Source organism: Vicia villosa, linkage group LG1, assembly GCF_029867415.1.
Source record: "Vicia villosa cultivar HV-30 ecotype Madison, WI linkage group LG1, Vvil1.0, whole genome shotgun sequence".
Lineage (NCBI taxonomy): Eukaryota > Viridiplantae > Streptophyta > Magnoliopsida > Fabales > Fabaceae > Vicia > Vicia villosa.
The window spans coordinates 88,136,495-88,208,583 of record NC_081180.1 but is presented as its reverse complement, the minus strand read 5'-3'; the positions used below and the strand labels follow the sequence as shown (position 1 = coordinate 88,208,583).

The window sequence follows — 72,089 nt, the reverse complement described above, 5'->3', positions numbered from 1 at the left end:
CTACTCGCTGTGTCAGAGACAGGGTACTTCATGCATAAATACAAAGTGGATAAAGTGAAGCCCAACTAGTTAAAAGTTGGCCGCCCTATAATCATATTGTAAGAGGAAGGGGCATCAATAACCAAATACCTGACCTTAACTTCTTTGGCATGCTCATGCTCTCCAAAGATGGTCTTTAGTATAATATAGACTTTCACTTGCACATGTTCCCTTGAGAATCTAACTAATGAGTCCTTGAAAGGGATTTAGGTTATATGGATCGAGGCGTAGTCTTTCGAACGCATCCTAGTTTAGAATATCTGCTTAACTTCCTTGGTCTAAAGGAGCGCTTTTGATCTCCCATTCATCAAACCTAATGGTAATGACCATGGGGTAATCATTGTGAGAGTGGATGCCAACTTCGCGAGTATTCAAGGGCATGATGATCTTTGTTTTCTTATTTTCTCTCTTGAATGCAATCTTGTCCTTAAGGAAATGGGTATAATTACTCTTCCTTGGGTAGTGTGAACCTTCGGCGTTGAGAACACGCTCCTTGACATCTCGCACCTTCTTCTCTATATTGTTCTCCTATCCTTTTAGGTAAAATTCCATCCTGGTGACTACCTCTACAAATGAAAAATGATGTCTTTTGGGCAAGAGATTCGTTGAAGTCCCTCATTGAGTCCATTTTGGAACGTCTTCACGAGTATTTCTTAGTTTGAGGGACGACCCTGATAGTGGCGTCATTGATTCAAGCGAGATAGCCCCTCAATGACTATAAGGGACATTATCGTATGTTGAACATGTTGGTAGTAGTCATCTTTCTATGACGGTTGGCGGCAAACTAGTGTACGATTTTCCTCACTAGTTCCTGATAAATGGCGATGGAAGCTCGGGGCAGACCCATATACCATTGCAAGGTTGCATCCCTGAAGGTTCCATACAGTAATTTACACTTCAGAGAGTCAGGAGCTCCGATGATGGCCATATGTGTTTTGGGTGAGGCGACCTGTTCATAACCCATCACACTTGGCCAAAAAGGGGAGCTTGAATCTATCAGGGACATGCACCTCCCATATTTCGTCTAAACATGAATGGGTATCCAGGGCTTCCATATTTTTTGGAGGATTGGTCTCTTGCTAGCCCTATTGGATATTGAGGATGTTTTCCTCTAGGGTTTGATTCTGACGACATAGTTCATCCAAGTAGCACGTATCTCCACCATGTCATTGGCGTCGCTGCTTCCCCTAGTATCTTTCGTTATAGGGGAAAATGATTTCCTATTAACCATGACTGAGAATTTCTAGGTACAGGAGAGTGGATGATAGTGAATGTGGTGATTTTAAAAGAAGGTGTCACCCATGTCAGTTTTATTGGGGGCCCATTGTGGACGCCAATTTACTGGTCAAAAGTAAACATGTGTGTGGTATCCCAACAAGGGTAGGTGATACTCAAAGGCCTTAATAGTTTTATAATAGTTAGAGGGGTCAAAGCTTGCTCGCGGCGGCAAGAGACCATGTATGATGGTGTTTATGGTGGTTTAAGAGAGCTCAATTCACGTGAGGTGAAAGACTCTGGGGTATGCGTAATACTAGTTAGATTGTGATTTGTCTTTCTCCCGTTAGGGGAGAGGCATTTATAGAGGTCTTTGGACCTATGGCTTAGGAAACCCTAAGAAATATCCACTGTTCCTCCTTGACTAGAGGAGGTTATTGACCACTTATTATACAAGAATTTGTGGTATGACTAAATCTACATGACTAATGGAGGAATAATGGCATTATACACGTGTCTTATGAGGACGAACCCCCTCTCTACGCAAAGATAACACTCATGGGACACCTCAAGGATGGGAACCCTATAGTCATCCTTATTTGAGTCTCTCACAAATATAACACTACATGGAGATATATGTTAGTGGAAAGTAATGATACATTTAAAAAAAACAAAGTTTAAAAGATGAAGACATTTAGAAATTCAGCCTTCATTTGTTAATGTGTTAGATTTGATACAATGACATTGAAATTTTACATATGTCACATTGAAATTTTACATATGGGCAAAAGCTTTGTATTGAGGCTTTAATATTTTCACATCAAATTTGCATCGAGATATGATATTAAGTGTTCAAAAGCATATTCAAATACAGACTTAGCGTTTGTTTGGTTGTACGGTTTTCCATGTTTATTTAAAATTGCGTTAAATTTTCATGTATTTGAAGAAGCTTAGTTTTGTAGCTTCTTCCTAATCACATTTTCTATACATAGGGACGCGATAAATACCCTCTAAACGGATTACCAAAGACATTCTTGGTGTACGTTTGGTTGGACGTTTGCACATGAATTTTCGCATTTCAAGATAGAAAAAAATGTGAACAAGGCATAAGCTACAACTTGAAGTTTAACTTTAGACGCGTTTATATGTTGGCTAATACAATTTCAAACATATACTTAATATACATATGTTTGTTATTGAAGTAAATTTGTTAAATTTCATGCGCTATCGTGATGTTCATAAATCATACTTTGGATAACATTTACAATATTATAAATAATTATTACGATTCTGTCTAAATCACGTTGATATCAAATATATATTTAAAAATTTATTTTAAAGAGTCAAGTTCTAAAAAAATAAAATTAAATCTTATAACAAAATATAATTTTCCTAAACTCATAAATTGACAAATTTAGAATCCAAATTCCTTAGAAGATAGTCTAAATTTTACATAGTTTGTATATAAATGTTAATAAATACTTCCATTCAATAACTAGAATTTACTTAACTTGTTTGTCCAAAAATCCCTCTTAATTAATTTCGTTTCCACTATAAGTTCTAGTATTAGTTAGTAATTTAATCTTACATACATTTGAATGATTGCCTGTTTCATGATTAGTAATAGTACTTATTCATAATTTCGTATCCACTGCAAAAGAAAACACTTACATAGACACTAATAGCTATGGTTACATTAAACTAATTGACAAAGTCGGCGTTTTCCGTTACGTATCCCTGTCGGAGGGATAGCTACAGTCGTAAATAGGGACCACCCATTTTAACACACATTGACTCAAAATATTAATAGCTGTAAGTAATAACAATAACAAGTGTTGTTGACGTTTTGAAAAACCCTTTATTTTCTCTTTCCTTTCTTTTTCTAACGGCGTTATAATCGTCGTTTCCCTATAAATAAACTCTTCACAACTTTCTCATTACATTATTTACAAACACACACTGCATTCAACCTTCTCTCTCTGAGTTATTAACAAGAAATCCTCATTCATGGTTGCGTGAAACAGAAGTTTGGAATAATAGTCTTTGTGTTCTCTTGTTCTGTAATTATTACCAACTCATAACACTTTCTTAGTCAACATTTTTTCTCGAAATGGGGAAGAAATTAGATACAATTACTAGTAACAACAACAACAACAACAACAACAAGGAAACAACTAAGGTTGAAGCTGTTTTAGAACTCATCAGAAAACAAACTCCTCTCACTGTCAAACAGGTTTTTCTTCATTTATTATTATTATTATTGTTATTGATATGTAACCGCTTAACTCAAACATCATTATTGTTGTGTTTGTGTTATAGGAAAAGTTCTGTAACTATGGTTGTGTGAAACGGTTTCTGAAAATGAAGGGAGATAATGTGAAAAAAGCTGCTAAACAACTAAGAGCTTGTCTTTCATGGAGAGATACTATTGTTACTGGTATAGTGTTGTTCTTCTTCTGTAACTAGAAAAGCTTTTTACCCGTTGTGAAAACCACGCCGTTTTCTCTTTTTGTTTTCTCTCGCCAAAGAAAAAGAATCTTGCTTTTTTTTTCTTCCTTTGAATTAAGCGTTAAAGTAACAAAAGAAATATATGCACCCCACTCCCTATACTATAGTAGTAGATGTAATCATTATACCATTCTCCATACCCCAGAAACTAACCCCACAAAGAATATATACAATCTTTTATTTATTTATTTATTCTTTATACATTTTTTCAATCATAGGATTTTCATTTTTTTTTTTTGAAATAAATAAACAGATCAATTGATAGCAGATGATTTCTCAGCTGAATTAGCTGAAGGGTTGGCTTATGTGGCTGGTCATGACGATGAATCCAGACCTGTTTTGGTAAATTTCACTTTTGAGTTTGATTGTTTTGTTTTTTTCTGAGTGAATAGTTTGTGATTTGAATTTGGGTGGGTACAGATTTTCCGCATGAAACAAGACTATCAAAAGTTGCATTCTCAAAAACTGTAAGTTATATAATACTACAGATTTTCATTATTTTCTGCTATATTAATTTTAGTATGATATTCATGGGACTAAACAATGTTATTGTTTTTTACCTTTTGTTATATTGAAGGTTCTTCACTCGTTTACTCGCATTCACAATGGAAGTGGCAATTTCAAGCATGCCAAAAAACGTAGAACAGTTTGTCATGCTTTTCGATGCAAGTAAGTAGTCCACACCTAAACATTACTCAAATTTTCCATAATGCCATTTTCACAACAGAGATTTGAAAATTACATACAAGTGAAATAAAATGTGTGAAAACAGAAAAGATTGAGTGATCAGAAACAATAAATCAGTGTGAGAGAGAGAGAGAGAGTGGAGCAGGCATTTAGAAAACTCTGTTTGTTAGGATACACAGGCAGGCAGGACCTGAGGGAGCAGTATGAAACAGAATGTGTCCGGAGTGCCCTTCATGTGTTCTGTACAGATTTCACCTTTCATTTAATGTTGCGAAGGGTATTATTGGGAATTGTGGTCATTATTGTTACATTAGTGATAGTTATATTCTCTATCACAATTGGTCTATTTCAATCTTTATTGTTTCCTTAAATTATGCTATTGTTGTAGCATCACAGAAATGTTTCTACTTTTTACCTTTTTTTACACCACTCTTAATTACTACTCTGATTTAAGTTTAACTAACTAACTGTGTTTAATTTAATTTAGTTTAATTGATTGTTATTACAGGCTTTTATAGGTCGGCATCTGGTTTTATGAACTTGTTGTTGGGATCACTGAAAATTGTGGGCGAGTACTATCCAGGACGGTTATGCAAAGCATTTGTGATAGACCCTCCATCCCTTTTTGCATACTTGTGGAAGGTAAAGAAACTCAATTCAAATTCCTTTCATGGCTAATTTTAGTAGTCTATTTTCAAGTACTGTTTAGCCACTGCCAGTTTAACTCCAATAACAAGTCTCTTTTCTGTTTGACCACTACAATTTATGTTGCTGTCTTGTGTAAGTTGTGATGTGTGTCCACTATCACTATGCAGTGTGTGTTTTACTTTTGTTTGACTAATGACTATGAAATGAACCACTACATATGCATATGGACCTGGACCAGGACCACTCTTGGTGGTCCATTCTCTTCAAGGCTATGTAAGCTCTTGTTACATCCAAACCAAATCGATTGCAATTGTAATTGAATAGGAATGAATGTGTCAAATTGACAATGCCAAGAAAAGTACAACTTATGAATGATTTTATTTTGGATTTGGTTTGATGAAAAATTGACTTATTGTGTAAGATTAGGTAGAACTTGTTCACTAGATTATCTTAAATTCAAACTCAACCTATGTCACTTGTTTGTACAATATATTGAAATTGAAAAGAAAAAAAATCAATAATTTGAATTTTGAGGGATAGATTTATAGGGCATGGAGAAAGTACTAGTACACTATTATTTTGCCTTTACAACTTTGTAATCTAAAGTCATGGAATTGAAAAAGACATGTATTTCCATTCAATTCAAATTATGAATGATTGTCTGTGTGCATGTGTAGGGTGTTCGTCCATTTGTCGAGCTGTCAACGTGTACGACGATAGTATCATCGTTGGATTTTGAAGAATCGATGGACTACAACGATTTCTCCACATACCCGCGAGCCTCCTCCCTCCGATTCGATCCATCGACTATCAAATCAACGACCAAGATCGGCTCCTGCTCGTCTTCACGCTTCTCCTTCACAGTCTCCCATCAGCTCGACTCACTGAAGCCATGGTACCTAAGCTTAGGCGACACGTCAGCATCAAAAGTAGGACCCACTAGTCCCTCTCCAGCATCACTCATCTCACCACTCAACGCTCGCTCATTCTCGTTCGCCTCTCCAGTCGCACGAAACCCGCTGGGCCCACCAGCCAGCAGGAAAGGTCTCTTCCCTTCAACTCCGTTGCCGCAGCGCGTCACGGTTCCTCACCGGCCAACCTCCTCTTTCCTCCAATCTCCGGCGACATTTTTCCGGCGAGATAACGGAAAGGTGGAGAGAGGTAGAGAATCATTTTTTCCTTACGTGAAATTCTACAGAAGGCCCTACGATGAAATGATCTATAGGTCAAAGATGAGGCCACCACTCGGTGGCTTAGTTTCCATTGTTTCACCTCATGTCAGACGGCGTCACACCCACCTTTCCGTTTCTCAGCGTTACTAATAAAAAAAATATAACAACACCACCACAACCACCACACCGCAATCAACGCCGCCACCGCCGCGAAAACACCGAAACATTATTACTTTTTTTTTCTTGTTTTCTTCTTTCCCAGTACATATATTATTATTATTATAATTGAATGTATTAACTACTAGATATGAATTGGTTCAAATTGTTTACTCATTCTCAAATATTGCAATTTTCAAGTACCCTCGTGTGTTTGTGCCTTTGTTTTGGTTGAATTAAATTCAATGTCAACATTCAATTAAATGGAGCGTGTATGTAAAAATATTAAAAAACGACAACGTACGAGAAGGGATGTGAAACGGCGTGCATGTAGTTTATGTTTGGCAATGGCATAGAAACAAGAAACCGTGGTCGAAACGGAGATTGGTAATTACTGCACATTGAAAAAATATTTACTGTTTAGCAATGGGGAAGAATAATAATTATTTTGAAGCGTTGAAAATGAAAATAATCAAACGACAGCGTTGATCTTTGTAATTTTCTTTATATTTTATGCCTTGTGTTTATTGATTTGAGGATTGTAATTCAAACAGTAACGATTTGAATTGAAAACTTTGATACCTTTAATATATTATTGTATCATTGTATGGGTTTGATTTGGTAAAGTGGACTATAATAGTAGTTAATGTTGTGGTTGTGTTGTACGATGAGAGAGTTGGTAGGAATATGTGTCGGGTTTGGTTGTCTCAGCGAGAAGTCAAACCTTGCTAGGTAGCTAAATTATGTGTATTGGTAAACGGAAGGAAAATGAATAGAATAGAGATTAGAAACGGTGTCGTATGTTGGAGATTGTGGTTATTTGTCGAATAGTTAGTGTCGTTTAGGAATCAAGGTTTCTGTTACTCAATGTGAGATGATGTTAGCTAAATTGGTTGGGATGGGTTGTTTCATTCACCTTTCACATCTACCTAATCTGGGCTTTGTAGTTTAGCCCGAGATTCTGCTGCAACTACATAAATAACTCTGCATGTATGTGTTTTTCCTAGTGACAGAGTTTGGATTATGTTCTTTGTTTTGTTGTGTGTTTCTCATGGTCCTTTCTTTTCTTTGTTTTTTGGAGTTCTCCGATTATAATAGCGACATAGAAGAAAATACATATGCTTTTCTGATTTTTACCTTGATTTTAGTATTTAAAATTGTCAACCCGTGTGTGTATTGGATTGGATGGTGTCACTTCATTTGAGAGTATGGCAGCCCTTGATTTTGGACTTGGGATCAGACTTCACAGACATCATGTCTGGATTCATTTAAATCATTTATTCAACGACGGTGTTGTGATGTGAGTGCTCTTCTTGTGTAGGTGATCAAGTGGTGATCATAATACTTATGTTTGTTTGTTTGTATTAGCCTAAATCTTAGGGTAGAGCACAACAAGACACAACATTTCCTAGATCAAACTCTATTTAGTGCATCTTTGAAAACGCGGTGGAAATGTTGCTAGACGCGCGTTCACTAGAAGCTACAAACTGGAGCTTCTTATTTTGACGGTGCAAATGCATTAGAATTTGTTGCAGACGTGAGTTTGGTTGCCTAGAATCTTATCCAAACATGCCATTAGACGGGGAAAATTTGTTTTAATAGGATTAAATTTGTAGCATTCATTTTATAGTTTGAAAGTGAGTTTAAGATGAAATGACTTTCTTAAATGGAAAGAGGAATTATAATGCAAAAATCCAGTTTTATTGGGCCTACTTGAAATTTTAATGAAAAATGATTGGATCAAATATAACGGAGGGAGAAGCACCATATGAAAATTTGAAAATGTCTCTTTAATTTCGGAAGTTTATAGTCGGGCGTACTCGTTTACACTAAATCAATGATAATTGAACAACACTCTCATTTTTGTCATAATTTGATTTGGAGATGTCCGAAATAATCTCATATGCACATCCATTCATAATTGATTAACACTCTCATTTTTGCCATAATTTAGTCTGAGGATGAATCTCAGAAATAACCACACATGCACATCTATTCGTAATAGAGACACACCCTCATGTGCCATAGTTTAATTCTTAGATGTATCTCTGTAGCAAATACATATATGCAATTCCGTAATCACCCTTTAGTGATAAATTTTGACTTTTTTTAATTCTCCGATATAATATACCATGCATTATAACTAAATCATCAAAATAATTTATTTATAAATTAAATCATACACTAATCTAATAAGACGAAAATGCCATATATAAATGACTCAATTCTGAATTCATAATACAATCAAAGCAAAAAATTACAAATGATAATACTTTCCATAATCCCTAATATAAATACTATACTATCGTGTATGTCGGACCCCTTGTTCCCTCTCTGCCTCCTATACTGTAATGTCGTTTGTGCCTTAATAAGAATTACATCTACAATTGCCCTCTCAAAAGTGTCTTTCGGAAAGTGTCCTCTGTTTATACTCGCTCACGTAAGATCCGTAATGTGAAGACATCAGAAAGTTCGAATATTATAACAAATGTGTTTCAAATAATAAGTACAGATAATTTTACCTTTTCGTCTCACACGTGCCTAGCATCACGGTCTGTATATAGAGGCAACAATGATGTGTCATTTAGGTCTCCTAAATTCCCTATGGAATGACTGCATCGACATAAGGTGCATCAACATGGACATGTGAGGCTTTTGGGGCAGTAGCAGGTGACACCTACCTCCTTTGTTAAGATAGAATCGGAGATGCCTGAACCCCTAAAATTGACGCATCCACATTAATTGAACCAACATCGATCGGTAGTCGCGAGGGTGAGGCTCTTTCCTGCAAACCTACGCATATGCTACAACACTCTACTAAGCCTCAATCGATTTTGGTTATCAACCATGTTACTTATAATTAAACCAAACAAGCAATACAAAGCAGAAAAATCAAACTTGGATAAGTGACATTGAAAATCAAACTAAAGAATGCAGATAACAACATACATAAATACACTTTCGTATTCTTTGACAATAAAATTTTGAACAAATACGAAAGTGTATTTTCATATTTACCAACAAATAAAAAAACAAAAATAGCAGAAATGATGGAAAACCAAAAATGCTCATAATGTATTTCTTAATTATACTACCTAACAAGCCTACGCTCAGTTATACTACCTATATATTGATGTATATTACCCAACATAATGTTCTATTTCTCAATGCATGTATAGAATATCAAAAGTGAAAACTTGGATTCAAAAACTTATCAAACGTGTAGTTGATGTTTAGCGCTTCGATTGATTGAATTTTGAGAGTAAAAACTTAGAAATTACTTGAGAGAGTTTACTGGAAATGAGGAAGGGGAGGGTTTGCCGCGTATTTGATTAAAACCTCGTCCGAAGATGCACTTTCGTAAGTTATACGGAGATACATTTCCGTATCAATTTTTGGCAACAATGAGGGTCTCAATCACTTGCGAATGAATTGTGTGTGAACTGGGATGCGTCCTGAAGTATATTTTCGAATTCCAGGGGTAGTTTTGTTTTTTCACAAGGGTGAGAAAGCAACCATTATTGTGGAAAAAGTAACCCCTTATATAATTTAGGTTCTAGTGAGTATAATGTGTCATCTAATGATGACCCATTTACTATCTTTGGGGACAAGTCTAACCAAAACATTTTTCAAATCATTTCAATTCATCCTTAATCTTTTTTCAGAAAAAATCTTATATGTGCCAAATTCTCAACCTTTTTTCCCAAGTTCCTACAATTTTCTTTGCAATTAGTTTCAAAGATGATATATTTTATTTTGTTCTACTTGCGATAATTATAAGAGGATCAGGTTTGGAAGCTCAAATATCAGAGAATTATCTTCCAATAAGATATTGACATTATGTCGTTATAGCTTTATGTGATGGTGTGGATCTTGCAAACGCATACTGATGAATCCTTCACTCAGTTGCACATTTTTCCTGAAGAATGCAAAAGGATAACCCTACTAAGATAAAATATAACCAATGGCGACAACAGACAAGACACATATATGTCTAGAATGAAGAGTTTTTAGAAGCCAGGAAGAACCAAGACTGGTGTTTATGTCTTTTTTTTTTAAAGTTGTAAATGTGATATTTGCTTCGATACACCTTGAAATATTAGTAAAGCACAAAAAATTGATGAGTGAAGCTGCATGAGAGACGTAATGGCAGACAAATCGTCTATAAAAGTCGGTAAGGCCTAAAAACTCCTAAGAGTTGTGGCACCGAACTGTTTAAAATTGATTGAAACTTTGCAGGATCCTAGGTAACACCATTCCATAAGATAATATGGCCTAAATAACTAACACTTGAAACAACAAGCACACATTTACATAATTTTGCAACAAATTGGTGTAAAGCAAATAAATCTAAAATCACCCGTAAATGACGCAATAATCAATAAACAAGGTCCGTAAACGCTATTTTGTGAGTGTCTTCTGCTATAACCTAAATTTGGTGGTAGACTGGCCTTAAGTCAATATTAGTAAAAATAAATGTATAATCCAACTCATTAAAGAGTTCTTCAATGTTAAAGATTGAGTAGGAGTCACAATTCGTAATTGTGTTAAGTGCATGATAGTCACACAAAAACGCCAAGTTTGATCCTTCTTACGCATTAGTAAAACAGGGGAAGAGTAAACGCTATTGCTAGGCTAGATTATGTCTTCTTGAAGCATGTCTTGAATTATTTTGTTCATGGGATCTGATAAGGGCCAAAATGTGCTGATTATTTGTCTTAAATATTGACATTTATTAACTTGATTCATTGGATTGACAAGTCTAAACCTTAACTTTTGTGTAAATATTAGCTTTATGGTTTTATCATGTAAATATTAGCTTTTGTGGTTATAGTTGAAATTAGGTTTCTTTTGTTTTTGTTTCAACTTGCACTACATCAAAAATTTCATTAGTCTCATGGGTTTCATTAGGGTCATCCTCTTCTATCACTAGAAGAGCCAAGTTATTTGCGGCACATTTGTGGCCATGAACAAAATTTCATCACAAACCTCGAGCTTTTTGCTCATCCCATTAGGAAGACATAATATTGTGGACCTATGTGCTTGCTGGTATATTCAAGAAGTGATCCAAGATGGCGAAGCTTATGGATATCAAATATGTGAGTCAACCATTAGCTACTTACTTTTGATGAGGACAACATTTGAAGTCAAGCAACTGCTAAAGATAGCATATGTGATCAAAGATGCACAAGATGGTTGATCAAGCTATCCTCATGAATCAAACAAGATATTTTTTTTAAAGTCTACACTATATTTCAATGAATTTCAAGTGTAGACTTGGGTTTATGATCACCGGTGGTTTAACCTTTTAACTCGTAGATGATGATAATCAATATGGAGATATCTCAAGCTTCATCAAGAAGAATCAAGGTTCTTGTGAGATGATAAATTCAAATATAATGATGCTTCAGATTATCATCATCTATGATTTAAAAGGTTAAACCACTAGTGATTATAAACCATTGGCTTAAAGCTTCAAATTCTAAAAGAGAGGAAGCATGAAAGCTCGCATGACTGTGTCTGTTTGAGGGATCAGTATATTTTAAAGACACAAGTGTATTTCTGCAAACGTTATGGCTAAATTATACAAACACACGTACACACACAAAAATCATTGAGAAGTCTCTCATTTTTAATTAAAATTACCAAAAAGTATTTTAGGGTCCTAACCACTTGACTAGGAAACTGTTCAATTGATTTGAAGACTTTTTTCAAATGTCTAATTGATTAGATTTTTGGCCTAATTAATTAGATAATGGATGATTGGGTTTTTAATTGATTGTGATCGTCTCTTGATGATTGATAACGAATCTATATCTAAATCTTACATTTGGGCCAAAATAATAAATTATTTACACTGTCTAATCACTAACCTAATCGATTAGGTCACTAAAAAAGCCCATGGATTGTTTCCAAATTTATACCATGTCTTGACCTATAAATAGAGAATTTTTCTATCGCTTTTAAACATTCAGACCATATGAAAACCTCATTTTCATTTTACTCGTAACCTCTCTAAATTTTTAATATTTTCTCACATATTTTAGCCATAAGGCTTTGAGAGGGCTCTTCAATCTAGTGAGGGAAAAATTGTAAATTTACCAAGAGTAGGGTTTTCTCTTCACTAAATAATCCTTTCTTAGTAAATAAGTATTTTGGTTTGGAGATAAACCATTTAAAAGCTCTTATTTGTAATTTGGGGATTGGTCTTAGTCTCCAATTGGTTAGTGAGCTCTGCCATTGAAAAGAGTCTCTTTTGGTTTGTTAAGATCAGCCGATAAAAATATCCATAACGGTTATCGAGTCTAACCCAGTTAAAAGCTCTATCGGTTTGAGATTTTCCTGGAGTAAAATCTCTCTTGATTTTTGAGTTCATCCTGATGTGAAAACTCCATAGATTTGAGATCATCATGGTATAAATCTCGGTTCAGTTTGGAGGATATCCAACTCAAAACTCCGTCTTAGTTCGTGGTCAACCTGTACAAAATCTCAGTTCAGTCAGAGGATAGCCAACTCAAAACTTCTTATTAGTTTGAGATCAGCCTATGCAAAATCTCGATTTGGTGTGAAGACTAACCGCTTCAAGCCGTGTTAATTGTTAGGTTAGAAGTTAGCCTGAAACTTCATTTTATTGTATGAGGAGGTTTGTTGGCTTAACCTTCTAAATACTCAAGCATAGTGAATACTCTAAGATGGATTCTTAGGGACATGATTAGGTGTTCTTCGTCTAACCTGTATGATTCTCTAGTGTTATTTCTATTCCCTTATCTCGTTACTGTCAAGTTATTTACTTTGAATTTTGTGCTGCATTTTCAATGATTTTTATAAAATGATTTTAAAGTATGATTTCTCAAATGATTTTATTTTAAATCGTCATTTTTCAAACCTCTAAAGTCACCTCCCCTCTTGTTCTTGGAGTCACTTGTCCAACAAATACATCGTATATGTAAACGATTTGGGATTGTGTTTGTAATTTGTGTGGTGTTAGGTGTTGTGATGCTTGACTAGATCCACATCTTGTGAAACAAAGTAAGAGCGTTGGATGAAAATCTTATTTTGAATTTCTAGGCTTAAACTTCATATGAAACATTTAAGAATTGTATTTGGTGGTAACTATAATACCCTAATTCTCAATTTTTGAAATTAGCTAGGTATTCTGAAATAGAATCATGTTGTATCAACATACACGATTAAGCCTGATGGTTTTCATCGGTTGAGGGGGACAAAACGTAATTCAAGAGACCGTAAAAAAGTGTTCTAATCTTTGTCTCTTACTCATACTCTTAAGTTCATATTGGTCTTAAAATTTTTTTCGTGTCACTTTGGTCTCTTAACTTTTAAAATGTTTTATTTTAGTTCTTTACCACATATAAGTTATAACCTAATATTGAAGAAATTAACTTGTCACCCCCAAAATTATACCTGACACCCTTCAAAATGAATGAAATGACCTAAATGTCCACAAAAATTCATTACCACATTTTCTAAAATTTGCGTGAAACACCGGATTTTTCAAATCTTTGGGCGATACAGGAAATTTGAGCAGCGTGCCGGAAATTTGGCGAAAACAAGTAAGTTTTAGGTAGATTTATGAAATATCCGGTATTTTTTTACCGGAAATTGTGAAATTTCCAGTATTTTGTACCATAAATTTTAAAATTTCCGGTACATTTCCGATATCTTTACAAATTTTTTAAATACCAAAAATTTTGAAATTTCCGGTATTTTTTCCCATACCGAAAATTTTGAAAATTCAGGTATTTTTATATTTTTTTAAATGTTATTTTTCTTATATTTTTAATTTATTTTAGTGAGGACTAAAGGCAGAGATGGTACTTTTGCGGGTCGGGCCATTAATAAAGCTGATGCTCGTGCTCGGGCGGATGCCGATGAGGCTGGTACCTCAGTCTTACGTGCTGGACGCGTTCCTCCGACCGGTTCTAACCAAAAACGGGGGGCTGAGCAGGCGGGTAGAGGGTTCCGTGCACCTCGCTGCCGGGGTGGTAGAGCATCCAGTGCTGTGGACGAGCAGATGCATTAGGATGAGGTTGTTGAGGTTGAGGTAGTGGCTATTGTTCGAAAGTCGATGGCTGATGTTGAGGAGTCGGTGGCTGTTGCTGAGGAGCAGATACCTGTTGCTGATGAAGAGGTGCCTAGAGTTGAGAAGCGGGTGGCTGTAGTTAGGGAGGGGGTTACTTAGGAGCGGGTGGTGCATGATACGGACACCACCACAAGTGCATGCATCTATGGAGCCTTCAATACATATTGATGGAGCTTTTCCAGGAGGACCTTCTGATATGTCTGTTTTGACAGGATATGCTGACCATATCGCTTATAGAATATGACAGGGCGAGGTATGTAAAATTGCTTAAGTGCTTAATTTTTATTATGTAATTTTTGTTACACAATGTATTTTAATTGTATTTTTTTTGTTACAGGAGCATCCAGTGCTGAAGGTCACTTCTCACGGGTCGAAGTTGAAGAACTTCCCCGAGAGACCGATGCCTGAGCAGGTGGCGAGGATAGTTCGGGACTTCCATTTGATGGACTTTGCTGGATGCTCCCTAATGATGTTGAACGCCCATCTATTATTAGCTTTTGTTTAGAGATGGCACTCGGAGACCTCATCCTTCCTTCTTCCATTCAGGGAGATGACGGTGACTCTGGATGATGTGTATTCCCTATTTCACCTTCCGATTGCTGGTACGTTTTATACACCAGTTCATAGGGATCAGGCGACGGAGGTGCACATGGTGATGGATGTTTTAGAGGTTGATGAGCTGACAGTGCTTAAGGAGTTTGGTAAAACTCGGGGCTTTCACCTCAGGATATGTTGGTTGAGGAAGGTTTATTAGGAGCTTATCGATGTAGAGAGGTACCAGGCTGCCGCTAGGGCGTACATGCTACATCTAATGGCATGTACTCTCTTTGCAGACAAGTCTGGAGTTTATATAGATGTCTGTTATCTTACTTTATTCAGCGACCTTGAGACCCCATGTTGGGCTAGAGGAGTGGCTGCATTGACGTTGATGTACACGACGCTTGATGTCGCATCTCGTCTTGACACCAGACAGCTGGCTGGTTATCTGAGCTTGTTACAAGTATATATTCTTACATGGTTTTTTGTGTTTTATTATAATTTATCTGGGCTTGATTATTTTTATTTATGCAGTGTTGGATCTACGAGCACTTTCCTCACATCTGTGAGCGGAATACCCAGCGTTGTGCGATTGCTGACCCTTGTGCGAGGAGGTGGAAGGTCAGAAAGACCCTTTCCAGGAGACAGACCCTTGATGGAGTACAGGCGGAGGCTCAATGCTCTGACGCTGGATGATGTCATCTGGACACCGTATACAGGTCACAGCGAGCATCTTCCTTTTATGTATCTTCTTTATATTCAGGATATGTTAGATGGGAGAGTCATGTGGCTAGACACTTTCCTGAGAGGCGGCTACGCCAGTATGTTATATACAGGGCATCCCACGACCGGTCCCAGAGGTTCCAGCTGGTGGCATTGATAGCTGGTTTCAGAGTCACATCCTCAGCTCCTCCGTGAGATCTTTGATGCACCCGTTGCGGTTCAGTAGCCTAGGCAGTGTCAGGATGGATACCTGGAGTGGTTCCTTAGTGTGTTACACCCTAGGGTTATCCCATATGCCGCAACATCTAATGTTCCAGGGTCTTTAGGTACTAGGGCTTCTTCACCACCACCACCACCTCCACCACCTCCACCTCCCGCTAGTGACCAGGACAGCCGCCTGCAGTACATCGCAGTTCACTTGGATAGCCTAATGGATTTGGTGAACCCTGATGGTGAGGTTCATAGTATTTTAGCTAGGTTGGAGGATGTTGTCCGTGGAGGACCTATGTAGATTTATTTTATTATGATTGTATTATTTGTATATTTGTATATTTTGTACGAACATCTTTTGTATGAACATCTTTTTTATTGCATAATCTTTTTGGCTAGTACATGTTTCAAGTAGATAAAGAAAATAACATCAATAACAAACAAACATAGTTAACAAACATCAAATGACAAATAACAAACAAGCATAAACAATACTCTGAAACATGAAAACCTAGGCACTATCGGAAGACTCTGGACGAATCAGACACTTCATTATGTCGTCAACGGATCTTTGGATCTGCGCATCCATTTCAATCGGACCTTTAGTTATCCTACGACAAAATGATTTCCATATGACCTCACATCTTCATCATTCTTCAACTCGATTAAGTTGTATTTCGCCCTTCCATTTGTATCAATCGAGTCCTCCCTAAACTCGATCTTTGTCACCTTTTTGTTATCAGAATCAGGCAGCAAATTGTTCAACGTTTCTTTCAAGGTGGCAAAGGAATTAGGCCCATCTGGAATCTCTATTTGAACAACAGGGTTACGGTCATTGAAATACACTTCTACATTAATAAAATACTGAGGAAGAGACATTTTGTTAAAATGATGTGTTATCCGATAACCCTGACCCCTATTTATATAAATGGTGGTGCATTCTAGACCACACAAATGTACCGGTGCAATCAGGACCCTCCAAAAGTGTCGGAAAAGTCTCAACCGTTTAAAAAATCAAAAATTAAACATACCGAAAATTTAGATAATTTGAAATTTTCGGTATACCGAAAATTTGTGAAAATTCCGGTATACCGGAAATTTGTGAAGATTCCGGTATACCGGATATTTCAAAATAACTAAATTTTCGGTATGTTGTACCGAAAACTTCAAATTAATTGAATTTCCGATATTTTGTAACGGAAATTTTGAGATGCATACCAAAAATTTGTTTTGGAAATTTTTTGTTTCTCACATTTTTTTTCAAGAATAAAATTGGATTAAATAAAATTGGAGGGTGATAGGTATAAAAAATGGTGGCAAATTACCCAATATTGATGTTGCCCCTAATAGAGTTTAAAACTCTAATCACACCACTGTCTTTTATTTTATTTATGATTAAAACTTCTTAATTACTGTACACGTAACAGAATGATGGGAGTAAAACCGATAGCAACCTTATTATTGAATAAAATATAGTATTAGGAAAAAACTTGAAAATGAAATCTAGAGGAGCTATTTAACATTCTGAAAAGTTTTATTATTTTACTCATATATTCTTAAAAGTATAAACTCAAATATCACGTGGTTCGCTGGCTAATGAAGAATAACAATGTGTCGTCAAAGATAATTAGAAGATTAACACGCTAATGATCACATTGTTTCACTGTACAAGTTAAGCAATCAAATTAATCATTTCTTCTTGTTGTGAACGTAAGGAAAATAGGCATATACAGATTGTACTATTCCTTTCTTTAGTTTTACATAATAATGAATATTAAGTCAATGATCTCAGCTTTAGTTACTCCTTCCGTTTCTAATATTTTCTCTTTAAGATTTGGACAAAAAACATAAATTTAATTAAGTTTAGGTGATGCACTTAGTTTATTCGACGATTTTATCTTAATTTATTTAGTTAAGTTTAGGTGATGCACTTAATTTATTCGACGATTTTATCTTAATTTATTTAGTTAAGTTTAGACATTATTATCTTTGATTATTATCTTTAATATATTGTCTTTAATTTATTTGACAACCTCAAAGACAATAGTGAAGTGGTATTTTTTTTTTTTTTTTACAAAGATGATAGTGTACTTGAAAAGATTGTGAGGATTAAGTCAAAGATTAATTCTGTCAAAAAAAAAAAAAGAGTCAAACATTAATAAAGGGTATGAGGTTTTTAAAGTTTAAAAAATATATATTTTAACTTGAGGGTAAGTTAATATTTATAGGATTAATTTTAGGATTTTCTAGAGATACATTTTGAGTCTAACAGTAAAGGAATGTTAGAAATTATTAGTAGAAAACCCGTCTCTCCGCACCGGTTTTATTGTTATCAAATTCAAGTTAAAAAATCTTAATTTTAATTTATTTATCTATTTAATATAAATTCAAAGAAGTCATGATGACAACTCTAACCATATGTCATTTTGGTAATAATTATAGCCGCATGTCATCTTGATAACAATTCTAAGTATAAACTCTAATTATACAAATTCTATATTAAAATAAATAATAATAATAAATATAACATTTATAATAATAATAATATAATAATAATAATAATATTAAACCATCAGTATTAATAATAATAATATAATATCTAACTAATAATAATACTAAAATAATAATAATAATAATGATAATATATTCAATTAACTCTATTATATCTTCTTATCCTAATTCTTATTTTTTATAAAAAAAAATCTTTAATTCTCCAATAATAATAATAATAATAATAATAATAATAATAATTATAAATATATATTTAATTTACATATAAACATCAAATAAGTTTTGCTTTAAAAAACTGTCAAATAAATATGTTATAAATTTTTTATAATTTATATCCCATTTAACATTCTTTAATGAATTAAATCCCATTACAATGTTAAAAAATATGCCTTTTTTTTAATTATTCTCTTTTATTTATTTTGTTTAATAATAAAATTATAATTTTTTATATAATTATGAATTACTTAGTTTTTTTGAATAATAAATACAAATAAAAAATATAAAAAGATTAATAAAATTGATATAATTATATAATATCCAAATATCTAAAAACAAATATTAAAAAATGTATATGACTAATTTATAATAGATAATAAACAAATAAATATAAATACAATATATATATATATATATATATATATATATATATATATATATATATATATATATATATATTTATTTATTTATTTACCACTTTTAAAATATAAGTTAAAAATCTCTCTTTTACACATTTCAGATTTAAATTTAATTAATAAATAAAAAGTAACGTCGATATTTTTTTCTAAAAATTAAAAATATTATAGTATTTTTTTCTTTATATTTTTAAAATTTGAATTTTATAATAATATTTTAAAGTTTCCCATATCATCTTGATTTAATTATTATTAAAAAATTTCTCAAATCAAAAAATATATGTTAGAGAATTGAAGTAAATAAAATATTATGAATAATAGTTTTTTTCCAAATGAAACTAAATATTAAGTGATATGATAATTTAAATGTTATATACATTTTATTTTAATACTTTGATGGTATAAAATAAAAATATTTCTCCCAAACTCAAAAGTATATGTTAAAGAACTGAAGTAGATAAAATATTATAAAAATAATAATTTATAAATGGAATTAAAGATAAAATGATATGATAGTTTAAAGTTTATAAGCATTTATTTTAATTCTTTAGTAATATAAAGTAAAAATATTTTTTAACTTTATTATAAAAAAACTTAATTTATATCAAATATTTATTCATTACATTCTTTTTAAAGCCCCAGCACTGGTCACATTGTATATAACCAGATTTTGGAAAATTATTAGTACTATAGAATCCAAAAGAATACTATTATGACGTTGATGATATATTAAAATATGAATGAAATAGAACTTATACTATATAGTTTTAAATTCTAAAAATGTTCTAGCTCAAATTCTATGTACTCTTCAAGGAATTTAACAAAATCACCTAACTTGGTCAGAATAAATAAATAAATAGTAAAATTAGCCGAATTTTTATATGTAACTAAATTTGGTAATATATAAATAGAACATGGAGAGCATAACATATATTTCATCAATGACATAGAAAAAATGATCAAATCATCAGCCATGATTGCACAATGTCAACTTCTAGCAGTTTTTCTCATATTCAACTTCATCAACAGTTTGTCTCACCCTTTAGACCCTCTCTCTCCAAACGAAATCAACAAAACAAGACACATAATTCAACAATCATACCTTGGTCATATTCCTAATATCACCTTTCATTTTGTTGATGTTGAAGAACCAAACAAAAACAATGTCCTAAAGTGGTTATCTTCAACAACAAAACAAAAACCTATTGTTATTCCTAGACAAGCTAAGGTAGTTGTTAGAGCCAAAGGTGAAACTCATGAGCTTGTTGTTGACTTAACAAAAGGCTCAATTGTCTCAGATGAAATCTTCAAAGGTCATGGATACCCTCCTTTTACATTCAATGAACTTTTCAAAGCTAGTAAGTTACCTCTTAAATATTCAAAATTCAAAGAGTCAATTGCCAAAAGAGGCTTGAATTTGTCTGAAATTTCTTGTGTACCATTCACAATTGGTTGGTATGGTGAAGAAATCACAAGGAGAGCCCTTAAAGTTTCATGCTTTTATCGAGGTGAATCGGTTAACATTTGGGCTAGGCCTGTTGAAGGAATCATTTTGCTAGTCGATGTTGATTCAATGAAGATTGTTTTGTACAATGATAGATATAGGGTACCTATGCCGAAAGCCGAAGGTACAAATTTTCAATCTACAAGTAAAAATAAGCCTAATATATTTGCTACATGTAATAACATATCAAATGTTGGATTTAGCATAAAAGACCATGAAGTGAAATGGGGTAATTGGGTTTTTCATGTTGGTTTTAATGCTAGAGCTGGAATGATTATATCAACTGCTTCTATATATGATGATGAAAAACACAAGTTTAGGAGAGTGATGTATAGGGGACATGTGTCTGAGACATTTGTTCCTTACATGGATCCTACATTGGAGTGGTATTTTAGGACTTTTATGGATGTTGGAGAATTTGGATTTGGTCGTGCAGCTGATAGCTTGCAGCCCAAGGTTGATTGTCCTGGAAATGCAGTGTTTATGGATGGTTTTATGGCTGGACCTAATGGAGAAGTGCAACAGGTGCCAAGGGCTATCTGCATTTTTGAAAGATATTCTGGTGATGTTGCTTGGAGACACATGGAAATCAATAATCCAACAAAATTGGTAAGATTTGTCCTATATTGTACTCTGTTATAAAGATTAATCTCTACAGTTGCACGCAGATGATGACTGGTTTAAACAATAGCTGTTTTACTTTAAAGTTTGACCACATTTGTTGTGTTTTTGTGTAGATAAGAGATGGAGAGGTTGAAATAAGTTTGGTGGTGAGAATGATTGCTACTGTTGGTAACTATGATTATGTTCTTGATTGGGAATTCCTTAAGAGTGGCAGCATAAAAGTTGGGGTAAGATTCTTGTACCACACTACTAATATTTTCCTTAGAATTTATATTAATTAGGTTGACTAGTATGTGGTTTAATTAAGGCATAATGCAAACGAGGCAGGCGACGAAAACGGGCATGCCCGTTCCATTTAGGTATACTCTGCAATAGAAAATAAAGCGGAACTAACATACTTGACAAGACGGATCTAAAATCTTACCTCATCCCACGAGAAAATGAACGTGAGGCAGACATGCGGACTTTGCATCCCTAAAAATTAAAAGTTGTAATTTTTTTTGTTAATGTCACACTCGCAAAAATATGAAGGGGGCAGGACAGACATATTATAAAATGCAGGTTTAAAACCTTGACCCGTCTTGCAAAATCATCTTGCGAAATTGTGCAGGAAAAGTCCGGCGAGACGGATTCATTTTGCTATCCTAGTTGCATTTACATTAGAAATGAATAAATTTTTGTAACATACATTGTTTTGGTCAAATAAAAATTGCACTTATCCTAAATAGTTTATTGTGTTATGCATAGGTGGCTCTAACAGGTGTATTAGAAATGAAAGCAGTACCATATACACACAAAAGTCAAATAAAAGAAAAAGTCTTTGGAACCCTTGTGACAGAAAACACAATAGCCAATTATCATGATCATCTCATAACATATTACCTTGACCTTGACATTGATGACAATGCAAACTCTTTCATCAATGCAAAGCTCCAAAAAGTCAAAGCAAATGGGTTCGGAACACCAAGGAAGAGTTATTGGACAGTTATCAAAGAACCAGCTAAAAGAGAAGCCGAGGCTAGAATTCGCCTCGGCTTCGAGCCAACCGAGCTGTTAATAGTTAACCCTAATAAAATGACAAAGCTGGGAAATGAAGTGGGTTACCGGCTGATCAGCGGCCAGCCGGTTAGTTCTTTGTTGAGTGATGATGATTATCCAGAAAGAAGAGCTTCTTATACAAAGTATCAAGTGTGGGTTACTGCTTATAATAGGTCAGAAAGATGGGCTGGAGGGTTCTATGGTGATAGGAGCCGTGGAGATGATGGCTTAGCCGTTTGGAGCCGAAAGAATAGAGAGATTGAGAATAGAGATATAGTGGTGTGGCATACAGTAGGGATACATCATGTTCCTTATCAAGAAGATTTTCCTGTGATGCCAATTGTTCATGGTGGTTTTGAACTCAGACCAGCTAACTTTTTCGAAAGAAATCCATTGATTTGAATAATTCTATTATAATATGTAGACATTCTGTTGCATATATGATCAAATAATATTTCCATTTTCAAATTCTATGAAAATTTGAGAGTACTGTAAGGAACAACTCCATAATTTATATGATAAATAAATATTTGTTATATAGTTTAAAAAAGTGATATTCAATATTTTTAAATATATTGCCGCCGGAAATAGAAACAAAAGAATTTACATGGTGGACTGCTATAATGGCAACAAAACCAGTGCAACCGAGAAAATAAAACCAGTGTTTTGAAAGACATTTTGTTGAATTATCACACTAGTCATCCCATCTGAATTCTTCCGACCCTTTGACTCTAAAGATAAACCACTCCTAACACGTTTGTTTTGGTCCTTCCTATCATTTCACTATTACAAAACGCGCATGCAACAACGTTCAAGCCAGCACGGTTCTTCCAAACACCGTGGTGACGTCTCTAAACTTAGACACTAATATTTTTTAATTTTTTAATTAAAAATTGTTAGGATATAATAACGGTTGATGACCTCACCGTGGTGATACAATCAAGCTTTCACGGGCTCAAACATTAGCGCTCTAAAACATTTTATTCTTTTAACGTTAAGGCACGTCTTTTCTTTTTTTTTTAATTTTTATTAAATAAAAAATAAAAGGGATATCACTACGGTTGTTTTGTTCAACCGTTGTGATATATTTTGTTTTTTATGTAACATTTTTAAATGGTTAAACACTGGTGTTTCCTTATAAAATTTCATTATGAAAATAATATATCGTCACGGTTTGTCTTGTCAACCGTGATGAAAAGTGATATTTTTTAATATATAAACAAAAGTACCTGTCACCCAGTTCATAACAATTGTTTCTCTCTAAAGAAAACCCTAACATATCATCTACTTATGCACATCAGTTTTCTTCGGTGACCACTACCCCTAAACAGAAAACTCTTAACACAACCCCTCTCTTTTCGGTTGTAGATCACGAATCCGGTCACCAAAGGCCTTAAATTCTCCTAAAATGGCCTAGATCGGAGTTTCAAAACCAAAATCCCTAACCAACCAAAATCCAAATTAAACCACAACCCTCACGCGAACTAAAAAAAATATCACAGGGGTTCAAACCAACAGATCAAGCACAACACTAGTGTAACAAAGGAATGGCGAAAAGAAGCTTAAAGGATACCTGACGGGAGTAACGTCTGACGCAAACTCCAACGGCGGCGAAGATGGTATGTTCTCATGTTCTCTCTTTAGATCTCTCTTTACTCTTCACTTGCTCTCTTCTTTCTACTCTTTTTCTGGATGTTGTTGATGATTAGAAGTTAGGATTATGGTTTTAGGGTTTGGTTTTAACTTCAGTAGCGTAACAGTAGAAAAATGGTAGATCCACTACAATGAATCAGTAGGTTGCTTTAGTGAGTTTGCTTGTACGTGTGGAAAGTTAAAGCGTGTGATAATCTGTTAGAAAATAGAGGGAAAACTTCAGGGTTTTGGTGAAATTTTGTTGAAATTATTTGATGAATCTGTGGAAAACATAACCATAACAGCCAACAGCCATAACAATGTGATGGTATGACAGTTGGTTGTATTGTGATAATGCTCATGGTTGAAGTTTGTTGTGTTTCCTTGCAGATTATGGTGTTGGATAGTTAAGGGGATGATACATGGTGATGATGGTGGTAGCAAGCGTATAGTATGAGTTGATGATAGGCAAGGGATGGTTGATGGAAGTATGATGAAAAGCGATGGATGATGCGTTTAAAATGGAGCCCATTCCCTTTCCAATTTACTTTTATCTTTTGTTCTCGTCTTTTGGCACTCTTCCCTCTCGAAACATAACCATAATGTAACATCCCGAAAATTCTTATTTAATTAATTTAATTAAATTTTAAATTAATTATTGGAAATTAGCATTTTATCGAATTATGTAGAGAAATTATAAAATGTTAAGTTATTGGGCCAGGTGGTGGAATTAGTAAGGTGGGGGTGTAATTGTGAAGGAGCCCATTTCTAATTTTGTATTTTTCATAAAATAAGGAAAACAAGAGGAGAAAGAAATTAGAACGTGAAAACAAGAAGTTGTGAGAAGAGGGAAAGCTGAAAACGTGAAGGAGAACCAAAGAGGAAGAAGACCCATTCAAGAATTTGGCTAAGGTAAGGGGGGACTTATCTGATTAGCATCTATTATCGGGTTAGGGGTTGATAATACTGAATAGGTGTAGAATTCGGGTCGATTGAGTCATATGATATATTTAGGGATTGAGTCAAATTGTATGATGTTTGATCCCCTATGTTTGAATCCATGATGTTTGTGTTGTTATGGTCTCAATTGATGCGTAATTGGTGTATTATGATGTGTATTTCGTGTTGTATGTGCATGCCATTTCCTTAAGTTCGTTCTGGCATGAATTGAATGAGTTTGGAATGTGCAGAATGCTGTTTTTCTGCGATTTGGGGTTTCTGAAAATCGCCAGTTCGCGCCGCGTCCCAAGGTTGGCACCGCAAACTGCTTGGCAGAAACCCAGGAAGTTTTGATGTATTCAGTACGCGCCGCGAGCACATGGTCGCGCCGCGAAGGCGTACTCCTTTTCTCGTTTCGCACCGCGAGCACATCTTTGCGCCACGAAGTGCTTGGCAGAGGGTCAAGGAGTTTTGAGACGCTCAGTTCGCGCCGCGAACCAAGGTTGGCGCCGCGTGCTGTTAGTGATAGACTATTTTTTGAAAAGTTTAAAGAAGTATAACTTTTGGACCGTTGGTCCGTTTTGTGTGCCGTTTCGAGCTAAACGAACCTTGTGAAATAATCTATTTGATGATTAATGATGTGATTGTGATTGAATGATGCACACACACATATATATATATATACATGCTTGATGATGATGATGATTATGACGAAATGAGTATGTGATGATGTTACTCATAGACTTAACGATGGTATAAGTATGTTCATGTATGTTTGCATTCATTCATATTCATTGATGATGTTGTATCCATGATGATGTGTTAGATCAGTAAAGGGCATGATTCCCATTGTGTGGAATCTGTGCTGGCAGGGCCGTATCTTGATGATGTTGGATCGGTCATGGGTTATTCCCATTTGATGATGTTGGTACCACATGCATAGTGTCAGTTCATACATATGCATACTTTTATAACATGATTGGATGTATTCCGGTGTTATAATTATTAATGATGTGTTGGTTGATTGTTTTGTGATGATAAAACTTGTCTGAATGTCTGTTATGAAACAACTGGGTGACTGAAATAGCTATGATGTGTTATTGCTTTATAGCCTTATAACATTTGTTAATTATGATGAGACTCACCCTTACATGTTGTCATTTTCAGATTGAGGATAGCGGCCGTTCGACTCGATGATGATTAGCTCATGAGTCAGTTTTTTTTTAGTTAGCGTCAGGTGTCATGCTCTGATATTTGTAACACTGGGGACGCGATGTCTTGAGTTTATGGTTTATAACTCTGGTTATGTTTTGATGTTTAAAGGATTAGTTTTAAAGATGTTAAACTTAATCCGTTTGAGTTAATTTCCACTGTGTTATCATGAAATATTTTTATTTGTTGATGAATGCCTCAGTGAATGCATGGCATAACTGAACGATGTTTATTTTATTATGAATTGTGGCACCCTTATTTTCATGTACTCTAAATAAACTTATTAATTGCCGCGGGGGTTTAGTAAGGGGTGTTACACATAACATTCATGACACTCTTCACACATACTGCAACCTTCATATTCGTCTTCAGCATTCGCTACTTTGAGTTTCGTTCATTAAAATTATACTCCAATTTTGTTTACGTTTCTTGTTAAAAATGGGTTCTCATGTTTTCATTTGTGGAATGTTTTCATTTTTTCAGATTCGTCTTCACCACCTTAACAAAGCACATACTTTGGCTATGTTACATATGGTTTGTGTTGCTGTGGAAAAAAATACAAGTATGAAGTTAATGTGGAAACTTCATCCAGCTTGCATTTCTTTTTCATAGGATAACAAACTTGATGAACTTCATAATTTGTTACAGTTCCATAATTATTTTCAATAAAATGTATGCTCTTGAAACAATTTAATATATCTTGTGATGTTATATGTTGTTAGTATTTTGTTGCTAAAATATATGTTTTTTATTTTGTTGCATGTATTTGTTGTGTTGTTGTTGTTGAAAAATATTCTCAAAACAAGAACAAAACATTGTAAAGTCACAAGAAAGAGACTTCTTGTGACTTAAGAATGTTTTGTTCTTTAAATTCTTATATAGGTTGACAGTAGATGAAGTTTAGTTTATTATATGCTATGTAGATTATTTGTTTCAATAACCTTTTAATGAAAATACATTCATTTAAATTGACATAGAAACTTATAATTTGAAAATTAAGATGTATTTGAAAACCAACCTATATCAATCGATGTTTTGGAATTATATGCGTCTCATCGTTCATTTCATGCTCTTTAACATATAAAATACGGTTCAATGACTTGCTTCCTTCATTACATCGATATCTTCTATTCTAGTTTAATTTTAATAAAATTTAATTATTGGCCAAGTCTACCTCATCATCGTCGCTTATCATCGTGATTGTTATGATGACTTATCATCATAACAATAACAATCGCGATGATAAACGACGATGATGAGGTAGACTTGGACAATAAATTGATGTTATTCAAATTAAACAAGAATTAAAGAAATCAATGCAATGAAGGAATCATACCATTGAACCATATTTTATGTGTTAAAGATCAGGAAATGAATGATGAGAGACATGCGATTTAAAAAACTGTGGTTTGTTTGTTGGTTTTCAAGAATAGTTTAATTTTTAGATTATATACTTCATCAATTTGAATGGTTGTATTTATTCAAATTAAACAAGAATTAAAGAAATCAATGCAATGAAGGAATCATACCATTGAACCATATTTTATGTGTTAAAGATCAGGAAATGAATGATGAGAGACATGCGATTTAAAAAACTGTGGTTTGTTTAAGTTGGTTTTCAAGAATAGTTTAATTTTTAGATTATATACTTCATCAATTTGAATGGTTGTATTTCTTCAATGAGGTGTATGGAAAAACAAAAAATCTACATATTATATAATAAACTATGGGTACTTTCCACGATGTTTATCTATTATAACCGTGATAAATTGTAATTTATATTCCAAAATGTTACTGTTGAGAATCATACCTGGGACCTTTAGCTAGGTTTATCACAACAGTTGAGTTAATTAACCGTTGTGATATTGCACACGCTTTCCAGTATACTTCAACGGCCTGAGGACTGTGATTATAAGTAGCACATTTACAACAACACTTTACATAACAACGCCAAGACCAATCTGATTATATATTTTTTCCAACCGTTGTTAAATGCCTTTTTCCTAGTAGTGTTTCTTCCACTCCTTTGCAATCCCTTCTAAATAGTTTCTCATTCCTACTTTAGAATATATTATTGTTATTATTAGAATATTACTGTTATTAGAATATTATAGTAGACATATCGATTCATAGAATAGTCATGATTGTATAGCAAACAAATATAGAAACTTACACGGTATATTGTTGGGAAATCAATATAAAGGTAAGGTCTATCATTCATGTTAGTTCCATGATTTTGTGATTGACATAATTTTGCTAAAACATGCTTCTTAACTGATGTTGAGAAAGATGTTGAAACATCTTGTCATAACAGGTTCAACTCTTATGTATTTTGACAGATGTTTTGACATCCTACACCAGACCATCCTGACATTTCATGCTGATTTTTAATCCTTGAAAGATTTGATTGAAAAATATGAGAATTTGGAATATTCAGATACTCATTACAAGCGCAAGAAATCAAAGAATGTTTAGGAAAAATACAGTTTGGTCTCGGTCTTTAGATAACCAATCTTTGAGGTTTCTTTTAGAAAGCTAAGATTTGACTTGATTTAATTTGTTCCTATTTTGTGTGAAGATCTTACAGCTATTTCAGAAAGGAGGAAGATTGAATTTATTTCAGAGTCCAAGCCTATACTGCAAGAGTCTATAATTTTTATGTTTCAATTGTTAAACAATATTAGTACTTACTTAAATAAATTATAAACTTATATTTATATCCAAAAAAAAAAATTAGGATAAGATCATATAAATAGAATTAGATATACATTTGAAACATTTTTTAGATTTTTTTGTTGGAATCATTCATTATTTTAAACATTTAAATTATGTTTAATTGATGAAAAATGTTAACAATTGTTATTTGAATATTAACATTGTGGGTTTAAATGTCAAAATAACAAAGAAGTGTTGGTAGAAATATTTACCTGTAGCTCCATACAACATGTTTACTGCAGATGAAAAAATTATATATAACTTAGCATAAAATTTTAAATAATTAAAAATCATTATAATCTAAAATCCCCAAAATTATGGTATAAAACCCCTCAATATAAGTTGCACTGGTATACAACATTAAAACCTCTTAAAATAAATTATAAATTTAGATTTAAACTTTAAAAATAATATAAGTTATTATTATATATATATATATATATATATATATTTTAAATGTAGTTGATTTTTAATATCAACACCTTTGTTGAACTTTTGATCAACCATTTAAATTCATCTATCTTAAACTATTTGAAATGTCTCTTATATATATATATATATATATATATATATATATATATATATATATATATATATATATATATATATATATATATATATATATATATATATATATATATATATATATATATATATATATATATATATATATATATATATATATATATATATATATATATATATATATATATATATATATATATATATATATATATATAGCATATCATATGAGAATGCCATATTTATATGAGAATGTGAGAATGAATCCGAACTATTGGATTTTAAAATAAATGGTGGAGATTATGGGTGAATTTTTTTTCTCTCTTATAAATTTTGAAATAAATGGTGAAATAAATGGTGGTTAAGCTCTTTATGTTATGTGAATTAATCATCCACCAATAATCAATCAACCTATGAACTTCATTTCTTTACTTAGATTTTTTCATAGTGGGCAAGGTAAAAAGGTTTACGATATGTTTAAATAAAATTATAAACTTGTATTGAAATAAATTTACGATATGTTGTCATTAGAATGAAATTTAAAATGTTTATAACATTTCTACAAATTTCAGTTTACTTTAAATTGATGTAAGAGTTAGAGTTACCAACAATGAAAGAGGAATAAATATCCAAATTATACTGAAACGAGTATTAAGTATTTTTAATATATGGTCACTTTAGAAGATACTAAAACATATGAATATAAAGTCACTCAGATTTTAAAATTAATTTTCAATGTTTTATATGTTCTCATAATTGATCTAAATCTTTTGATTTTCGCTCATTTCTTTAAAATATACTACAAAGCAATATAAATATAACAATTAAGTTGTTACAGATAAAAAAAAGTACTGGTCATGGAAAACCATTACCTAGGGGTGTTCAAAACCAAACCAACCCAATAGAAAACCGCAAATCAAACCAAACCAAACCAAAACCGCAAAAAACCGCATTTGGTTCGGATTAGTTTGGGTCATCTTTTAACAAAACCGCACGTTTTGGTTCGGTTTGCGGTTTGTATTTTGTAAACCGAACCAAACCGAATCAAACCGCATTATGTTACAACCTAAATTTTACTTAACTCTCATCCAACCCAAACTTAAACCTATTATACCTTAGCCTTATGATTAGCAACAATTTTCTCATCCTTACACATATAATTTCAGTCCCGATCTTCTCAAATCTCTAATAACATTATCGCACATTTTTTGCCACATACATCTTTCTTCTTCTTCTATAATCTCTTCTCTCTTATATTATTTCTTTTTCACCTTCTATTTTTATGTAAATGTTCCGTATTTCAGTTTCGTTTTTATCGCACATTTTCTTCTCTATTCTCTCAACACTTTTTTTTTTCTTTTTCACCTTCACTAATCTCTCGTCTCTTATATTATTTTGTTTCATGATAATAATTTTTATATTGTTTTATGTTATTATTTTATATTTAATATTCCACTTTTGTCTAATTTAATTTTTACATATTAAATGGAAAATTGTCAAAATATGACGAGTTTTTTTGTTATTTGATAGTGTATGAATGTCTAAATACAAAATTATGTTGTCATCTATATGTGTATTATGGCTCAATAAAATATTTGTAAAAAACCGAACCAACCAAACCGCATTAGTTTGGTTTGGTTTGGTTCGGATTTTTTTAAAAGCCAACCGAACCAAACCAAACCGCACGATTTTTTCTCTTGCGATTCGGATGATTTTTTCCGTCAAAACCGCCCAAACCGCACCGCAAACACCCCTACCATTACCTCTAGCTTTAACCAGATCCCTTGCCGCAGCTGGAAAAAATATATAATTGAGCATAAGTTTCTAAAAACATCAAAAGTTATATTATAATTTTTATACCCCAAAATTAGTTTGACAAAAAAGTATTAAAATTAAAAATCATTGATAAATAACATTAGCAACTTTTTTTAATGTAAATTATGAATCACAATTTTTTTATAAGTAAAAATTGTATTAAAAAGAGCATAAGAATACTCGATCAAAATATATAAAAAAAAAACGCTAAGATAAACAAATTAGAGGATTTGACATCCAATCTAGCTGCCAACAAGAAAGATAATGGTTAAATCTAAGGGTGTTCGCTGTGCGGTTTGGGCTTGGTGCTAAAAGTCAACCGAATCGCAAGAAAAAAGACGTGCAATTTGGTTTGGTTCAGTTGACTTTTGGAAAAAAATCGAACCAAATCAAACTAAACAAATGCGGTTTGGTTCGGTTTTTACAAATATTTTATTGAGTCATACATACACATATAGATGACAACGTAACTTTATATTTAGTCATTCATTCACTACAAATAAACAAAACTAATCATATTTGAACAACAACTTCCCATTTAATATGTATAAATTAGATTAGACAAAAGTAAAATAATAAACATAAAATAATAACATAAAACAGTATTAAAAATAGGGTTAATGAACTTTTTGATCCCTCTAAATATTGCAGATTTCGTTTTTAGTCCTTCCAAAATTTTCCTTTAAGAAATCGTCCCTTCAAAATTTTTCGTCTAAACTATTGGTCCCTAACGTCAAATTTGCTAGAGATTAGCTACGACTTTAGCCACCGATTAGCTACGAAATTTGACGTTAGGGACCAATAGTTCGGAAGAAAAATTTTGAAGGGACGATTTCTTGAAGGAAAATTTTGGAGGGACTAAAAACGAAATTTGAAATATTTAAAGGGACGAAAAAGTTCATTAACCCTTAAAAATATCATAATGAAACAAAAAAAATAGAAGAGATGAGAGATTAGTGAAAATGAAAAAGAAAGAACATTATAGAGGAGAGATTATAGAAGAAAATGTGCGATAAAAACGAAATTGAAAGAGAGAATATTTACATAAAAATGAGAAGGTGAAAAAGAAATAATATAAGATAGTAAAGATAATAGAAAAAGAGATAAGATGTATATGGGAAAGATGACGCGATAATTCTATGAGAAATTTGAGAAGATTGAAATTGAAACCATAAATGTAAAGATGAGAAAGTTGTTCCTAATGATAAATCTAGCTCTAAATCAATCTCAAAAATGGACTTTAGCCACTAAGACAATTTCTGTAACTCCTCATCCCACCATTAAATTTACTTTTATGAATATTAGATATTTTGAAAAGGTACAATTATTAAGGATACAAACTTAAAATGTCATTTACAAATTACAATGTATTATATGTTCTAAGAATTGATCAAAATATTTTACCTTTTACTTATTTATTGAAAAAATTCTATAAAAATTTACTTGAACATGAAATTTTTATGATTAAATATAAAAATTATAGTGTCCATAAATATGATTACCTGATACTCAAATTATCTTGTTTGCTGCAGGTAAAATAATTATACAACTTAGCACAAATTTTAAAGTAAATAAAAAATCATATTATAATTCTTATGTCCTCAAAATCAATCCATAAGAAGAAATGTTACTGCGTTAGTGCATAAGACCCTTAGTGAGGAGAAAAAAAAAGAGAGTAATAGAAAAATAATAATTATATTATTCACTTTGAATTGTACAAATAGTAATATAGATTATGACTATTTATATATAATTTTGATTGGACTTGGATTTGGATTTATACAACTTGGATTATATATATGATATTATTAGATTTGATTATATTTGATATTATATCTAATATCCCAATAATATCTCAACATACCCCCTATAATCCAAGTTGTCGAACATACTCTAAAAATAGTCAATCTAAACTATTCCTAATTTCTTTCTCAAATTTAGAAATCTGTCGATCTTCAATCCTTTGGTGAAAATGTCGGCCAACTGTGCTTCACTCGAGCAATGTCTAACTTCAAGTTCACCTCGATTTACCTTTTCCCTCAGGAAGTGAAATCTAGCTTCAATATGCTTACTCCTTCCATGCGGAACTGGATTCTTCGTCGAATTATTCGTTGCATTGCAAGAGGTTTCTTTACTTCGACATTCATTTATTCAAGTACAGATTTGATCCAAATTGCTTGACAGGCAGCATATGATCCTTCTACATATTCAGCTTCACACGATGATAATGCCACCACAAGTTGTTTCTTCGAACACCATGAAATTAGGGCACCAAATACTTGAAAGAAATATCCAGTTGTGCTTCTTCGATCTTCCTTATCTCCACACCAATCAACATCTGAAAAACAAGTAAATATTGCTTCTTTTCCTTCAGAATCTTGTCAAAATAGAATTCCATACTCTATTGATCCTTTTAAGTATATTAGAATTCTACTTGCAGCCTTCATGTGTGACACTCTTGGCTCACTCATGTATCTGCTCACTAACTCGACTGCGAAACCTATATCAGGTCGACTGTTGCACACATATCTCAGAGATCCGACAATTTGTTTGAACAAAGTACATCGAATTTGTCTTCCTCACCATGCTTCTTCAACTTTAAGTTTGGTTTGACAGGTGAGGATGCATGATTCAAATATTCCATTCTCAATCTCTTGAGTATCTCTTTGACATACTTCCTTTGATACAACATCATACCTTGCTTCGACATTTGAAATTTCATGCCTAGAAAATAAGACAGGTTTCCCAGATCCGGCATTTCAAATTCCCTTATCATCAGCTCTTTGAACTTCGTCAAATTCTCCAAGCCATTTCCAGTTACCAGCAAGTCATCGACATATGAGCATATGATTGTTATATTTTGTGCCACAACCTGAACATAGACACCATACTCAAATTTGCATTTGACAAATCCTAATTCGACTAAGTATGAGTCGATCTTCTTGTTCCATGCCCTAGGTGCCTGCTTGAGGCCATAGAGCGCTTTATGTAACTTATATACTTTACTCTCTTCCTTCTGAATCACAAAACTAGGAGGTTGTGTGACATATCCCTCTTCGTCTAAAGGACCATTCAGAAATACTAATTTCATATCTAAATGAAATGTCGATCAGCCTTGGATGCATGCCAATGCTACCACTAGTCGAATAGTCTTCAATCTTGCCACCGGAGCAAATAATTCGGAGTAATCGAGTCCAACTCTTTGAAGAAAACCTCGAGCTATTAATCTTGATTTTTGTCTTGCTATTGACCCATCAGTGTTGTGTTTCATCTTGAACACCCATTTCACTTCGATAGCTTTTGTATTTGTTGGAAATTCGACTAACTCCCATTTGTTGTTTCGTTTGATTGCCTGTAACTCTTCGACCATAGCTAACTTCCACGATTGAATTTATAATTCCTTGTTATAGTTGGTTGGTTCAGCACTTGCAAGTAAAGCAAAATGAACTAATTCTCCATCTAGTGTGACTTCATTATCACCAGCCACTTCATAGTCTTGAAGTCTTACTGGAAGAGTTTGAGTTCCTTGAGGTCTTTGGCTTGTATTAGCCACACCCTCTTCGACTTCAACTGTGTCGGGAATGTTGGTAGCTACTTCGACTTCGATTAGAGTTTCGACAATTTCATCTATTTTGACTTCAGCTGTTTCTTCTTCGAATTCAGAGCTCATCAGTGGCTTGTTAATTGAATTACTCAAAGTCCAATCCCAGGAAAAATTTTAATCAGCTAAAATGTCTCAATTCAACACAGTCTTCGCATTAACTTGATTGAATAGTCTCTATGCATCAGTCTTATGATATCCTACCAGAATCATAGGTTCACTCTTGTCATCAAACTTCATTCTTCTTGCATCAGGAACATGCTTGTAACACATAGAGCCAAACACCTTCAGATGACTCACTGATGGTCGTTTTCCACTCCACACTTCTTCAGGAACCTTATTTTTAAAATTCCTTATAGAGCACCTATTTATAATATAAAATGCAGTCGAAACAACTTCACCCCATAACGACTTTGGCATATTCTTCTACTTCAGCATGCATCTCGCCATATCCAATATGGTTTTGTTCCTTCGTTCTGCAATTCCATTATGTTGAGACGTATAAGGAGAAGTTACCTCATGATTGATACCATGTTATGCATAGAAATCTTCAAACATCTTGGATGTGTATTCGCCACCTCCATCTGTTCGCAGAACTTTGATTTTCTCGCTCTGGTTTTCGACAAGTATCTTGAATCTCTTACTAAACTCATCAACAAATGAAATAAAATATAGGTTTGCACCAATGGTATATTCTTCGAATGGACCACATACATCTGAGTGTACCACTTCGAGTATGCATGATGATCTCATTGGAATAGTCAAAGTGAAAGAACTTCTGGATTGCTTTCCGACTAAATAACCTTCACAGAATTTGTCAGGCATCTCAAGAACTTGGAATACCATTAACTATATCTTGAGTAATTAGTTGATTGAGTGATCGAAAATTCAAATGTCTAAACCGCAAATGCCACAACCAACTATCCTTGTGGTCGACTACAGTTTTAATACATTGTACTTCAGTCGAACTGATCATGGTCTTAAATGTCCTGTTCTTCGACAGAGGGGATTTCAAGACAAAATTGTTATGCGTGTCGAACAATTTTAAAGCTCCATCTTTCATGAAACCTGAGAAACCTTTTTCGACCAGTTATCTTACACTTAGTAGGTTGCACTTCATTCCAGGTACATATAACACATCTTTAATCATAGCTTTCCTCCCATTACTCATTTGAAAAACTATGTTGCCAGTACCTTCTACTTGCAACGAGCTATTTTCTGCAAGTTTTACCTTGCTCTTCTTCGACTCATCGAAATCTGTTAACCACACCTTTTGACCAGTCATGTGATTCACGAAGCCTGAGTCGAGGAATCAGATATTGGATTCGACATGGTTATCTAAAACTGGAGTCATAACCACCATACCTTCAGAATCATCTGAATCTTGGCGTGCAAGGTTCGCTCATACGTCCTTACCTTTTGTCGATCCATTGTCTTTCTTGTACCAACAGTGTTTAGACAAGTGACCCCACTTATCACAGTGATAGCACTGCACCCTTTTACCTTTCTTATATTCTTTGTCCTTTTGATAGTTTCGTCCTTCTTTCGAGGATTCAGATGTCCTATCATCAACCTAATGCTTGTGCGGGTTTGACCAAGGCTTCTTGCCTTGAGTTTTGTTGACTTTTCCTTTGAATTTGTTGGAACCACCATTCTTTTTCCATGACTGAGCCTGCAAAGCTTGTAACGAATCTTGAACTCCTTTCTTTTCGACAATCCTAATGTCATGTGCTTCTAATGAACCAACCAAATCTTCCAATTTTAGGGTTTCAAGAATGTTGGATTCTTGAATAGCTACAATAATGTGATCAAAGTGAGACGTCAACCTACACATTACCTTCTCAACTATCATCTTATCAGTTAGGGTTTCACCACAATCCTACATGAGGTGGACGAGTTGTTGCACCATCGACACATACTCTACAATTTTTTCGTCTTCTCCCATCGACAACAATTCATATTGTCGATGCAAGGTTTGTAACTTGACAACCTTGACTTTCTCACCTCCTTCATAATATTTGACAAGAATGTCCCATGCCTCTTTCGCAATTCAGCATGAGAGATTCTGTCGAAATTTGGAGCATCAACCGTCGTTTGAATGCAATACACGGCCTTGCAATCATTCTTCTTGGCTTTGTTGTGGGATGTTTTCTGTGCGTCGTATGCATTTGCAGCCAGCACATGAATGTCGTCGGTAACCATTTCTAAAGTTTTATGAAAGCCAAACAAAAATTGTACTATGTTTTCTCATATTTTTGATCATATAAAGACTTTTCAATTGATTAGAATGGTCAATCACAAAAATTTCAGCTCCAAACTCACAATAATCTTTAACAAGGTAACCGTTATATGAATTTTTGAGATCCCTCAAGGAAATTAATTGTTCTAAACCTCATTTTGTTTTCTTTTCATTTAATGTTCTTACAGCATCTACAATAATCAAGGAAGACAACCAAAAAAAGTAAAATTTGTGGTTAATTCTTTTACCACAAAATTTAGTGATTATTTATATATTTTTTATGTAAATTTTTGTCAGTAACTTATTTTTTTCGCCTACATATTATTTAAGTAGTGTATATATACCTTGGACAAATAATTGGAATGTTTTTGATCAACCACGAACAATTTAAAGTTTACATCAACATTCCAATCATGAGAAAGTTTCTAAATTTAATTGGTTTATAATATATAATTATATAAAAAAATTCATTAATTTGAAAGTAAAAAAAAATGATAAAATAACATAAAAAAATTAAATATTAAACTGAAAGTAATAATTATTAAAAAATGAAAATTAGAAAAATAAATATTATTAAAAAAAATTAATAATAAACAAACAGTATCTAAAAAACCTACAAATAAATTAAAAAGTAAATTAAGTGTAATAAACCTACAGTAAATTGAAAAGTTATTTTTCTTATAAATGTTCTTTTTATTAATAATTGTGTATTATTAATTTCAGTTTAAAAACACTAAATATAATTTCAGTTAGTAATAATGTTTATGAAAATAATTGAAGCCAAAAGAATTAATTGGTTAATAATAAATAATTTATTATTTCTTAAATTTTTTGGCACCAACAAGATCCAAACCTGGTACTTGTAGGTTGAGACTCCCAACAAGTGAGCTATATGTTTTGATTAAAATTTAATTGCTTCAACTCTAATTAATATAAAAACTTATAGTTGCACCATTTTAATACTGAACAATATAATTATTTACAATATACTTATCCAGTATATAAAATACATAGTTATAATTATTTTTTTAATTACAATATAATTATACATTATATAAAATGCATAGTTATAATTAGTTAATATATTAATTGCACTTTATATAATTAAAAAAACAACGTTAATATATAATTTAATAAAAAATAATTTAATAATGTTAATATATTAACTGTGTTTTAAATAAATTTGTTAAATAAAATTAATATTAAATAATAGTAGTAAAAAAATAAATAATTTATGAAATAATGCATATATAAAAATAACAGTAAACAAATAAAATATTTTAAATCAATAATAGCAGTAAACAAAGAAATATTTTAAATAATAAATAATTTAAGAAATAGAAGTAAACAAATAAATATTTTAAATAATAGCAGTAAAAAATCAATAATTTATGAAATAATGCATATGTAAAAATAGCAGTAAACAAATAAAATATTATAAGATAGTTTATGAAATATAGAATGAAATATATAATTTATACTTTTAGGGCCCGTTTGGTGTGCAGGATAAGAGACAGGATAGAATATCTGTATCATATCCTATCTCAATCCAGTATTTGCTGACACAACAGAATATGATAAGTTAATCCTGAAACTTATCATATCCTGCCTTACTAGTTCAAATTGTTATCCTGAATCTGAGCTGGATTACACTACAAAAAAACTGCTCTGTAGTGACGTGGATGCCACGTGGCAACGTTAAAAATCACGTCACAATTAAACAATAGCGACGTGTGCTGCTATGTCGCAGAAGCACGTGTGGCAACTCAGTAGCGACGTGGAAAACACGTCAGAAGGCTATAAAGTTATTTAATATTTAAAAACACGTCGCAACGGGAAATTTTGAGCCACGTGTTTTCCATGTCGCTAATATATGTCGCTGGGGAGAAAATTTCTTGTAGTGTTAGAATCCGGCCGGATAGGATAAGAAAATGATTTACTAATTTACTCCTATAAAATATAATTTAAAATAACAAATTAGATATGAAAAAATATAAATAAAATTTAATTTGATATTAAATTAAAAATATTAATAATAATTTTAAAAAAATATGTATGATTGTCATAAGGATAAATTTTTAACTTAATGAAATATAAAAAACTAGAATTTTTAAAAATAGAATAATTATTAAAATTTTAAAAATATGAATAGTAATTTTATTTTTTATCATATTAAATATATGTTCTTGCAAGGGTAATTTTGTCATTTACATAATATATATGTATAGTGTTAATGAGTTTTTTTTTAACTATAGTAAATTATCATTTTTATTACCTATTTATATATATTATTTAGTATCATGTGTGAACCAAACACATGATAGGATAAGTCTTATCCTGTCTATATCATATCATATCCTTATCCTGCTTAATATCCTATCATGTCTCTATCATATCCTGCGCACTAAACAGGCCCTTAGTTCAAAAACTAAACAACAAATGTTGTTTTGGTCTAGTGGTAACGCCTCTTCTCTTTAATGTAGAGGACATGAGTTCAAGTTTAATTATGTGCAAAATTTTAAAACAATTGAACCATTAATTTTTCAAATCTTAAAATAATAATAAATAGCATGTCAATGTGGCATTTAAAATCATCCATAGTTGACTAAAAAAATTTTTAAAAAAATATAAAAAATTAAAAAATACGAATTTAAAAAATACAAATTTCCATGTGGAAAATGGCAGGGGATAAAAAATATTTAACCCTATTATTTCTACAAATTAAAACTACACAAATATTATTTAGTAACAAATTAAATTTTAAGTTAAACATATTAAAAACACTGATTTTGTATTAATATTTATTAATTTCTGTTTGAAAATGCTATAGTTTATTTAGTTCAATATTATTATATTGGTTTTATTTTAAATACGTTCATTAAAAATGAATGTTTATAAATGCAATAATATTATTAAAATAAATATTACAATAACTTCGTATTTTAATTAACTCAAAAATAAGATTTAATATGAAACTGTGTTATAAATATATTTGGAAAAGAAATATTTCAGGCAAAAAAAAATATGTAGCCTAGTGGTAGAATATAAGGATGTAGGGATTTTGTGTTAAAAGGGTACTATCTTTTTGGGACCATTTTGGATGTTTAAACACGTTATTAAAAATTTATAAATAAAAGTCAACAGCAGTGTTATGTCATTTTTTTTTTTCTGAGAGGCAAAAACGAAAGAATCTTAAAATTACAAGAATGAAATTTGTTTTTTTTATAAGATTGTTTTTTAGATTTGCTCCAAATGGCCAGGAAAAAAACGGTATTAACCCTACTATAAAAAAATACAAAAATTATACTATAATAAAGAAAATGAATTAATATTGAATTTAAGAAAAATTCATACCATTTAAAAAAAAAAAATTCATACCAACGCCATTGTGAGAACTTGAAGTTGGATTACAGATGCAGATGGTCTCCATATCAAACAACACTATTTTCTCAGTCTTATGTGTTAATGGTAATGAGCAATTGAGACGAGCATGAGATGTAATATATAGTCGCTTTGTGATGATAAACTTGAATTAAAAAGTTGACTAGAGATCTTCTTTAAAGAATGGTCAACAAATTCAATTAAAGAATGACCAAATTTTTTGTTTTAGAAAGACAAAAGTTACTAAAATTACAATCCAATACTTACTATTAAGGTATTAGGGGTAGAAGGTTGAACCGAACTAAACTTTGTTAAGCCTGAGTTTGACCTCTCAAAAATTTTAAAGTCTAAATTTGGCCTGTGATCTATCAAAAGCTTAATTTTAGGCCTAAGTCTGACATTTTTTAATGTTTGTTTGACCTAAGAGTCTATATAAAAGTCTATTTTATTTGAATATTTGTAATAAAAAATTTAACTAATGTTTAAATAGACTAACAAATTAAAAGATCAACAAAACTAAATATTGTTCACTTATTCAAGTTTATTTATTAACATAATTTTTTTGATGCTATTTGTTTGATAGAACTGAAGAAAACAACTTATGACATTACTCATCAAGTTTTTGCAGTTAATTTTCATCCGTTCATCAAAATGACTAAACTTGATTTGTGTATTTTAATTTAAAGTATGAATACAGTATTATAATAATAATTAAATTATACATGTATAATTAAATAGGTCAGTTTACTAGGCTTAAAAGACTTTTTGTATAGCATGTGACCTAGTCTTTTAAACAAGCCTAGGCCTTTTTTATTTAAAAAAAAAAATCTAACCTGCCCTAGTATAGCCTAAACCGTAGATCCGTCTTAGTCAGTCTGACATATTCTCACTTATACAATGCTTATGACAGCATCTTGGTGCATAAGATCCAGTTAACAAACACCCAAAACTATGACTCTGTTTTAATTAATTAAAATTTCTTAAAGACTTGAATTAAATAATGACCAAAGACTTAAATTTGAATGATCAATGCATGGTTGTTGGGTTTTCTCTCAAGTGAGACCCACAAGTTAAAACAAATATAAAAGAAAAGATAAGTAGATAAATAAATGATATTGTAATGCGCTTGGTCCATGTTGGTTGCTAAAGGAAATTATAGTAAAAATAATGTCTACTAGTGCTTGAAATGATTAGTTAATACTAGGAATGTTTTTTGTAATAGCAAACATGCTTCCTAGTTCTTATTAGTTTAAAATAGAAAAAATACAATTAGAAATTAGAAGGAGTAGAGAGGTTTGGGACATGGCCCGTCCAAACTCTAAACCCTATAGCTTTTGTTAGTTTCACTAAATTATGAGGTCACTACTAGAAATACACGTATTACCTGCGGAATTTCCTGCGGAAAATATTCCGCAGATATACCTGCGGATTTTCCTGGGACTTTTTTAAATAAAATAAATTTTCCTGCGAATTTAGAATTGGCAGAAAATTCTGCAGGAATACCTGCGGATTTTGCTGCAACTTATATATTTCATAAACTATAATGCAAAATCCGCAGGTAAATCCGCAGGAATATTTCCTGCGAATTTTGCTGCGGATATCTGTTTTACTAAAACCAAAGTATTATACAAAATCCGCAGGTAATTCCGCAGGAAAGTTTCCTGCGGATTTTGCTGCAAATTTAACTATTTCTTAAAATAATAGTAATTTTATTCTAAATTTTTTTTTTAAATTAATCATTGTATTTAATGGTTAATTGTTTAATATTATTATATTAATTAATATTTTAATGTGAATTGTGTTATTTTTAAATTTTCATCTTAATTTTTTAATGAAATAAAAGGTATAAAAAATTTGAAAAATAAAATTAATAAAAGATATTAAAAATTTTGAGAATGGTTATCAAAGATTTTTTTAAAATAATTAATTTTTTTAAAAAATACATAAGTAACTCATATTTAAAAATATTACCTCAATAATCATTTTTGGCCATTCTATATGGCGCCTCTTTTTTTTTTTTTAATTTCATTAATTGTTACTTACGAATTTGCCTACGAATTTACCTGCAGATCCGACATTAAAATATTTTCACATATAACTGATTTTTTTTAAAAGTAGGTGGTGCCATATGGAATGGTGTCTACATGAAAAATACCCACAAATATTCAATGCATCTCATAGATCTTTTATACACCGCGCAAAATTTTATTTATGCCCCCAAACTTCCGTAGATGCATTTCTGAAAGCACCCTTTTTAAAAAAAATCTTTGTGGGTATCAATTAAAAAATTAAATATATTTTGATTAAAAATGGATGGTATTATTTTTACACTGTCAATTAATGACAACTATATATAACTTTGATTAATTTAAAGTTATATTTAAAATTGAATGAGTAATTGTTGAGTAATGTTTAAACTCAAATTTAGAGTTATAATTATAATTGAATGAATGATTATCGAATAATGTTTATAAAAATAATTATAAAACATGATTTTATTTTGTTTTCTGATTTTATGAATTAACTAAAACCTTTTTAAAATAAATGATAATTTTTTAAATTTAGTAAAGGGGAAAAAGGGTTTTCGTTCTCAATTTCTCACGATCGTTCCAGTTCCACGACCATGGTTCCCATTAGCGCTTCAATCCAATCTCCTTCTGCGCCATCATTTCGCGTTCAATCCATGCATCAATGCAGGTTTTAGATCACATTCCACTCTTCAAGTATCTCTTGGCTTCAGTATCTCCACCCAGATTTCAACGATGTTCAAATCAAATCTAACACAACTTGTCCTCGCAAACATCTTACTAGTTGAGCTTCATTTTTCGGTGCTAAATCGATAAATTGTTTGTTGATTTTGTTTATTTTCTCAACTCGTTGAATCTGTGATGTGTTTGTTGTTTTTCCAATTCTAGGTTTTTTTGTGATTTGTGTTGCTGTTGTGGTGGTTGAAAAGCATGTGGAAATTGACAAGTTTTTTCAGTTCTAGATAAGGCAAAATAATGTTGTTTTCAGCTGATTATCTTATGTATTGTTCAATGGTTTCATTCTCAATTTCAGCTTATGCTTTCCCGCTTTGTACAAATTCAGTTTTCCGAAGCACTAACTTCAAATGACAGTGTATTCATGCTTCGGTTTCAACTGCGATTGGGGATGCATTTGTCTATATCTTACAACAATATAAGGGTTTATAGGCTGCAATAGTGAGAATTGGTCTAATAGAGATGTTAGTGTTTTCAAAGTTGTTTCAATTTGTTAAAGAAAAATGAATTATAATGGTAGTCCATCAATCTTAGACCAATTACAATGGTAGTCCGACTACACACATAGTAAGTCATAACCAGTAAAATGAATTGTTTAAGTTTTTGTTTGTACTTATTAACACTTTGCTTGTGAGACGTTAAGCATTTGTGTTTTTATTGTGATAGGCAACACAAAGAAAAGGAAAGCAGTACAGCAACCACCATGAGATGGTTCAGGTATTATCAGTTGACACCAATGTCCTAAAGGAATTTGCAGACCTCTCTTCCATATTCCTCTCGTCTTTTCATTTTCTCCCCTGATCAATATCCCCTAAAGTTGTGATCCATATCAACCTCCCATAATGAATTTTTACTCAATGTGATTTCTCCTACCTCATTGACGAGTCATGTCATATTGAATTATTCTTGCTTGTAATGTGCACCATCCTTAGTTTTAATTAATATTTATATTTATGTGGTATCCTAAATTTTCTTGTGCTTTAAGGATATCATATATGTTTGGTGGATTTGGAAAAGTTTAAGTTCATTGTTGTGTAAGATTGTCTCCTAGGCATTTGGTGATTGATCTTTTGGTCTTTTAGGAGAGTTTACTCTTCGTGCGTTTCTAAATGGTCGATTGGATCTCACACAAGCTAAAAATGTTGGAAAATTGATTGCGGCCAAATCTGTGGCTGCTGCCGATGCTGCACTGGAAGGAATCCAGGCATGTTCAGCTATAATTTTGTTTTCTTCTTTTTGTTAATTAATGTATCTTGATGTTATGTGCTTGTGTTAGATGTGATGTGAGACTTGGTTCATTGGATTGATCTGTTTGTTTTGATGTACCTGCTGTTACTTTTGATGCTGAAAAATATGTTGTTTTCTCGGGCAGGGTGGTTTCTCATCACTTGTTAGATCATTGAGAAATCGATGCATTGACTTGCTCACGGAGATTGAAGCTCGTTTGGATTTTGAAGATGAGATGCCGCCTATAGATTTGAATGGGATTATGGACAAAATACAACATATGTCACAAGATGTTGAGAATGCATTGGAAACGGCAAATTATGATAAGCTTCTGCAATCTGGATTACAGGTATAATACAAAAGATATCTTTGGGTTTATAACATGTGACTATTTATTATAAAGTGCCCTTAGTTTGTAACTTGTAATAGATGTAGAACTTTGCTTTTTTAACTAAAGCAATTCTACGTGGGTTTATTTTTCTATGGATTTCATTATGCCAATTTGTTACTTCCCTGTTACTAATCTTAATTTAGCCTTTATGTCAATATTTAGGTTGGTTTGTAATTTAGCCTTTATGACCTTAATGATCTTTCTTCAGGAGTACGTTATGTGGATGCCTCCTAAGGTGTGAATTTTTTCGGTGTCGGTTGGTTAGGTTGCTTAAGTGGCAAACTAAGATACTTTCCTTTTTGAAATTCTATCTTCTGATATTTAATATTTGAATACTTGTCTGTATTTAGGGAGGTATAACTGAAGAGCAAATATTTTGTAGCATTACAATGAATTTCTTTCTTTGTTTAGCCACTATGGATAATACTATTCTGTGAGAGTTGAGATAGAGGACAATGAAAGCGGGACGAGAGAATTTGCACATGTATAAATTACATGCATTGAGCTTGTTACAAGTATTGGCTACCCTGCTTACATTATTTCTAACAGGCTCCCTCAATTTAGAGTGTATATAAATCATATGCATTTAGCTTGTTACTTGTGTTAGTTATACAAGGACCTCTCAAATGTTTAGTGAAAACATTTACAAAATTATTTTAATCACACTTTTCCCAATCCCATACTACATTATAAATATACAATAGTACAAACAAATTCTACGTTCAAACATTCTATTCTAACTTGCTTGCATTCAATATTCTATAATGGTTAACACTACTCTATTCCATTCGCTGCAATTATGAACTAGCTAGTACTACCATGTCCATAGATAACTCTTACTAATTTGCACTATCACTTGTATTTTTTTACACTATAATTATTTTTTGTGGTGCAGAGAGAAAGTGGTGGTTCCCGTGACGAAACCGTACGTAACGTTTGAAGGTGAAGGAAGAGAAGTGACAGTGATAGAATGGCATGATAGAGCGAGTGATCCTGGTCCAAATGGACAACAGCTACAGACTTATAGAACTGCTTTTGTTACCGTTTTCGCTATAAAAAGCATATACTTTGATAGATAAACTTACTGAGTTCTATTTCTTTTGTAATTTGTAGAGAAAGGAAAAGGGTGCAGATCCATCATTGACCGAGTTCTATTTTTTTTTTCATTTTGACTTGGTTGTAATTTGGATTGTATTATCTTTTTAACTTGGTTGACAAATGATTAGTAATAACTTGATTTTTTGAATCATTTTTAGTAATGACTATGTAAGTACTTACCAATTATGTTCTATGAATTCAAGTTTAATTTAAATTGAAAATTATAATTTTATTTTATATTATAGTTATTTAAATATATATAATGGTTCAAAAGTTTATTAAAATAAAAAAATTATTTAATTTGAGAAAGAAATTTCCTGCGGATTTACCTGCGGATATACCTTTACTGCAGATTTACCTGCGGACTTAGCTGTGGATTTACCTGCGGATTTATCTGCGAATAGTTTCCTGCGGATTTAGCTGCGGAAATACCTGCGGAATTACCTGCGAAAAATATTACCCACGAAGGTTTTAGCTGGGGACATAAACCGCAGGAAAATCCGCAGGAAACACGTTTCCTGCGGAAATTTAGCAAAAATCCGCAGGTAATTCCGCAGAAAATACGTGTATTTCTAGTAGTGGGTCTTTAATATTAAAGTGTCTACTAATGAACTAATCTGGATCTCGTAAAGTTGCTCAACAGAATTCTCCGGACCATAAAATTTGGAATGACCATAAAATTAAATTATAATTTATAGATCAAAACTCATACCATATTCATTAGTATATAAAATATTTAAATTGTAATAAACACAAAGTTAACATTAATTGATTAAAAAGTATTACCTAAAAATCCCTTATAACAATACTTTACGGTCTTTGAGTAGTTTGAAATCATTTATAATAGTCTCGGAATTAATATTTGGAATAATTTCTCTTTCAATGTTAATCATTATGATATCTTTTAGAAAACCAGCTTCCATTTTACTTCTCAATCATGTCTTGATAATTTTCATTATCGAGAAAAATCTTTCAACAGTGCCAATATATAGAGGGAGGAGAGTCATGATAAGTTGTTGCAGTCTATCAATCAAATAGTAAATTTAATTCTTTTCCAGTTCCAACCAAAAATAAACATAAGTCTTGAATAGTTGATAAATTGTTCAAACTCGATGCTTGATGAACGTCAATAATAAAATGCTGAAGTTAAAATTGCAAATTAATTCTCTCTTGCTCAAAGTCTATAAGATAATATTTTTCAACTAGAGTGCAAATAGTATCAAAGTTAAAAACCATGTAATTATCCCTGAGAGCCAAAGGACAATTTAGAGTTAACAAACCAATTGCTTTGCTCACTAAATCTACTATTCAAATCTTGTAATTGTTTGTCAATTGTAGTTAAAAATATTTCAACTCTAAAATAATGCTCAATGATTACCTAGTTCTCTTCAAGACGAGAACGCCCAAATCTTGTTGTTGAATAACAACATCAAAATCGAGAATCTCAATATCATATTTTTCACAAAAGACTTCACACAAGTAAACAATTTATCTCTACCATCTTCCCTCCATTCTTGAATAAGATTTTCGTTGTACAAACCAAATGCATAACATTAACACTAATATATTTAAAAAATAGTTGAGAAATCACTCTCATCTACAATATATGAAAATATGTTGTTCTGGTTTTTACAAGAGTAACCTTTCTTACTATTTTGCCACATCATTGTTTTTGGGCATTTTACGTCTTTTTGGGGTTTTTTCAACCAAACCACTCCCCTAATTCAATTCCAATCACAACTTGAAATAAATGAATGTGTGTGTGAACTACAAGAAAAGGGGGTTTGAATTGGGTTTTAAGGTTTAAAATTAAATTCTTTCCAAGTCAAAAACTAAGAACACGAGAACAAAAATAAATGACACAATTATTTTTATCATGGTTCACTGTTAACGAAGTTAATCTAGTCCACCCGTCAAGATGATTTTGCCTTCTCAACAAGGACTTAATCCACTATAACCGAAATGATTACAGAAACTACAACAAAGACCAACTTTCAATGTTGCAAACCACAAAAACTATTCGTTAATGTCTTCTTGAGAAATCTGATTATAGCCTAGTCTCTCAAGGAACTATCAACTCACAAGTTGAATTACAAAGGTTGTGTTTACAAAGATGCTTCTTGAAAGCAGATTACACAACTTTAAATACAATTAAATAACACAAAAGTGTTAAGCAAGTATACGAACAAAATCTCACTTGGTGCAAGTTAACGAACAAAAGTTCACTTGCTTTACAAACCTATACAAAGAAATAATCAGAGAGAATTGTGAAGCATTTCAGTAAAAGTTTTGTAGTGTGATCAACACTCAACATTAGTAGTCTCTTCAATCTTCTAAGTATTCCATTTATAGCCATAAAGAAGTTCGTTGAAGGATACAATTGGAATACTTAATTCCAGCGGTTCTATCCATAACACTCGATGAGGGAATGGTCGACAATATAGTACCGTAGTACAGTCCTTCTGCCATCCTATCAGGATAGTGGAAACATATGTACCTCGTATTATTTCCTCGCATAAATCAATTTCGATCTTATCATTTAATCTTTAGAGGCTTCTAATAGTTGTTGATAAAGTATGCTTAGAAGGACAAAAATTTGAATCTTCAGAGCCCAAGTCTTCAGAACTTGTTCATCTAGAACCTTGTCTTCAGAGTCTTCAGCACTTGGTCTTCAGAATCTTCAGAACTTGTTCTTTCAGAACCTTGTCTTCAGAATCTTCAAAACTTGGACAACAAAATCATTGAGTCAAAGGATTCTCCATAGGTTTTTCCACAAGAATCACGATCAGAAGCTCTATCACTAACGTTCATCAGCGTTGTTATAGAATCATTCTAGATCTTGACTGAGTCTTTTTAAACACCATTGGTTTCTTCCAGAGTCAGAGTGTGTTAAGTTCAGAACCGGATGACGTCACACGCCTTTTCTTTAGGTCAGAACCTGTTAGCAAAAGCTACACACTAGACAAAAATGGTTAGAGTACTAAATTATTCTCTAAGATATCATTTAATGTTATCATAAAAATATAAGGCCAAATGCAGAACCAAATATTGTTCTTACAATAAAGTAACTACATGTTATTGCTTTTGCTTCCTAAATTTATCATCATCACTTTACTTTTTAAAAAGCGAATTATTTGGGCTAACTATAACATTAGTTGGTTTGGCAAGTAACAACAACCGATGTTAGTGTGCATTAAAATATATCATTTTTAATGGTAATTGTTCAAAATGTTTCATCTTTCCATCAAAGGTAAAATCTTTTTTTAAATCCACTTTTTCTTTCATCTCTCTATTCTATTTCTTCATCTCTCTCTCTCTCTCTCTCTCTCTCTCTCTCTCTCTCTCTCTCTCTCTCTCTCTCTCTCTCTCCAAACGCATAAAACTTCTAGATTCATCTCTCTATTTTATTTCTTCATCTCTCCATCTATCCTTCTGTGAACGAACCCTAATCGTCAATAGTTCGAGATTTTGTACTGCTTTTTGAAATTCAGATGGCAAGACCGTTAATAGATCAAACCCTGTTTGATTTTATGGGTTTCAATAAAGAATCGTTGAAGGTGTTCAAGATTTCATGGGTTTCCATGAAGAATAATTGAAGGTGTTCAAGGGTTGTTCAAAGGATGTGATGTTTCTTTCATCAGTCAATCTTTTATGTTTTTGTTACTTATTTGTTAGTTTTGGTTTATGATTACATAGAATAAATGATTTTTATGAGAAGAAACAAGTAGATCTAGTTCATCGACTCATCACTAGGTGAGGATTTATGGTTTTATGTTGATTTAGTGTTATATGTTTTTTTGTTGATATTGGAAATAAGGAATTTTTTTATGTATTTTCAATGTACGTTCATCTTTTTTTTTACCAACTTTTACTGTGTTGAAATAGCTATTTTGAACTCATTGTATTTTTTTTAATTTCAGGTATGTTGTTATTATTACAGGTTTCTTTTAATCCCAATTGAGACGCAAGGCTTCTTATATTGTGGTTTATGAGTTTAGTAGTAATTGGTTTATGTAAATTATATTTAGTGAGAAATCTGTTTTTTTGCAACTGTTATATTAGCACATGCCAATTGGAAAATTGCTGGAATCAGAAGTATAGGTTGGGGCAGGGCAGGAGTCGTTTGGTTGTTCAATGATATAACTTAAGTTTGTTGTTGCTTATCAACAAAGTGGAAGGGATTGGAATCTGGTCGTAAACTAAAGAGTGAGTACTATAGTTGGAATGTTTAGGAGCATCAGAAGCCAATGGACTAAACATTTTGGAAGTTAAATAAATAAGAGAATGATAATAGATATCCATATAAAAATAAATAAACGTAAAAATAAATAGGAGTGAGTACTATATACTTAACATTTTCTCCATTTCTAAACGATAAAATTCTAATATATATCTATATAAAAATAAATAAACTTAAAAATAAAATATCGATGGACTAACTACACTGTCAATGTATTTAGTTTTCAAGACTCAGAGAATGATAATGAACTAACATGAATTCTTATTTTGCAAATTAAGAAATTGGATACCAACAAAAAGGATTTTGGTAAAGAATCTCCCGAGGGTGCTCAGCAGAGAACTTTACACTGTCGAGTCAAAAGTGTAAATGTTACATACAATGTAAATGTAAAAATTTAGTGTTAAAAAAACTTGGAGATAACTTCTCTACCAATCACAAAAAGTTGGGTAGTGTACCTTCAACCAATTACAAAATCCTATGTAATTTTAACATATTTAATTAATTATAAAATAGTATCATTATTTGTTGTTTCCAAGATATTTTATCGTGAATGGTAAAGCCAATGGTAGAATAGATAGATTTTTGGTGATAAGAAACTTGATGGATATTTGGGGTGTGGTGGATCAACGAATAGGCAAAAGGGATCTCTCGGACCATGCGCCTATTCAATTAATTCCCGGTTATCTTAATTGGGGGCCAAAGCCGTTTAGATTCAATAATTATTTGTTTAAACATGAGAAGTTCAAAAGTTTCATTCAAGTGGAATGGCCGAAGTTGAAGGTTCACGGTAGGGGGGACTTTGTGTTGTTTGAGAAGCATAAAAGGTTGAAAGTAATTCTTAGGAAGTGGAATCGGGAGGTTTTTGGATGGATCGACTTAAAGGTGGACAAAGAGGTGGAGGGCATCAATGATATGGATTACTTGTTGGTAGAGAATTTTGGGGGCAGCATTGATGGGTTGGTGGAAGAGAGAAGGAAAGCAATTGACGAAGTGCGGAAGACTTTAATTTTGAAAGAGAGTATGTTAAGGCTTAAATTGAGGCAATTATGGTTGAAGGAGGGAGATAAGAACTCTAGTTTTTTCCACAATAGTCTCAAGAAGAGGTATAGGAGGAATGCAATTTCGATGTTGGAGGGAGTCGATGGTAGGGTGGAAGGGGTGGTCGGGGTAAAAAGGGAGGTTAAAAGTCACTTTGAGCATTTTTTCAAAGAAGAAGATTTTCCTAGGCCGGTCCCGGGAGGTTTGAATCTTAATAGATTAAGTATTGATGATAGAGAGTGGTTGGAAAGGGAGCCTACGGTCAACGAGATAAAGGAGGCGGTTTGGGATTGCGATGGCAACAAAAGTCCGGGCCCGAACGGCTATACTCTTGAATTTTTCCAAGTTTGTTGGGATAGTCTCAAGGAAGATGTGGTTAGATTCGTAAGGGACTTTTGCATTAAGGCTACGCTCACTAAGGGTTATACCTCGTCTTTTTTAGCTTTAATTCCTAAAGTTAAAAACCCGCAATCCTTATTCGAGTTTAGACCGATTTGCTTAGTAGGGTGTTTGTATAAGATAATTGCAAAGTTATTGGCAAGTAGGATGAGAAATGTTGTGGGAAAGTTGGTTTCTTGCAACCAAACGGCTTTCGTCCCGGGTAGAAACATAGCAGACGAGGTATTAGTTGTCAATGAGGTTTTGGATCTAGCTAAAAGAGAAAAAAGGAGTTGTGTGGTTTTCAAGGTGGATTTCAAAAAAGCTTATGATAGGGTAAGTTGGAATTTCTTGAAGTATGTTTTGATAAAGATGGGCTTCGGGGATAATTGGCTAAGATGGATGGAAGGTACTATTTTTTCTAGCGATATGTCCATTCTCATTAACGGAAGCATCACGAAGGATTTCAAAATGGAGAAGGGGATGCGCCAAGGCGATCCTTTATCTCCTTTTTTGTTCGTTTTGGTCACGGAGGTTCTTACGGCATTGATGATAAAGGCCATCCTCAACGAAGATTTCCTCGTTTACAAGATTAACGAAGTGGAGGAGGTTAGTATGCTCCAATTCGCGGATGACACCTTAATTATTGGGGAAGGAGACACATCTAATTTGTGGAGTGTGAAAGCGGTTTTAAGGGGCTTCGAGGTTATGTCGGGATTGAGGATCAATTTTAATAAGAGCAATATTTATGGAATCAATGTGGGGAATTGGTATCTTGAGGCGCCATCTTCTTTTATCTCGTGTAAAGTAGATAGCTTCCCGTTTAGGTTTCTTGGTGTTAAGGTGGGAGATAGTCCGAGGAAAATTTCTATGTGGCGGGATTTGATTTCGGTTATGAAGCATAGATTGGCTGTTTGGAAGGGTGTCCATTTAAACATTTCGGGAAGAGTCTGTTTAATTAACTCCGTGTTAAATTCCATCCCTATTTATTCTCTCTCTTTTTACAAGGCACCGTCAAAGGTTCTAAATGAGATTACCGCGATTCAAAGGAAATTCTTGTGGGGTGGGTGTGATCTTAAAAGAACTATTAATTGGGTTCGTTGGGAAACGGTGTGTAAATACCGTGAAGATGGAGGGCTTGGAGTCAAGAATGTGGAGGTCATGAATGTGGCGTTATTAAGCAAGTGGAAGTGGAGAATTCTATCGGAAGAAGAGGTTGTTTGGCGGCGTATTCTAGAATCAAGATACGACAATATGAGGAGGAAAGTGTTAATCGGCGACAAATCCGTTGTGGAGAAAAGGGATTCAATTTGGTGGCGGGATCTTTTATTATTTGAAAATTATGACTTGTTGTTGAATCATAATTTTACAGGTGCAATTTTGTGTGAAGTAGGGAACGGCAGGAACGTACCATTCTGGTACGGATGCTGGCCTGATTTACAGCCACTGATGGAGCTGTTCTCAGACCTGTATGTGCAAGCAGCGGCGGACGGAATGACAGTCACGGAGGCAGGCGAATTAACCAACAGCGAAGGTTGGCAGTGGCGTCCGGATTGGGTGTTGCAGAACCACAACAGCAACAACATCGGAATCAGATGGCAGCAACTCCGAATTCTTTTGGATCGCGTTGTTCCGACAGTTGACAACAAGGATGCATTTTGGTGGAGAATTAATTCGGAGGAGGTATTCACAGTTCAGTCTTGTTACTACAGGTTCTTTTCAAAATTGTCTGGACCTCCTATCATTGCTAATGTAGTTAAAGCTTCGGCATACATTTGGAAGGTACAAGCCCCTACTAAAACTCTTTTCTTTGGTTGGAGACTCATTCATGATAGACTAGCAACCAAAGACCATCTATACAAGAAGGGAATTTTGGATTTTACCGAGATGAATTGCGTCTTTTGTTCGGCGGAGGAGGAGCGTTTATCACATCTTTTAGGAGGTTGTCAAGTGGTGAAAGAGATTTGGTTGAAGGTGTTCGAGTGGTTAGGATTTATAACAGATTTTTCGTTGGTGGATTTCATCACTTTCCCTTTTATTTACGATAAAGTGAACTCTTTAGCTAAAAGAAAGATTATAGGAGCTATTTGACTTGCTACGTGCTGGCACATTTGGTTGATTCGCAACGCGATCATTTTCAAGAATGAAAAGTTTAGTTTCCTAGATTGTATGACGAAAATTATGTTTAGCTCTTGGAAGTGGTTATTATCTAGCGGTAAGATAGCGAATAACTGTAATTTTCTTGTTTGACACTTGTTACCGCTTACTTGTTTCGAGTAGCGGGGCGTGGGCGTTTTGTAACGGGAGGAGCACCCCTTATGCTTCGTCTTAGTTCAATATAACTGTAATTTTCTTCTCTTTTATATTTGTTTTAACGTGTGGGTCTCACTTGGGAGAGAACTCAACAACCATCCACTGTTTTAGTAAGAAAAAACATCCTTTCATCGATCATTCCAAATTAAGTCTTCTGTCATTATTTAATTCAAGTCTTTGGGAAATGTTAATTAACTATAGTTTTGGGTGTTTGTTAAATGGCTCTTATGCACCAAGATGATGTGATCACAATTGTATTGCCTTATTGATCTTAATAACTTTTTTGGTCTTCCAAAAGAAAATATTTGGTCATTCTTTAATTGAATTTGTTGGTCATTCTTTAATGAAAATCTCTAGTCAATATTTTTAATTCAAGTTTTTCATCACAAAATGACTATATATTGGCATCTCATACTCATCTCAAGTACTCATCACCTTTAACACATAAGACTGAGAAAATAGTGTTGATTGACATGGAAACCATTTGCATATGCAAGCCAACTTCAAGCTCTCACAATGGTGTTGGTATGAATTTTTCTTAAACTCAAAATTAATTATTTTTCTTTATCATATAGTATAATTTTATTTTTGCTAATATTCAAATTCAAAGAAATCTTCTACCTATATAAATGCAGGTATTTTTAGATCAAAGAGAAATCTACCACCAGCTGATTACTTGTTTAAGATCCAATCATATTCCTTACTAATGAACAAAAAGTATGAGTCTGGTGTTTTTCAAGCTGGTGATTACAAATGGTCAGTTTTATTTCCTTACCCTTGCATTTTTTTTCTTTATGGTCATTACATAAATTTTTTGACAACGAAGTAAATATAAATAATAATATTAAGTTTTATACTTTGTATAAAATCATTAATTTACCAATCTTATGTTTGAGTTTTGTGTTATAGGAAATTGGTACTCCATCCGGGTGATAATTCGAAAAAGGATGAGAATGGTTATATATCTTTATTTCTGAAAATTGTAGAAACAGAGAAGCTTCCTCGCGATTGGGAGGTTAATGTAAACTTTAAATTGTTTATGGCAATTATTTGACCATCCAAGGTATATAAAAAAATTCACAATTGAAAAAATTAAGCTACTCATAAAATTTAAATAAAAAATAAAATAAAATTATTACTATATTTTGTGGTAAAAGAATTAAGCACAGATTTTAAATTTTTTTTTTTTGTCTTCATTGATTACTGTAGATGCTGGTGATGCTGTGAGAACATTTAGTGAAAAGAAAACAAAATGGGGTTTTGAGCAATTAATTTCATTGAGGGATTTCAAAAGTTCATCTAATGGATTTCTTGTTAAAGATTACTGTGAGTTTGGAGCCGAAGTTTTTGTGATTCGTCATTCTAATAAATCGGAAAGTCTTTATATGATCAAAAATCCAACAAAGGATTCCTTTAGTTGGACTCTTGAGAACTTATCATCATTGAATGACCTCTCTGGCTATGACTCCGGAACCATAGCCGTTGGCGAAAGAGACTGGTATAAAAATAGACTAATTTTGAGATATCAATTTTACCGTTTATTAGCGAATTTCAATTAATTAAATTTTATAATTAAAATATTGTTTTGTGCAATTTATTATATTTGCAGGAGTTTAAGGGTTTATCCTAGAGGAAGTGATAATGAGACCAGAGATGAATATCTATCTTTATACTTAGAGCTAAAAAATTGTGGAGCAAACAAAACTGTGTTAGCTAATTACACCTTAAAAATTTTAGATCAACGTCAAAATAAATATCATTTAGAAACAGGTATTAATTTTGTTTAATTATCAATTCTTCTTATTTTGGGTTTTTTATTACTAATTTTGAGACATAAGAATTATAATATAGGACATTTTTTAATTTAAAAATTTATGCTAAGTTGTATAACTTTTTATGATGCAGGAAGTGCTTGGTTTCGTCCCTCAGGTAATTGTTTGTTACCTGATATCAAGGTCATAAGAATTATATTATGATTTATTTATTTATTTATTTATTTATTAATAAATATTATGTATATTTTTTTCAGGTACAGCAAGAGACTTTATTGGAGCTACTGGTATGATTTACTATGACCATATCTATGATATTTTAATATTTGATCAAACAAACTTTATGTTGTATAATTTGTGCTAAGTTGTATAATTTTTTTACCTGCAGCAAAAAAGATAACTGGAGTAACAGGTAATGATATTTATGGACACTTTATAACTTTTATATTTAATCATACAAATTTCATGTTCTAGTAAATTTTTGTAGAATTTGTTCACTAAATGAGTAAAAGGTAAAATATTTTGATCAATTCTTAGAGCATATTTTTTTTTTCCGATAAGCACTTGTATTAAACGCACAAGGGGTGCAACCCAATACAAAAGAAACGAAACGAGACAAGGCAACCTAAAAGGAAAGCCAAGAAATAGCTAACCTACACACCAACATACACACAAGGATTGACAAGCCAAACCTCTTTCGTGCTATTTCCCCTACCTCTAGCAAGAATAGAGAACCAATCCCAACCAAAATTCTTAATGACAGTCAAAATTTCGGTAGGATTCCAAACACAATTTTTGAAGACCACCTTATTTCTACCTAACCAAATGCACCAACAAACCAAAAGCCAAAAGAAAGCAATGAAGGGAGGTTTTACAACCTCACACAAAAAAATACGAATGTATTCCACCACCTTAAGCCCCAAATCCGCCCCTTGCAAACCAAGCATCACCCTTCCATCCTCCTCCATGCTCGAGCCCAACCAAGCCAACACCTCCTTCCAAATATTTCTCGTGTGCATACAACCAAGAAAAAGATGACTCATCGATTCCTCCTCTAAACCACACAAAGGACATAAATTGTTGATGATAATCCTATCCAAACCCCGAAAGCAAAGCGCCATACGCGTAGGAAGAGCATTAACCACAAATCTCCAACCAAACACCTTTACCTTACTAGGAACACTAGCTTTCCATAAACAATTTAATTCAAAAATACTTGCATCATCCAAAACAACATTCGGACATCTCAAAGCATAAATCCATCGAAAACTATTTTTAACCGAAAACCCATCAACATGCCTCCACCAAATCCACTTGTCCTTCACTCCCGGATTTGGCGAAACCCCCTCCAAGATAGACAACAAATCATTCCGATCACAAGCTACCTCCTCCTCTAAAAAATATATAATACATTGTAAATGACATTTTAAGTTTGTATGCTAATAATTGTACCTTTTCAAAATATCTAATATTTATATAAGTAAACTTAATTGTGATTGATAATTTACATAAAAAGGTACTAATGTTGTTTATCAATGATTTTTAATTTTAATACTTTTTTAACATACTAATTTTGGGCTATAAGAATTATAATATAACTTTTGTTTTTTTTTTAGAAACTTATGATAAATTATATATTTTTTTCCAGGTGTGGCAAGAAATTTGTTTAAAGCCTCAGGTAATAGTTTTCTATGGTCGGTTCCTTTTTTAATCTTTAATCACTCAATTTTTATATTTATATTACTTTGTAGTATTTTGGTAAGAAATGAGCAAAAATCTAAAGATTTGGATCAATTATGAGAAACAAATAAAAAATTGAAAATTAATTTTAAAATCTGAGTGACTTTTATATTCAATTGTTTAAAAATATACCTAATATTTGTTTCAGTATAATTTGAATATTTATTCCTCTTTCATGGTTTGTAACTCTAACTCTAACTCATATATATATATATATATATATATATATATATATATATATATATATATATATATATATATATATATATATATATATTTCATTCTAGTGACAACATATCATAAATTTATTTTAATACAAGTTTATAATTTTATTTAAATATATATTATTGTTGTTTATAAAAGCTTCTTATTTTGAAGATATTGTTTTGATACTATTATTTTGCTTTAATAAGAAATGTAATTTAAATTTTTATCAATTCAAATATTTATGTTAAGTTATCTATTTTTTCTACAGCAAACAAGTTGTTTGGAACCTCAGGTAATTATTTCTATGACCATTTCTTTGTTAATTTGATATTTAATCAAACAAATTTTATGTTCAAATAACACATTGTCGAGTTTTTTCAATACTGTAGCAAACATTAAATTTATGGAGCCCTTTAAAAAAAATTGATTTTAAATGTAAAACTATAACATTGTTTTTGGGGCATAAGAATTATAATGTAAATTTTTATTTATATAAAACCAAATGATAAGTTTTATAATTATTTTTTTCAGTTGTGGAAAGCGATTTGGTTAAAGGCTCAGGTAATGATTTTCTATGACCTATTCTTTATTAATTCAAAAAATTAATAAGACATTAGAATAAATTATTAATTCTGAGTGACTTTTAAATGATCTAATAATAACTTACACTGTCAGTGAATCACAATCATTGATAAGTATAAAAAATTTGACTTTTATTTTAACTTCTTTTAAAGTAATACAGTTGGATGTCCATGATGTAATGATGGTGTAAAATTTTTTACACTGACAGTGTATATCAATTAAACACAATTTATATTTTAATTTATTTTAATGATTTTTAACTATATAAAATTTAATGCTAACTTATATATTATTTTATTTCATCTGCAGTAAACATGATGTATGGAGCTACAGGTAAATATTTCCACCAACACTTCTTTGTTCTTTTGATATTTTACACCCATTTTTAAACATTTTTCAACAAATTGAACATAATATAAAAGTTTAAAATAATGAATGATTTCAAAAAAAATTATATCAAATAAAATTTTTATTCTATGTATATCTTATCCTAAATTTATTTTGATATTAATATAGGTTTATAATTTATTTAAGTAAATACAATTGCTCTTGATCGATACTTCACCGATTTTGTGACATAAAAATTATAATATTATTTTTTGTTTACTTAAAAATTTATGTTGAGTTGTATTTTTTTTCAGCTGCGGCGGACAAATATATTGGGGCTTCAGGTAATGATCTTTTACAACCTCTTTTTTGTTGTTTTGATATTTAATCACATAATTTTCATGTTTAAACAACAATTTCTATCATTTTTGAAACAACCAAGAACTTCTTAAAAGATTTTGATCAATTTTAAAAAATATAAATATTGGAAATTTGTTTTTATAACATAAGTGGTTTTTAATTACAATTATATTCTAATGATATCTTATCTTAAATCTATTTAAGTATAAACATAAATATGCAATCTATTTAAGCATATACTAATGTTTTTTACTAATTTTTTTTTTGGAGTTTTTTTACACTTTGATTTTAGTTAGTATATAACATTTAATTGTTATTTTTATTTATTTGAAAATTTATGTTAAGTTGTATTTTTTTCAGCTACAGTAAACAACTGGATTGGGTCAGATAATATTAAGGGATTTACAAAATTCATATCTCTAAGTGAACTCAACAAAAAAGCAAATGGATATGTCAAAAATAATGCTATAATTATGGAGGTCGAAATTCATGTTACCAGAATTAGGACTTCCTATTAGATAATTAACTTATGGTTAATATAAAATAAAATAAAGATCAATTTCTTTGTTGTGGTTTATTGTGCCTTTAATATAAAGTTGGCTTTAGATTGTTATTATGTATTTTATTTGGGTGTGCTTAGTATAAATTTTCTTTGTAATTCTTTTTTTATATATTTCAAATAAAGTTGGTTGTGCACTACTCTTGATTACTAGCAAACTAGTCTTGATCTTCCACCTACGATTGTTAATGCCTTCAACTACTTGCTTTTAAATACCACCATATCTAAAAGCTATAAGGCCTTTTCAAATTTATTTCCTTTTCATTTAAACTTATCCCCTTCCACTTGGTCAAAAGGGATAGTTGAAATATTCACTATTCTTCACTCCTAAACCAGTTTGGATTGACGGTGGACATAATTGATTCTGGGAGAATTGAGTTTAGTAGAATTGATTTCACCAGAATTGAGTTTAAAATAGTTGATTTATGTTTGGATACAATGATATAGAAGTGATTGTCATCGATTAATGTCGTTTGGATAGTTTTAACAAAAGTGATTTTGAATTGCATAATTACCAAAATGGTAATAAATTCTAATACAAATAAAAAAGAAAAGAAGTAATTGATGAAAATTAAAGAGGATAAAGAAGAAAAATTTAAAAGAGTTGTAATAAATAATATATAATATATGTAGAATTGATTCTAATAAACTCAAAAGTTAGGAATTGTAGCTTCTACTAAAATTGCTTTTGGAGTAGGAGAATTGATTTTAAAAAAGTATCCAAACAAAAAAAACAATTTTCAAGTTAAAGTGCACTAGAAGTGCTTTTGAAGCTTGTAAAAGTCAATCCAAACATGCACTAAGATTCTTCTCCGAAGAGACTTTAGATCAATACACCCAATTTATCATTCTTTTATTCTTTGTACCTCGCCAAAGGAAAGCCCTTTCCATCCTACAAATATCTAAAATCACCATTTTAGGAGCCTTAAAAAATAAGAATTGGTAGATAGGCACATTATTCAAAACAAAATTCATTAGAGTGACCCCTGCCCCATATAGATAGATTCTTTCCTTTTCAAGATGAAAGTCTATGATCCAACTAGTTCAAAATATGTTTCCAAGTTGCCTTTCTTCTTGAGTTTTCTCAAACAAGAAGTCCTAAAAAAATTAAAAGGAGTGGAGTCATTTCCACAAGAGAGGAAAGAAGATGCAGCCTCCAAAAAATATCTGCTTTCAAATAAATATCAATCACCACTACAACAAACTATATCTTTGGTAACATTATATTACTACAGTCGTTTAAAGAACCGTAGTAATAATTTATTTTCGCTTGTCTGGATTATTTATTATTTTATTATCATATATTTTTTTCACGGTCTTTAATATCAACCGTTGTAATAGATTAAAAGTTAATTACTTCGATTTCCAGCACCAACAAATTTTTTATTTTTTTCGTTACAAAAAAGGCATGTCCTTATAGTCATATAACTATATTAATATTAAATTACTTATTAGTGCGATTATTACTAAAAACCGTTGAGAATAGTACTTACTTTTTATCACGATTTGTTAACAGTTGTGGTGAAAAGTCTTACACACACACAGATATATATATATATATATATATATATATATATATATATATATATATATATATATATATATATATATATATATATATATATATATATATATATATATAATCGAAGTTATTAAGCTTCAGCACAGTAGCTGTCACTCTCAAACAAAATCCTAACATTTATTTCTTCCACATGCAGCAAACACATCCTCATTATCTTCTTCATACTAAAAGGTAATCAAGTTTATACACTCTATCTTTATTTCTTCCTCTTCATAAACATTCTTCCATTTTTATGTGATTTACAAAGATTTTTCACTTTCATTATCTTTGATTTTTATATGCTTTCTTCTTTATCGTTTTATTTAGTATTACCAAGAGTTTTCAACTTGCATGATTTTCGTTTTTTTGTGTTATCTCAGTTTCATATGGTGATTTTTGACTTGTACAAATGGTTTGTGTTGCTATTGAGAAACAACACAAGAAGATGTCTTCATTTTCCATGAATCTTTTCAATAAAGGTACATTCGAATCTATATTTTATGAGTTGATATGTTGTTGTATATTCTGGTTTTGTTAATAAATATTGATAAATGTTAATGTATGTTATTGTTGTTGATACATGTTTCTTAGAACAAAGAACAAAACATTGTTAAGTCACAGAGAATGAGTGTGATTCACAAATGATTTGTGTTGCTATTGAGAAAAAAAAATACAAGAATGAAGCTATTGTGGAAGCTTCATCGACTTTGTATTTTTTCATAGCAACACAAAGTAGATCAACTTCATTTTCCACGAACCTTTTCAATAAAAGGTAAGTTCATGAAACATTTTATGAGTTGCTATTTTGTTGTTACTTTGTTGACAAGAACAAAATATTGCTAAGTCACAAGAAAAAAAACCTTCTTGAGACTTAGCGATGTTTTATTTTTGTGAATCTTGCAGCATTAATTTCTTATGTAGATTGACAGAAGATCCAGTTGAGCTTATTATATTGTATGTAAATTGCTTGTTTCATAAACCCTTCATTAAACATGCATTCATTTAAATTTATTTAGAAAATAATAATCTGAAAAAATTAAATTATATTTGAAAACCAACTTAGATCAATCAATATTTTTCGATCTTTAACATAGAGAACATGATTCAATGTCCTAAGTTCTTCATAACATTGATTTCTTCTCTTCTAGTTTATTTTGATAATCACCAATTTGTTCACCAATTTGAATTCATCATCGTCACTATCAACCTGATTATAATTTGATAATTATTACGATGGTAGTGATGATGATGAGTTCGAATTAGTCAACAACTTCATGACCTCATTCCAGTTAAAGACAAAACTTTCTACTGAATCTCTAAAATATATTTTTCTAGACTAATTATGTATACAAAAAAGATATCATTATTTTTGTTCTAAACTTCAATGAAACATTATTTCCTCTGATGTCATATTCTTTGACACTTCCTCATTCTTCTATGCCTCTTTGTCACTTTATGAGAATTGTATTTCAGATGATCCATATATCCCTTCCATCATCCCCATACCCATTGCAGCCCCTACACCTCCATTGTAGGTATACTAGCAACAAACACCCTGACCATCTGAGGTACGAAATGATATTGATCAACCATAAGCATCTCCTGCTCCAATAACTCCTCTAGTTATGCTACCCAAACTTAACCTTCAAATAGAATTACAAAAAGGTATTTGGTCTCATCATCCTAATGTTAAATATTCATGTATTTTAAATTATGACTGTCTATTTACTTTCCATGTCTCTTTTGTTTCTGCTCTAGATTATGTGTTTATTCCTAAGTCTATAGGTGAAGCTATGACTAATCCCCATTGGCATTAAACGATGGTGGAAGAAATGGCTGCATTGCATTCAAATAACACTTAGGTGTTGTTTTTTTACCTCCAGACAAAATTACAGTGGGATGCCGATGGGATTATAGAGTGAAAATTGGACCAAGTGGTCAGATCTACCTTTTGAAAGCTCGTTTAGTAGCCAAAGGATACACACAAATATTTGATCTTGATTATGGAGACACTTTTTCTCTAGTGGCCAAGATCACTTCAGTCTGAATCTATCTTGCAATAGATGTCATAACATTTCATTTTTATTTTTTAAATAAAAATTGTTTGAATATAATCATGGTTGAGAAGCAAAACCATGGGAAAATAATCACCCTTTCATTGGTTCGAAATATTATTCAAACTAATATTTTATTCAAACTAAATGTTAGGGCTTTTCTCTCTTCCAAATGTCAAAGTTGTTGTTTCCGAATTTGATTTTCTTTTATGTTTTTTACTTGCAGCTTATTCTTCCAAAATGTATTGCTATGGAGAAACAGTACAAGAAGTATAAAGCTATTGTGTAAATTTCATTCATCTTGTATACACATATGTTTTAAGTATGTTGTTATTTTGTCATAAATGTTCATACATATTGTATGTTGTTGTTATTGTGTTTTTGTCGTATGTTGTTATGTTGTTGTTACAAGAACATAACATTTCTAAGCTACAAGAAAAATGTTTCTTGTGACTTACCAATATTTTGTTTTTATGAAACTTGCAACATTAATTTCTCAGTGTGTGTGTGTGTGAGAGAGAGAGAGAGATTAATGTTGCAAGTTTAAATTAAAAGGACACATAATTTCCATCATTTATTTTAAAATGTAATGGTTCATATTCATTCTCATGTTCTCACGTAAAAATTTCATTCTCATATGATGTTTTCTAAGCTAATCTAACCAAAAAATGATGTTGATGGTGTTGGGACTCAAAAATACCCAACCCATGACCTAAAAATGTGTTTTTTTCCCTTTTTAACAAGTCTGACAATCTTCAGCTCGCTTAGCGGCACAGAGATCCGCTTAGCGGACTCTACTGTCATGAAAAAAAATAGATTTTGTTTTCGCCATAACTCGAGAACCGTAACTCCGATTTGCGCCCGGTTTGAAGCATTGAAAAGCTTATTCAATGATCTATATAATAATGATTAAATGGTAACCAAATTGATGATTTTTATCATCCTTATTTTGAGCCTTATTCTTTGTGGAATTGGTAAAATTTGCATTTTTGAAGCTTAGCCTTTGGTCTTTATTACTCAATGCTCCAAATATGTATGAATACCTATAAAATGAATGAAAAACTATTGATTGGTATAAAAATGAATCAAAAACACAAGTATGCACACATTTACACAAAAGTTAGGATTTTAATACAAAAACCATAAGAATAGAATCGATAAGTGCCACAAATATATACTCAAAATATCGACATTTTGGCTCTTATCAAACTCTCCCCAACTTGAAACTCTGTTTGTCCTCAAACAATGTCAAATAAATCAAAGAATCAAAAGTAATAAACCTAAGAATTGTGAATCAACAAGTTTTGAAAACAAAAAACAAATGTATGGCTCAATACAAAAACGTATAAACAAAGTAAATACTTACCACTATCCTACAACGACAACATGTAAACGAAACGAATCCTAAGTACAAAAATCATGCAAAACATTCTAAAACAATACATGCTCACATCATGAATCACACCTATCAAAATTTCATCAATGGATGAATAACACCCAAAATGAGGACCTTTAACACTCATCCAACAATCTTGCAAACAAAAGATTAAATTATGCATTCATCCAAAAATCATATTGAAGATACAAGCAAGAATCACAAGGGCTTTTTAATGTTGTAATTTGGCTTGGTTAACAAACAAGGGATAAGTCCTAAGTCTAATCGAAACAAAAACTTGCCTAAACCTAAGGGAGTGATCAATCCACAAAGTTCCAAGCAACAAAATCTCGATTAAACTTCCTCCTTAACCACAAGTTTCTCAAACCAATCACAATACTTATTAGCACAATTGTTCGCTTCTCTTTCTTTTTGTTTTTCAAAAATTTTTCACTTTTTTCTTTCTTTTTCTTTTCACTTTTTTTCTTTTCTTTTTCTTTCTTTTCAACCTCATAGCAACAACCAAATAAGTAGAAACCATTTCTCTACCCAACTTGAATTCAACCACATCATCATGTGAATACTCCCTACTTTCTAAGGTAAGGTAAAAATTCATACCAAAAATCATGGTTGAGGGTTCAAGAAAACAAAGAATCAATCATCCATGCAAAAATGACAACTAAACACTCAAATATAAGCATTTAGCAAAAACAACTGGACATTGACAAAAAGGATCAAAAGGGTTAACAAATGATCACACACTCGCAAGGTAAATTTAACTATTTGGTTATGGTGGTTGTGCTCAAAATGAAACAAAATGCCTTGATCCTTTTCATGCTTTCATAAAATCAACATAAACAAAAGATTAAGCATAATAAAATCCAGTTAAAACAAAGATTGTGGCATCCAACATATATGAACAATGGAAAGCTTCCTCGCATTTATGGTTTGGGAACTAAAGTGATTCAATCAACAAGCAAGTAATGCAAAAGAATGAATGGCATGATAATTGTACAAATGAAAAGTTTCCTAAACATGCTATGCTATAGAAAGTGATAAATGAGTACCTTGAATGATACAACTTCAAAAACAATATTCTACCATACATCCGCAAGTTGAAACACTCAAGCTTTGGAAAATCACCTCAAAAATCTTCGATTAACGGACAAAATTTGAGTACAAACAACCAATAAAAGAATTAGAAAAACTAATATGTATTACTAATTAGCCTTGGTGAAAGTGGGAAAAAGGAGTGAACCAAGTGGAATAGGAACCCCACTGATACAAAGTAAGAAAACAAAATTTTTCTATGCTCGCTTAGCGAGCTCTGCTCCGCTTAGCGGACACAGCAAAACTCAGAAAAATCATAACTACACCAACTATTCTAATCACTCACCACTTCACCTAAATTCCTCATAAACAAAAATATAAACAATATTTACAACCATTTACGTCGTTAGCTCGACGCCTTTATTGTTTCGGTGTTTGGAAAGTAGCCTCCTCTCCTCGTGCCATGGTGACATCTCATCGCACAAGCCTAAAGAAAGTGTTCTAACCAACCACACAACAAACGTTATGGGTACAAATATATACAATGATTAAACAAACATAAAGGAAAACACAAGTATACAAATATGTACATGAACAAACACATAAATACAAACATGAAATACATATAACTATTAACATACACAAAGAGAAAGTTGGTGAATGTTGGATGCACAAGTTGAATAGTGAAGATTTGTAATTAAAGAGCTAATCCGATATCAACATGTTTCACCAACATTCACCAACAAAAGTATAATTATATGTACCATTTACAAGTAAACCTATATGGTGAACATAAACAAGTAAACATGTATAAGGATATATATATATATATATATATATATATATATATATATATATATATATACACGTGAAATTATACAATATATACGATATATACAAAGCTCAAAACCACGAAAACTATTGCGATGCAATTCACAACCATCCCCGGCAACGGCGCCATTTTGTTGAAGCAGGCATAGCGGCAAGCAACAAAAGTTTAGGAAATATTTATCCGGGATTTATCGTGTCCAAAAAGATGGTGATAATGCCATTCAATAGTTTCTACGGTTTCGAAATTGGGTTTGAATGACAAAAGTATAAGAACGGAAAAGTAAAATATATGAACAGAAAAGAATTCATTCTCCGGAAAGATAAGACTTGTCAAGCTTTGCATATGATCTACTTCTTACAAACTTAAACTTGTCAACCAATTATACTCAACCCATGATATTCGTCTATGTTATCACATATCTCTCACATAAGTGTTCATCTCTGAAGCACCTACGAGACAATTCACAACTAAGGTTATCTCTAACGCAGAGTCGCGAGAACATCTGTATTCTCTCGTCGACGATCTCTCGTGTGCTGTAACACCCCGATATCCGCTGCACGCATCAACCGTGTCGGCCAACCGAGCATGTTACCGGCTTAATCAATAATCCCCCCTAGGTCCGCTTGTCGGCTGCCCAGGAAATATTGTTTTTGCCTTCCGCAGGAATCGAACCATGTACCTAGGGGTTAAGTACATATTCATAGCAATTCCTGCTACCACTTGACCATCCTTTTTAATGTAACACCCCGATATCCGCTGCACGCATCAACCGTGTCGGCCAACCGAGCATGTTACCGGCTTAATCAATAATCCCCCCTAGGTCCGCTTATCGGCTGCCCAGGAAATATTGTTTTTGCCTTCCGCAGGAATCGAACCATGTACCTAGGGGTTAAGTACATATTCATAGCAATTCCTGCTACCACTTGACCATATGGTCAAGTGGTAGCAGGAATTGCTATGAATATGTACTTAACCCCTAGGTACATGGTTCGATTCCTGCGGAAGGCAAAAACAATATTTCCTGGGCAGCCGACAAGCGGACCTAGGGGGGATTATTGATTAAGCCGGTAACATGCTCGGTTGGCCGACACGGTTGATGCGTGCAGCGGATATCGGGGTGTTACATGTGCCGCTCAAACACGAAAGCATTACGTACAGATACAAATAGTGAATGCTAGCTCTAAATCTATCTCTAGAGTTTAGAAACTAACAGATAATCATCCTAGATAAGGATTTAAGAAGTTTATCTCTAAAACAACCCAAATCCCAAGCACAAAGCAAAAATCTAAGACAACAATCAACACAGATTTATAAAGCAAGTTAAATATAACGCCGTGGGAGACAAATATACATGAGTTTAAAGTAAATACACACACAAAGCCCAACTATAAGAGAATACACAAAGAAGATGAGAAATGAACCGAAGATCTCTCGGGTTGTCAGCTCCGATTGATGAGCAATCCATCTCTGATCATCCAAATGCAAGCTCCATAGTTGTTTTCTAAGCTAATCTAACAAAAAAATTATGTTGATGGTGTTGGGACTCAAAAATACCCAACCCATGACCTAAAAATGTGTTTTTTTCCCTTTTTAACAAGTCTGACAATCTTCAGCTCGCTTAGCGGCACAGAGATCCGCTTAGCGGACTCTACTGTCATGAAAAAAAACATATTTTGTTTTCGCCATAACTCGAGAACCGTAACTCCGATTTGCGCCCGGTTCGAAGCGTTGGAAAGCTTATTCAATGATCTATATAATAATGATTAAATGGTAACCAAATTGATGATTTTTATCATCCTTATTTTGATCCTTATTCTTTGTGGAATTGGTAAAATTTGGATTCTTGAAGCTTAGCCTTTGGTCTCTATTACTCAATGCTCCAAATATGCATGAATACCTATAAAATGAATGGAAAACTGTTAATTGGTATAAAAATGAATCAAAAACACAAGTATGCACATATTTACACTAAAGTTAGGATTTTATTACAAAAACCATAAGAATAGAATCGATAAGTGTCACAAATAATATACTCAAAATATCGATATTTTGGCACTTATTAGCTAGCCAAGAACCTCCTACGATTATTGACCCTCTACCTCCCCATTATCTCTCTCGTGACCGTAACTCTACTCAATTTCCTGATTATGTCTATTGCACTTAATATTCTCCTTTTACTTCTTATCTAACCTCTATACATAGTTTTTATGAGCCTTCTTTGTATAAAGAGGCTATTCTTGACCCTCTTTGGCAGCAGGCTATGAAAGAAGAACTTTTAGCCTTGCATAAAACATATGCTTGGGAATTAATACCTTTTCCTCTTGGAAAACATTCTATTGGGTCTAGTTGGATATACAAGATCAAAACTAAGTCTGATGGGTCACTTGAGCGCTACAAAGCCCGTTTTGTTGCCGAGGGGTTCTCTAAGCAATATGGTATGGACCATGAAGAAAATTTTGCTCGTGTTGCTAAGATGACTATTATTCGCACTCTTATTGCAGTTGCATTTGTTCTTCAATGACATATTTTCAAATGGGTGTTAAAAATATATTTCTAAATGGTGATCTTTAAGAGGAAGTTTATATGGTACCCCCTACAAGGTGTTTCTCATAATCAAGAGGAAGTGTGTAAGTTGAAGAAAACGTTATGTGGTCTGAAACAAGCTCCACGAGCTTGGTTTGAGAAGAATACCATTGTGATTACATCTAATGGCTTTTGCTCTAGTGATTATGATTTTGCTTTGTTTATCACGACCACTTATCTTGGTCGTATTTTACTCTCATTATATATTGCCGATATGATTATTACAGATGATGTTATGAATGGAATTAACTATTTGAAATTACAATTAGCCAAATAGTTTGAGATGAAGGACTTAGGCACTCTTTGTTACTTCTTGGGCATTGAAATTTCCTACTCTCCTAGAGACTATCTTCTCTCTCAATCCAAGTATATTGCCAACATTCTTGAACATACTCACCTTTCTCATACTAGAGTAGAAGATAGTCCTGTCGAGATCTTATCGAGTTAAATATGAAATATGCTCCATCCTATGGTGTTCTTCCGCCATATCCCACCGTATATCGTACTTCAGTTGGCAACCTAATGTACCTTACGATTATTATACCAGATATTTCTGATGTTGTACATGTTGTTAGTCAGATTGTTGTCTCTCCTATTATAGTGCACTAGGCAGTTTGTCATACCCCAAAATTTGCCCACCATATTTTATATTCAAAGTCATCTTTTTCAAAAGCTCATAACTTGAATATGGAAAATTCAATTGAGGTGAAACCAAAAGGGGTGTTTAGAGGACTCTTCAAGCTTTCTAAAGAGTCCAAGAACACATTCATATGATTAAAAATAAGGGAGATACGCGTGATACAAGTTGGTCGATCTTCAAGGAAAGGGCAAAACCCTAATTGGCCAATGTTGGATATTTGTACTAATGGGCCTAATATTTGAATTTCAAACACATCCATAACACATATAAAGGCCCATAAACCCATTTATCTTTATTTTATGATTTCTATTTATTTTATTTTGAAGTTATTCTTTTAATTTCAAATAAAATCAAATAGTATTATAATTAAAGTATAAAAATCATATAATTATTCTCCAAGGATTCAATAAAGTCCAAATCATCACACAAGGGCCAGCAAATCATGAAAAGAAGCATAGAAATAGATTTGGACCAAAAAAGAAAGGTTTTATGCAAAAAAATCAAATCAAATATTTTCTTATTGAAAGACTTGATTCTTTTCCAATCTTCCAACCCTAATTCTCCTATTATATATATCTCTTCCATTCTGCCTCTCTCACGGACGAAATCCTTACTCAAAAAACCCTAGCAAGTTCATAAAACACTCAAGAAATTAGGGCACTCGAGATCACAAGTGGCAGCGCTTTTCAGTCCCAAATAATCACCCAATTTTGTTCATGAGGTAATTCTGAGCAGGTATGAACCCATAGTCATGGCCATAACACATTGAATCCTTCTATATACATGTCTCTGGTTGCATGCTTTTCATGAAATCGTATTTTAAACCTTGCCATGTTTTGTTTGAAACTAATGGTTTTCACAAGTTCCTGAGATACTATAGGACAGGTCTGGGCGATCGCATGAAGCACATAACGTCTAAATCATCGCACACCATCGTTAGGGCTTTGAAGTTGCAGAGCTTCGTATCTCAAATTCCGGCTACTTTCAGGCCAAACGGCCACCGCTGTCAGGTTCGCAGGGTCTTAATTAGGGGGGTAGGGTACCATTGGCTTGTTTGTTGTTGATATTTTGCAGGGTCTGAAGCACTCATCGCCGGAGAAGACGAAGAGGACCACCCTGGACGGTGGTTTGACTCGCCGGAGTGATTGACCTAGGCGTGGCTGCGTATTATAGGTCCAGCTGGATGTTTGAATAAACTGACTACCCGCGTGGCATAATCGAGTGAAGCGATTGGTTTTGGTTTAAGTCATGGGACCCACACTTGGTTGAGTTTTGAAGTTCTTATTTTTTGTATACTTGATGTTTTATATTTAATCAGTGTTGCACATATTCCTAACAGAAAGCGCATGCAGTACAAATGGCAAAGGGGTTGCAGTCATTGAAGACGTGGGTTCGAATCCTGACCACGTCTAATATTTTTAACCATTATTTGTTATAACTTGTTCTCAGGTCCAGTATGTATGGCCAACACACGTCTACAGCGCACCCTTGCATCTACACCATTGGATCTATGTAGATTCCGATCTAAAGACCCAGAAACGCAGGCATACCATGGACTCCCGTCAACGCAACACATTGAATCAAACGCCCAGCTGAGTTTCCTTTTCCTTTTTATTGTTTTTATTATTTATTCATTTAATTTAGTTTTAACTAGTTATTTTTTATTTTTACCCAAATTCTCTTCTTTTCTTTTAAAAGCTTTTTACATACTAATAAATACTTTTTTCTATTTAATAAAAATTAAGTTTTTTTTTTATTTTTATCAATTCTAATGAGTTAGTTCTACATAGTAATATTATAATTATTTTATTTTAATCGTAAACTCAATTTTTATTTTTATTTTTAATAATTATCTTTAAACCATCAAATTATTATTTTTGTATATAATGTTAATCAATTATTTTCTTTTGGTTTGTTAACTTCGATGCATTTATAAACCCTGGTAGCTTTATTCAGGGCTTGCCTTTTGTCAGGCCCTTTTTGTTTGCTTAAACTATTATCATTTTTATTTTTTGATCTGCCACGTTATAATTGTTGAGATCACTCGTGTACTACAAATATTATTTTCTTGTGTATTCTTTTCAGGATTACTTCTCAAATGCCTTCCGACTACGCGCCTGGTTAACCCCGAGGCTTCCTCCGACCGCCAACCATATCAGATCAAATTAAAGCTAAGTACTATTTTCTGTTTTAAACATTTATTTATCTAATGTTATTTTTATTTATTAAATTAGGGTTAACCCTAATTGACCCTGAACTGATAATGCACTCACCCCTATTATTTTCATCTTAATTTTCAGGGTCAAGCAAGGTTCGAGGGAATCAAGGCATTCAGTATTTAAAACTAATTAGTGATCATTCTTATTTTTTCCGTATGTTAATTTTCCCCGTCCCCGCAGGTGTTTATTGTAATAGCGTAGGAAGTTTAATTTTTGCCTTTATTTTCTGCCATTTTAAACTGCGTGGTTAGTAATCTTAGGGAGTGCAAGCCTTTAATAGAAGTAGATAATTAATTACAAGATAAATATCTGAATTAACCACCTGATTGTGTCACACATGCACCTTTAGGGTAATCCCTTTGGTTGCCTTGTTGCCTTATATTGTTGCCTTATTGTTGCCTCTAAACGTATTAATAGTCA

General features: G+C 32.3%; 3 protein-coding genes and 2 long non-coding RNA genes across 6 annotated transcripts; all 5 read left to right on the top strand.

The window, feature by feature from the left end:
• Positions 1–3,188: 3,188 nt before the first annotated feature.
• LOC131611653 (uncharacterized) lies at positions 3,189–6,873 on the top strand. Its single transcript, XM_058883583.1, has 7 exons — positions 3,189–3,487; positions 3,574–3,691; positions 4,016–4,104; positions 4,183–4,229; positions 4,340–4,431; positions 4,958–5,091; positions 5,775–6,873. Exons 1-7 carry the CDS (start codon positions 3,365–3,367, stop codon positions 6,417–6,419), a joined length of 1,248 nt encoding a protein of 415 aa, XP_058739566.1. The 5' UTR covers positions 3,189–3,364; the 3' UTR covers positions 6,420–6,873.
• Positions 6,874–20,094: 13,221 nt separating this feature from the next.
• LOC131611644 (primary amine oxidase 1-like) lies at positions 20,095–22,805 on the top strand. Its single transcript, XM_058883576.1, has 3 exons — positions 20,095–21,252; positions 21,381–21,494; positions 22,015–22,805. The coding sequence occupies exons 1-3, from the start codon at positions 20,095–20,097 to the stop codon at positions 22,705–22,707; spliced, it is 1,965 nt and encodes a 654-aa protein (XP_058739559.1). The 3' UTR covers positions 22,708–22,805.
• A 20,133-nt stretch (positions 22,806–42,938) lies between these two features.
• LOC131611629 (uncharacterized) lies at positions 42,939–45,987 on the top strand. Of its 2 annotated transcripts, XR_009287067.1 has the most exons (4): positions 42,939–43,690; positions 43,790–43,840; positions 44,496–44,699; positions 45,637–45,987. XR_009287067.1 is itself a non-coding variant. In XM_058883562.1 (3 exons), exons 1-3 carry the CDS (start codon positions 43,832–43,834, stop codon positions 45,679–45,681), a joined length of 258 nt encoding a protein of 85 aa, XP_058739545.1. In that variant the 5' UTR covers positions 42,939–43,831; the 3' UTR covers positions 45,682–45,987. The 2 variants fall into 2 exon arrangements, 1 of the variants encoding a protein (XP_058739545.1); XM_058883562.1 differs by having other exon boundaries at positions 42,939–43,840.
• Positions 45,988–49,186: 3,199 nt separating this feature from the next.
• On the top strand, positions 49,187–49,919 carry LOC131611623 (uncharacterized). The gene is made up of 2 exons (XR_009287056.1): positions 49,187–49,592; positions 49,760–49,919. It is a non-coding gene; the product is annotated as an uncharacterized LOC131611623 (long non-coding RNA).
• Positions 49,920–55,710: 5,791 nt separating this feature from the next.
• LOC131611616 (uncharacterized) lies at positions 55,711–59,485 on the top strand. Its single transcript, XR_009287052.1, has 9 exons — positions 55,711–55,737; positions 55,838–55,867; positions 55,969–55,992; positions 57,229–57,258; positions 57,796–57,819; positions 58,059–58,088; positions 58,419–58,442; positions 58,751–58,780; positions 59,157–59,485. It is a non-coding gene; the product is annotated as an uncharacterized LOC131611616 (long non-coding RNA).
• The last annotated feature ends 12,604 nt before the right edge of the window (positions 59,486–72,089 follow it).

Bases quoted from the DNA above. Each gene is read 5' to 3' on its own strand.
- LOC131611653 (XM_058883583.1), top strand. From the start codon at position 3,365: ATGGGGAAGAAATTAGATACAATTACTAGTAACAACAACAACAACAAC. The intron at 4,432-4,957 runs GTAAGTAGTCCA...TTGTTATTACAG, and splicing joins TGTCATGCTTTTCGATGCAA to GCTTTTATAGGTCGGCATCT. The intron at 5,092-5,774 runs GTAAAGAAACTC...GTGCATGTGTAG, and splicing joins TTTTTGCATACTTGTGGAAG to GGTGTTCGTCCATTTGTCGA.
- LOC131611644 (XM_058883576.1), top strand. From the start codon at position 20,095: ATGATCAAATCATCAGCCATGATTGCACAATGTCAACTTCTAGCAGTT. The intron at 21,253-21,380 runs GTAAGATTTGTC...GTTTTTGTGTAG, and splicing joins TCAATAATCCAACAAAATTG to ATAAGAGATGGAGAGGTTGA. The intron at 21,495-22,014 runs GTAAGATTCTTG...TGTTATGCATAG, and splicing joins GTGGCAGCATAAAAGTTGGG to GTGGCTCTAACAGGTGTATT.
- LOC131611629 (XM_058883562.1), top strand. The intron at 44,700-45,636 runs GTATAATACAAA...TTTGTGGTGCAG, and splicing joins TTCTGCAATCTGGATTACAG to AGAGAAAGTGGTGGTTCCCG.